Here is a 70,779-nt window from a genome sequence, read left to right as displayed (position 1 = left end):
GTCCCTTCCTCCTGGAGTCACAGGAGCAGTGGGGGAACGCCACCTCATTGTAGCCCTCACACGTCCGCAGCAGACTCAGGTACTAACAGACAAGTAATATAGAGCACCCACACACATCAGTCACTAATACTGTCAGTAACCAGGTTATGGCAAACTGAATAAGATTACGTTTACATCTCTTTCCTTAATCCAATTACTCTAAATTCCCAGTTAACAAGCAGTTTGGGCTGTGGCCAGAGTTCTCATCTACCCCCCCAACTACATTACTGTACCAATAATGAGATATTGGTAAGTATTTCAGTTTATGACAAACTTGTTTCATGTTGCGATACTACTGCTTTAGGACATTTTTGTTGTTCATGCATTTGGACTGACGGAGCAGTACGTGGACAGGCAGCTAAAAGGAAACAGGCAACTGTTTAGCTGTGAAAACTGACTTATAAGTATAACTTTTCGGGTTATAACAGAAAAGGGGATGCAGTAATGTTCAGTTTGAGTCAGAACATCAAAATTATTATTGTATATTATATATTATTATTGTTACATTCACAGAGATAGAAGGGTGTGTGGTAACCAAATATTGTGGTTTCTCCACCTGGTTCTTTTTAGTTCCTGATCCCGATGATGCAAATCAGGTTTCCTGTTGGCTGAAATCAGATACTGCCTAACATTTGGAACAATCAGATCACTGAAGCAGATATAAACCAGTGTTGGTTTTACATGCATTTATCTAAGGTTGCCCTTTAAAAGCTTTGTTGTGCTGGGTGGCTACATAGTTGTGAATGCAGTTTACACACAGAAGCCCTCACACGCACACATGCCACTTTCAGTTAATGTTCTACCAACATCAACATAAACTCAAAGGCTTTATCTGTTTTCACCACAGTGGGCTGTATTCTGGAGTGTGAAAGGGTTCCTGACTTTTCTGTCCATTTTTATTTGGTAACGTTTTGGTGATGGCTCTGGTCAGCGGGCAAAAAGTGCAGTCATCCCAATGCCCTCCCCGAACAAAGAGTGGTCTGTGGGACTGACCGTGGCCATCTTGCGCTGCTCTGCCAGTTTCTGCAGCTGGTAGGATTTGTCCTCTGTTTTTATGAATCCCTTCTTCACATCTTCCAATGCCTAGACAGACAGGGGGTGAGGTGGATGGGGGGGGTGGGGTGGCATGAAGAGATACAACACCATTTCACATTTGAGGTTACTGCACAAAAATCCATTAAAAACATTTAACAAGAAGATACTCTGCCTCAACTAACGCAGTTCAACCACAGTAATAACCTCACAGTAAGTGGCTATAACGGATATTTTTATAATAACAATGTGAAAAAGGTCACTCATAGTGATGAACCTACAGAGAATTATCATACAAATCTGTAGCTCCCGAAAAAAGTTATTGCAGGTTTAAGTATTGTGGATAGATTTGTTTTCAGGAGTGCACGTATCTAGATCTGCTGAAGTGCTGACTTTACCAGTAGAAACCGCTTCAATGCGTCACTGCTGAGCCTCACATGCCTAAAATGCTTCAGGTGGTGACCTTTATTGGTCAGCGGACAGCCTGTAGGATGCTGCTGCTATGGCTATTTTTAGTATATTTGTGTTAGAGGATTCTTTTTTCCAGTTGACATTTTATACTTCAAAGATTGTGGAAAAGTTTTGCTTGATTGAAGAATATCATGGTTCTCTGGTTTTCTAAATACCCAAGTGGTGGCATTTCAAAGCACTAGACTATGTATGATGTAGGACTTCCTGATTAGTAGTGGCTTGTTATTTTGTTTAGGATGCGACTTAAGTTTGGAGGCTCCCTCTTTGTCCGGGACTGTCAAAAGTTACATTTTTAACTATTATTTGCCAACACACTCCCAGCTGGCAAGAATCCAGCTACCACTAAGCCAGGTTTTGGTTGTTTTAATGTCAAAGCATTGAGAAAGCAGCCATATAGAAGACAAGACAACTTGAAATTTGTTTTATCTTTGGTCTAATAGGTTTGGCATTCATAAAATATCATAATGTATAAAGGAAAGTTGGATATGCAACTTATGAAATAAAAAGGTACACCTTGACTCTGGATGAGAGAACCTGTATGTGTTTACACTGACTGTGTATATATTCAAAAGCCACGGTAAAAGCAGATTTTTAACTGTAGGAATAATCAACTAGGCCAGTATAAGTAGTTAAGAGTAAGTAGAGTAGAGTAATACAGTAAATTTCTCTGATTACGGCAGAAAAGATCCATGACCAAAAATGCTGAGACCTCCAACATGTTTGAAGAGTTTCAACTCAGAAAGGAGTATATAAACTCTTGGCAAAAAAAAACTCAGAAGATCAAATTTTGTGCTGAGTTCCCTTAAGTCTATGGCAAGTGGGATTCAATTATTGTTATTACCTGGTGAAAGCAGTAGTGCAGTGCCAGCGGGTTGTCTCTTAGCAACTCCTCCTCCTGGAAGCTGAACAACCATTTGCGGAGCGCCAAGCAAGTCCCCGGCACTGCCGACGTGTAATTCTGCACATAAAGCTTGTGGGGAAACTCATTAGGTGCCAGCTTCCGCACTGCAACAAATAATAGAAAGAAAAAGAGGGATGAGGAGGGGGATGAAAAGCAGTCATTAAAAAATTGTACCAAATTACCTGCCCTTGCTGTCCACAACTGCACACATACCCCTTGGCCAAATGAATTTAACTCACCAGTGGGATGATATAGGTCTTTATTTAGAAAACTAGTGGTCATGTGATGATGAAGTCACCCTAGAGAGGGCTTTTAAATTAAACACATGAGAGTATGTGACAGTGTTCTGTGGATTTACCTGTGAAACAATCATAGACATCAAACACATATACAGTTCTTACCAAAGGAGTGGTTGATGACTTCAAAAAGGGCAAAGTAGCTCGCCATAATACTGTCCATTCCAACCTTCATCACTAATGCCTACAGGAAGAGCAACAGAGTCAGTTATGTAAGAAAAACATTGTTTTAGAATTTCTATTGCATTATTAAAGTTTATATTATATAAATTGTGTCTGCCTCTCTTTTCTTTCAGTATAAACGTACGTTCTACACCTGGAATGGAATATCGTGTATTTATGAGAAGACATGATTTGACTTTGCAATCCTCAGTGTCATAATTCAAGCTAAAAAACTAAATGCAAAGCCCAATTCAGATGTCCAAATAATGGAGCAATAAACTGTACAATATCTTATGGAAAGCCTCACCCAGCTGTGTTCTTACCTGGTACACCTGGTCTGTGGTGCTGTTCTTGCGGACTCTGACAGAGATGGTGGTCTTGTCTGGCAGGGCTATCCGCAGTTCTACATCTGTCACTCCATTGTAGTTCTGCGAAGCGAAGCAACACATAATGAGAACAGCTGTAGAGCTGCATTAACTCATGTGTGGATTAACAAGGGTGTGTGCCAGCTTGTATGAGGGTGCATGCATGTGTTTGTTCTGAATTACTTGTTAAGTACTTCAGGATTTAACAAAACAACAAACAAGACATAACTAAACCAGAACTCCTTTCCGTTGTCTAATCCTCCTCTAGTGCTGGATTAGTTCAGTAGCATTGCATTTGTTTCTGTTGCTGTCATTCTTCAAAACACTAGACAGACAATGCAATTAACTATTTTACTGTTTAGGCTCTCCATACAGGCAGACATGACCAGCTACTTTCAAGTAATTCAACTCAACTGCCATAACTGCTGATACTTGATTATGGCAAAAGGCCTACTTTTTTATACTGAAAGAATGAAGGGGATAAAAAAAGTAAATAGATGTAAGTTTAAAATTCCCCGAAATCGTCTTGAATAGACTCAACATCAGATACAGAATATCAGATAAATATATTCCTCACATTATTACTATTATATAATATATTAATAATAATTATATAATACTATTAGAAAAGCTACATTTTGATCTAACTTTGGAGAGCACAGTATAATAAACAAGGTACTGTGGTGCAGTGCAGATTCCCTGTCTTACATGACACAAGTTGTACATTGGAGAAAGTTTTGAAAAGATTTGCAGAAAAACTTCCCCCTCTCCTCAAAGCTACAACTTTTCAAAGCTTGGAGTCACATAGAAATAACTACATCAAAATCTAGTGCAGTCCCTATCAAAACAACAATAAATGAGATGCATACCTCATCTGATTCAGAGAGAAACTCCTGCATGATGTCACTCTCCCCGATGACTCGCACAGAGCAAACTAGAGACAAATACAGAGACAGAGAAAGATGCAGAGAAAGAGGGCGAGGTCAAAGTAAATCAAATAAACAAAAGGACAGCTAAATGTCACTTTGCCTGTATCCTGGGTTCAGATTTACAGTATTTTCCATGTATGTGTGTGGACTATTTTCTATTCCAACTGCATGATTTCTACAGGTATACATGAAATGATTCCTTCGTTTTGTATGGCTATTATGGATTTTGATGGGTCTAAATAGCTTGTCAGCCTTTGAAAATGGAGCTGTAATACTTCTCGAACGACATATGGATTGGTAACAGAAAAGCCATTTGTCTTTGCCCATGTTGAAAATCAACACACAAGTGAGTTTATACGCCAGTGACCTTTCCAAATCGGCCTACCTCGCTCGAGATATTCCTCCAGGCCTCTGCGGCGAGCATCCAGCTGCTGTTCAGACAGGGAGAACGGCCATTTACCGGGAAGCTTTGGGAAGTTGAAGTTAGAGAACTCCCTCTTCAGGTTCTGGTGCAGAATAGCAAATTCCCGGTAGCGCTTTGAGCACAGTTGTCTACCTGACATGTACACGTTGTACACCTATGGTTATTGAGATGAAGACAGGACAGACAGATCGTAGTGCATTAGAGTTAGAATATCGCTGTTGGCAAAAAATACATTTTGAGGGGCAACCACAAGAAAGAAAAGGTAAGGTAATGTGTGAAATCAGCACTTACCACAAACCTCTCGGAGTGCTGCTCTACATGTTTGTATGTGGGAATGGAAATGGGCACTGCCTGCTTGTCACTGTAGTCATAGTTGGGTTGGACATCCTCTCCTCCTTCCAATCCATCAGCCTCCTGAGGTGGAACAGACAGCACAGCCAGAACCAGCTCCTTCTCCCCTGCACGGATCAGGTCCACCACCTGCTTATGGGTGGCACCTTCCACACTCACCCCATTACTGGAGGGAATGTGAGAGCAAGAGAAAAGTGGAGGAATAAGGAAGGGAGAGACAGAAAGAAAGAGTTTTAAAAACCTTTGTCTCCAACTGTTCATCATTGCAGATGATGCAACTCTCTAGAGGGAACAGAGCACTGGGCCTTTATCATGCTGCTATGGTGTGAAATTAGTGAAGCATATATATACTAGTAACGATTTTTAAAACACTTCAAAATGCATCAGGGGAAATAATAATTAGGGATACACCGATCCATGACACCAATTCCAATATTTCTCCCAATATCAAACACCAATCCAATACTGGTGCTCTCTTTTCCCAACAATTAAAAATACATTTAGTAATATTTTTTTTGTAAGGTAACATGAGGCCATAGCTGTGGCACTGAAGACTGAGTCGTTGGCCTGCTGTGACTGAATGAATGCAACAGATGTCATGTGATGTCAGGTCATGTCACAGACGATAACCGATCCACTTAATAAGTCAGTACTGGTGCAGATACTGATCCTAAATATAATAAGAAATCTCAGATCTGTACTTCACAATTATAACATATTTTACTAATGCTGCAAATATGCATCCTGTTCATTTTCCTATTATGGCGTGTGGTAATTTCAGTGGATTTTGTCCTCCATTGATAAACACTGTTGGGAGTGCAGAGTAACCAGGTCAGCTCTAATGTCTCCCTTTCCTTTGGTGCTGTGAGACACCTCCCTTCTTGGCTTTGCTGAGGCCAGATGGCACCAGCATCAGGTGTCTCTGCTAATCTTCCAATGAGAAACAGCAGGACAGACACAGGAGAGGAAGCACCAAGCAAGAGTGCGAGCACAGGCCTGTCCATTAAATGCCATGTCTCCATTATTGTTTATAAATGTATATCTGTAGTAATAGTATCATGGATCAAAGAGGGAATATGGATAAAGAGGAGTGGAAAATAAAGTTAACAATGGGAGATGGGGAGAGCTGGTCTATTGCAGGAACAGAGACTGACATGATGGCTTTCTTCTGAGTTGTAGGAGGTGCCCACAAAGGTGAAGATAAAAGGGAGAAGTGTTGGTCTCGACACTACTCTGAACCCATTATCCTCTTATTAGACAAAACAGAAACAAAGCAATGCTTTCCAGAAAGGTGTCTCAGTTGCTGATCAGTAGCAAAGGGGGTTGGTAGAATGTGAATTAGGCTAAAACAGAAATTAAGCAATATTAACACTGAAACTGCAACTATTTGGTTATCAGCTATTTTCATTATCAATTAATGTATTGAGTATGTTTTCGTGTAATATTCAGTCTATGAAAGATCACAAACAATTTACCAGAGCCTAAAGTGATGTCTGACAAACAGTAAACACAAACAAAATATGAATATGTGCAAGAGATAAGAAAGAAGCTCTTCACATATTGTAGGCCGAAATTAAATAACCTTATCAATCATTAATGGACAGGTAATTATCAGAAATACTTTATTGATCCCTGGGGGGAAATTGTACAGTACCGGTGCTCCCATTCAAGAGTAGAAAGTAGCATAATTTACAGCTAAAAAGTCCACTAATAGACTACCACTAAAGTCAAGCCTTATAAAAACCCTCATGACATTAATGGTCTCCTGTACATATACAAGAACACAGCAAGTGCATTTATTCATCCAGTTTCTTGACTAAGAAAAATCTGATGTTTTACACAAACTATACTCGGGTAGCAGTCAGTCAAGAAACACCACATGTAATCTGGTTATCACCAATGAAGCAGCATTGTTCCCTTTCCTTGTTCATAAAGCTTGGAAGTAAAATGCTGACATATGACATACTTAACCGAATGACTCTTTTGAGTTTTTGCGAAATTGGTCAAGCTGGTCAATAAGTCACATGATAAGCAGTGGTCTGTCATATGACCAGAGAGAAATTCAACAGTTAAAATGGAGTAAGCACAGGTTGGGTTTTGATGCCTCAGCAAATAGAAGCAGACTAGTGTTCCTTGTTTTCTGTTTCTCTTCTCCCTTATTAGAAAAGGTTAGCCTTTAATCAACTTCTCATAACTTGATGATAAGGCTTATGCTAGGCCACAAACACACATGGACTTCTACAAAACAAATATAACTGTAGTAATTCTACATAATTGTTTACTATTAACATTTAGTTCCCTTTAAGTTTCCAGCACTTAACCCTTTACTAGGGTCAAGGCTTACAACCATGGTGGGAGAATCATTGATAGTTTGGTTTACCCTTGGATGCTGACATTATTAGAAATGTACCTTTCCCTTAAAACTGACTATATAAAAGTTAAAGGCTAGAACTTTTAACAGTTCATTTATTTTCATCAAAATCTCCTCTTGGTCAATACTGCAAGTTTATTTGCCCCTGACTTTTCCTAGCATGACAGAAAGAGTTTGACCTAACAAAAAACACCTCTACAAGGATCAAGCCATGTATATCAAAACCACTAAAGTACCCTGATAGGGACAAAGGGCAATAGACAGCACCTTAAACTGTCCCATGTAAACAGTACGCCTGTTGTGAAGGGTAGTCAAGAGGTCTATCATCAAGACAAGTGCACACACTCACACCATATGATGTTGAATTTGAGTGACAACACTGCCGTTCACTGTCTTTGGGCAGGGTCAAAATAAAGATCCTTACTATTATGCATATGACAATGCAATGTCAACAAGACAGTCAATTAAATTTTGTCCTCACAACCATGCTAAAGCAGTCACTGCGCAAAGGGCTAGCTAAACATAACGTTAGCTACCTGGCTCGCTAGCTAGCTAAAGCTAATCAACATGCACAGCCTGTTGTCCAACTTATGTAAGCTGGTTAGCTTTCTAGTTATCTCACTAGCGTTAGCTTAATGTAGCTAACGTTACATCACCAAATGTTTAGTTAGGTACGAATGTCCGTCAACTGAACAAATGACTAGTTAGCTAGTTAAACGGGTACTTTTGTTGTCATAACAGACAGGTGACGTAGCGTTATACTTTCAAGATGGCTAATTTTAACACATGCTTGAAATTGGATAAACACGGGGTAAAGAGGGTAGCTAGCTGTACTTGCTAACTATCTGGCTTAATTGAACGGATAGAAGCTGACTTACACCTCCAGGATCCTGTCACCCTTTGCTATCCCAGCTCGGTCTGCCGCACCTCCGGGCAAAACAGCGCTGACATGCTGAAGAGGAGCGTACAGTTCCCCGTTGATGCTCCGAAGCTGTCCTCCTTCGCTAACTTGACCGCGAACATTGAAACCGTAGCCGGACTCCGACTTGACGATCCTCACCGTTCGTGGACCTGACGTTACTATAGCTGCGGTCTGGCCCGCTGTACCCGCAGCCGAACCGACAACTGGACCGTTACGGGATGCCGAAGGAAGAGCCGACCGAGTATCATCGCCTCCTACATCCGCCATCTTATCCACAGGCCCTAGCCCCCCTTCCAGTCGGTGTCTTCTAGCAAATTCAAAAACAACACTCGAGCTCTGTCTCTCAGTAACGTTAGCTCCACAGACCGACTCTGTTGTTGATAACCCGCCCCTCTGTAGCGTCACGAGACACGGCCACACAACGTGACCTCCCGGAGGCGTCACCGAAAGTCTGTTTAGTGCACGAGTGATTTAGTGTCACAAGTAACTTTTCAGTGCAAAGTTAGAAGAAGAATTGGTCATTGTTCCGACGGCCTATTACTTACTGTGACAAATCAAGTAACAGGTCTGCTGATTTAATTGTACTGCAAATCCCTTTCTTTCTTCTTTCCTATTTTTTTGTTTTTAATTTTTAACAATTTTCAAACGATTGAACTCTCAGTGCATTAGCAAAAAGAAAGTAAAGCCATAGATTATAGAAAGTAGTATAAATATATATATTAACATATATGTTAACATTTTAACAGAATACAATTTGAATGAAAATATGCATAGAAATGTTTTATAGACAGGCAGCGATGTGACACAGAGGTGCTGATTACCAATTTTAAAACAGAGAGGGAGAAGCACTGTAAGCTGTGGAGTCACCTGCTGTAGTATTTGTTTGGAATGAAAACTTGCAGGTTGTCAGCCCTAGAGGCATATGATTACTCATTGTCGCCAAAATGCATGACATTATCTTGGTCTCAGTGACGCACATCACCAATATGGATCCCTGGACTAGAAAGTTAATGTTGATTAAAGAAACTGCAAATACAATAGTGTACAGTAAAAGAAACAGTGGAGGAAAATCTTTTTAAAGCAATAATATCAAAGCCACCATGGAAAAATATTCAAGCTTTTACTCGTAATTTTACTTGAAAACTATAGTATGAGCAAAAAATGTACTGATGTACCACAAATAACGGTATTAAATTGTCCACAGTGTTAAGGCATTCTTGCATTATCGCATGTGGTAAACCATATATAGTTGGGGATACTATTCATCCACTTTCTATATCCCCTCACCAAGGCAGCCTATTCTGACATGCATGAGCTGAGAGGCAGGGTAGCCAGATCAGGTCACCAGTCTCTCACAGGGCTGACACATACAGACAACTGCATTCACACTCACACCTAAGGGCAATTTAGAATTTACAGTTCATCTAACCTGCATGTCTTTAGACTGCACAAGAGAAATGGGGCGCCCAGGGGGAAGCCACACATAGAAAAACATGCAGACCTCCATATAGAAAAGCCCCAGCCAGGCAGGTCGGGCTTGATCCCAGGGCCCACTAGCTGTGGGGGTCCACTAAAAAGCCATTATATAAATGTAGTGAAGTCTAACAAAACAACAATATTCAGGCAAAGTTACAATAGGCTATCTTAAAACCTTAGTTAAAACAAGACTATGTCATTTTTGCTGTACACAGAATACAGAATAAGTATAAGTAGTAAATGCTAAAATGCATAATAACATAATAGTTGCACAGAGAGAGCAGAGAAGAGTCATAAAGTTGTTCAATTGGCTCAGTAATGGCACTCACACACCAACATCTGAAGTTTGTAGCGTATTGAGATGAGCAAGGATGAGTTTTATTGCTTATAATTTCATTTGTAAGAGGAATATTGGATTATTTCTTCCTTCAAAAGTGACTTAGTCTTGCATTAAATAGAATTTTTTGGTAAATGTGCTCCGTTAACTTCTACCTCGCAAGCAACATCAGTGACATCCTTCCTGTGATAACCTGCAGTTATATTCTTCCTGAAGTTAGTCTGAGTCTAAATATAAATGAATAAAAATCTAAATGACAAAGCTAAGTGGTTAACAAAAGTTAACAAAAGTTAACCACTTAACCACAACTGCTTACTTACACTATGACGCTGACATGTCTGTGCAAGCATTCAATATTGTCACACATATTGTTCCCCCGACCATGCAGTAACACACAAAGTGCACATGTCAAGTGTTTTAAAGAGAAGCAATTTTATTTCATTTTGCGTTACAACATAACTTTTTGTGACTTCATGGTAATTTAGTAAATAGTAGTAAATATGTATTCCTTCTTCAGAACAGCTGTCATGGGGCACTTCTCTTTCACAGGGAGGCAGCTCTCTATGCTGGCCCCAAGGTGGCGCTTGGAGTCCTATTTTTTGGTGATGAAGTACTCGTGGCACATCCGAGTGAGGCAGAAGATCATGTTGCCAAACTCGGTGAAGTCCACACTGTCGTCCTGGTTTGCATCCAGGGCCTTGAAGATGCGGTCCACTGCTGCCTTGTCATTGGCTTTCTGCAGGTGAGAAAAGTGATAGCAAACATGTAGACTCGCTATACACAACTTTCAGACATATACACGTATATAGAAAGTACTACAGGATGTAATGATGCACAAATTCCACCAAAAGCATTCACAATCCTCTGCATAAAATGCACCACAACACATGTACAGTGTGCATCCTGTTGGTTGTGCAGGACTGAGATAGAGAGAGGTCAGAGGTCACTTACCCCCATCAGATCTCCTAGTTCATTCTGAAGCAGCTCCTTTAGCTCTATCTTACTCAGGGTGTGCTTGTCCCCCTCCTTGCCAGCGTATTTGCTGAAGGATTTGATGAGGAGCTCCATAGCCTTCTGCACGTCAGTCATGATGATACAGTTGCTGAGGAGGACAGAAAGACAGTGTTCCTGCATTGCCTGCACAATAATCAGAGCGTTTATACATCATGATGGCGTGGGTTCAGGTCAGACTGGCCTAGTGATTTCCTTAGATATCTTCAGATGACCAAGTGAAGAAGTTGCGTAAAGAATGATGCTCTCATTTAATGTTCCTATGACTGTAATGGGTCATGTGGCATTGTGGTCAAATTGGGAATGTTAACAAAGGACAGCATTTATATCAACAACTTGAGGGAATGTTTGCTGGCGAAGGAAAGGGAATAGACATCTGAGTTCATGTCTGAGAGGAGTGCAGGCACTGTTGGGCTTAAACAGAGAGTTGGTTTTTTTTTTATCTGACATTTTGGTTAAAAGTCTACTTCACTATTGTGTTGGACAATTGTTTTTTCCCTCCCACTATGGTTTAAATAGAAAATTTATTCATATACTGTAATTATATAGACAAACTATATAGACATAGTAGCAAAATATATACATAAAGGAATGCATACTAATTTCATTCATTAAGAGCTCTTGAGCAGCAAGCAGTGGCTTCAATACTTTTGTCTCTGCCAGTGTTTTTCTCAGGGGTTTTCCAGGGAGTTGGATAATAATAAATCCTGGGTTTCCACTGGGGCCCAGCCACTCTTATTTCCTCCTGTCACCAGTCTCTAACGCAGGGTCTCTGCCAAGTGACACAGGACATTGTTATAGCAACAGCTTAATCTCTCCAGGTAACTCAGTTGAACTTGGTAAAGAAGCAGGTCAAGACTTGATTTTAGTCCCAGTAGTGATATTTGTTCTTCTAACGCTGTATGTCTGAAAAGTGTTTTTCCACTGACTCCATGAACCCAAGAGGGTTTCATTCTGACTCACATGGTGCAGCTCCCTCTCTGGGGTGTGATAAGCATAGGAAACTGTGGCATCAGAGGATTTGTAAACAGATGGAAATTGTGGAAGAAGAGAACACAAAACAAACACTACATTACTGTTCCGTTGTTTGATTTGTTTTAATTAAAGGTAAGAATGAAACTTGATGCTAACTTCTGAATGCACAATGCATGAGTAAAAGGACATTCCAGGCTTAAGTTAGCCAAATAACTGGCATCGGAGCAAAATGAACAACATCTGTTGCAACGTTAATTTTCACAAGCAATGAAGAGAAGTCATAGTTGGCTCAAAAATACAAAACGCACACAGACCACTTGTATTTTACACAAATAAAACGCACTGAAATTACATTAAAGCTGTTGCATTCAAGAGAAGTTCCTATTGGAAAAAGTTTTGGTGCATTTTTTTTAAAAGTCAGTAAATGAAATCAAACAACAAACAAAATAACATTGTTTAGATTTTCTACTCACCAAAGCTGATTTGTAGAGATTCAAGGTGGTTAGAGAGTGAAAGTCAGTTGCTGCAGTGATGGAGAAATGGATGCAAAAGATGCTTTATACATCACCACACCCTTTATCCCTCCCTCCATAATGCTCCCTTCATCTCCAACCACTCCTACTTCTCCCCCCGTGTCTTGTTACTTGTTTCATTTCCTATGTTATTCTTCATGAAACACTGGATTTATGTTTTGTTGCTTAGAAAATCATCAACAAACAGCTGATGATTATGTATGCTGGTTGTTAGGGAGACTGTTATGAAACATTTTTACACTTCATGTGTACAACATGTTGCAGTCTGATAAGTACAGTGCATGTTTGCATTCATTTTCAAAATGCTAAAAATAAGCATCACCTATCACAAAAAGGTTTCTAATGTTAGGATCACAAGATTGCATTTGAACATGCAATTAGTTTAAGACTGTAGACAGCATGAGACAGTGTAGAGGAAGTGTAGCAGTGTGCTGTATCTTTAAGCCTTTCAAAGCAAAAATTGGTTGTTTTGTACTTCTTCATGCTTGTTAGAGCAACAGTATAATTTAAGCCAACTTAGTCATGTAACCGTTTTTTCAGCTCTTTGGGAATTTTATATTTACTGTTAGTTCACTTGTTTTTTCCAGATAAAAATGACACCAGTAACAGTATATTAACTTTTGTATTTATTTGCATTTCTCTTGTTCATTGAAGATTGAAGATGATGTTTTGCAAGCGGACGAAGGGAGGGATACAATTACTATGTGAACTGAATCACTTTTTGTAATGATGTAGTCGCATACAGCTGCTCCATTTAGAGGTCACTTTTGTTAGTCCTATAAAAGAAAATCCACAATTTGTGTGATACACTTTATCCTAGACCCTTGCTAAAACAAATCTTGAAGACTCTTGATGGTGGGATCAATAGACCGAAGCTGTTTTGAGAAGTTTTAAGAACGAACTTTAATTGTCACTTTAATCCAACATCTACAGGTTTGTCATCCTGTTTATGGCTCTCTGCAACAAATGCCAAATACATTTTGATCATTTTTCTGACCTTTCTAAAAATTAAGACCAAATGTGACAAGACTTCTGCTACAATGCCCTTCTTGTAAAGCTTACTGCCTGTAAAATCAGAGACCAAAGCAATGAACAGTTATGTATGTTTTAAGCTAAATGTGGATTTCTTTTGCATGTATCAGAGGACACCTTAATTGTATATTGTACTAACTGATTTCTTGTGTTTTTTTTTGTGCACATAATTGACTTTTTTTCTATTTTAATTTAATTGTTTGAGATGCACATGATTCTAAAATAAACACTTTGGGCACAGTGACTCACTGTGTGTTGATTGTTATGGTATGAGTGGGTCCTCTTTTTTTTGTGGAGGCTGTGACTCACGGTCATGTCCCCGAAGCCCGTGAGTCATACTGCAGAGACCAGAAATCAGAGACATGAAAATTAGCACTGTGGCAACTGTGTGTATGTTTGTTTCTATATGTGTGTGGTCTGTTGTATGACTTTGAGTTAGATATAAATGGTCTTTTCCTGTCTCCTCTTTGGTCGGGGTATAATTGTTTTGGTCTCTAATTAACAACTTCAATCAAAGTCCAGTAAAGTACAGATCATAGGTTAGAAGTCAAGTCATTCCACCAACATTCATGTATTCTGAATTTTTTACACTTTTATTTCTTACATTGGTCTGTCCTTTTTTCACTGTGTGGAAAACATTAGTCAGTGTTTTTCCTGTCTTCTTCCTTCTCCAACTTACTCACTCAGATCTACCAAATTAGGGAGGGAGTATCCATGGAAACCACATTCTGTATTATATCCAGCTGTGATTCATATGAAACTATTTGCAGTGCAGCTGGAGCGGTTATAATAATTTATCAAATACTCATGTCCAACATGATTGCAGTTATACTTGTGTGCCCTCTAGTGGTGAAGCAGAAGCTCATTTTCCTTGAGTGCTCACATGCAGCCAGACATGTGATGTCTCAACTGAACCCCAAACGCCCCATATTACCACCAACAGCATTTCCATTTAACATCCACCCAGGTTCATATAGCCAGGATTTTAGAAATACTGCGGGGTCTTGTGTCTCCCCAATAGATCCCACACCACCCTTTTTGAACAGAAACCAGAAAGAAGGTTGCTAATTTTTTAAGTATTATTTAGATTTTAAACATGAAGAAAAGAAAAAGTACACTCCACAGGGGTGCCATGACTTTTAATACAACATAAAGGTCTACATTTTATTTCTAAGCACACTCCATGCTATCAATAAAATACCAGAAGAGAAATTGGGTCTGAAAATACTAATAGCTTATAAGATACCCATCATATGTAAGGTTGCCCCCCAGGTTGGAAAACCCCACAACCCCCCCCCCCCCCCCTTTCTTTTACAGGCCTTTGTCCACAACAGGCATTTGACTTGTCATAACAGGAAAAGCACAGGTGTTACTAATATCATTAACAATGGTTCAGTTCTATTCAAGCATCCCAGTGAGCCATGACAGTGAACCAGCACCCTGAAAGTTAAGCAACTAAATGGAATTCACTTATTCAAGATGGGACCAAGCCAGGGTGCCATCCCATGAAGAAACCAGCGTGACTTTGAACAGTGTTTTGGTTGTTTTACTGTTGCATGGTGGGGTAAAAAAAACAGTGTACATATCCTTTCAGTTGTGAATATAAGTGATGGCTCACATCTAGGTCACAGCAAAAATGAATCAAACAAACACTGACATGAAGTACTTAAGCCACAGCTGTAACAAGATCACAATAGTTTGATGTCATTTCCCATGGCAACAGCTACAGACCGGATGTGGGAAGGGTTGGTAGGGTCAGAACATTGGTGTTATTGGTGAAATTGTCCTCGGAGAGGGGCTGTTCTGCCTGTGTGTGTCCAAGAAAGGTGTGGCATGCATTAGTGAATGTTTGCTCGTCTCTGAAGTCACACTAATATAAACCTTTACTGTGTAACAATTGTGAAATCTGAAAACTGTGAGAGTTTGCAGGACTATTTCAACTGACAAAGGTTGTAACAAAAGTCATGATCTCAGTGCTCACTAAAGGAACAAGCTTTGGCCTGTTCATTGACAGATCTGGTCTCTTGCTTTATGTTTGGAGAGAGTTATTCATCTTCACAAATAAGGATTATATTGTTTCAGGCCACATGATAAATGGACAGCATGTATATATCTATGCAGTTACAGCTCCGTTTACAGAAAATACATCAACTACACAAAAGGGGTAGTGAGAAAACAGTCAGCAAAGTAGGAATTCCCGGCTCTTAACTCAGCTGTGGGTCACATGGGCGTGGTGCTTGTGTAAACTGAGGGGTGAATACAAACTCTAGCTACACACACACACACACACACACACAGCATTGTAACCTAGCAACTTGAGTGTTTGCTCTGTAACCATGAACACTGGTAGGCCGCAGAGCACGGCCCTGCCCAAGGAGGTGTGTGCAAGAGGCATTGGGCCTATTTCACCCTGAGTTAAGCCTTCCAGGCAGGCCCTCCTATCGTTCTGTCTACTTCACTGGGATTGGCAGACCCTGTTCACATCCGTGGCTCAAACCCCAAATTACAGAAATTACATCTTAACCACTTATGAGTAAAACATTTGGTAGAGCTCGTCAGTGCCAGCACGTAGTCTGAGAAGAAGTGCTGCCTGTGAGACCTGATTTTAGAGCAAACAAAATTGCTGTTCAGGGAGAGTCAGTAGGAGGGGGTTATCCTGGTCGTCTCCCTCGTGATATCCAACTTTCACCAGACATGAAACACAATGAAAAGAACTTTCTGGAAAAACAGTGTTGTACTGATCCGCTGTGCCCTGTGACTCAGGCCCTCCACATTTCTTCACAGTGCCCGGGGCTGTCTTGTTTAATCAAATCAAATTGACTAGAATACAACAAACTTTATTCAGTTATAAAACACCCTATCACCCAAGCTATCTGTTCATGAATGCGTCACAATGTAGATAGTTGCAACATCAGCTTCACAGAGAGGTGTGTTCATCACTGGAATGTCCTGCAGATTCCTCAGAGCAGCGATAAGCAGGACTTTATCAAACAGAGAGGGAGAGGTTCGTCTGCCCTTTCACACCCAGGCAAGCATAACTTACAGGTGGGAATTACATCATCACACCTAATGTCAGTGGTACAGTTGCAGAGAGAGTAAGAACACTGTGTTCTCTGGATGCGAGGTTCACCGGGCCGTGAAATTAGCACAAACCAACAGCTGGGAAATAGCTATGATTTGGGGCTTTGTGTCCATTTGTAATACTGATACAAGTAAAAATAACACTATAACACTCAAAGAAGCAGAGGTGCTTTTATATTGAAATGAGAGAAAATGGCACAAACTGGCAGGCAAACACATGTGCCTAAATACACAGTAACTTACACATACACATACAATAACCACAAGACACAACAGGTTTGAAAGTCTTCAGCATATTTAATGGACAAAACTATCTTTACAAAAATTGAAATGCTTTTTGGTCTCTTCACATCTCTTCTGCTGCCGTCTTCTTACTTCTTTCCCATCTTCTTCATGTGCATCTGATAGCACTGCTCACAGGCGATGGAAAGTCCAACAACCAGAGAAACAAACTCCTCAAAGTCCACCTGGCCGTCACCGTTGGTGTCCAGATCCTTCATGATTTTGTCTACAGCAGCAGGGTCCTTCTGAGACTATGAGGGGGGCAGCGACAAGAACACTTTGGGTTATACTGTATTATGTGATAAGTAATGTAATAAAGAACAACTGTGTTTAAATTCTGGACACTGGGATTATGCACTTTACATGTTGGTCCCTTCTCACCTTAAGGAAGGTAGACAGCTCGTTCTCCATCAACTCTCTGAGCTCTCGCCGGCTGAGTGTGCCGCTCCGGCCGTCCTTGGAGGCGTAACGGTGGAACACCTTGATGAGTGACTCCATGGCTCCCTCCAGCTCAGAAGGCATGATTGCTGAAGTGTGTTTAGGCTGAAAAACAACAAAGACATTGTTGAATATGATCACTGACAGCATGCAGTTTAGCTTCATTTGGGTGATTTTAAAACGAGAATTTTATGAAATAATGGGAAAGACTGAATGACAAAAACTAGTTTTGGCTGGGATAATTGATGTCAAACTTATCAAGAGGATTTAAAGGGGCAGGAGGGGGTTCAAAAGCCATGGAGCTGCCTCTCTCAGTGTAAACAGTAGCCTTTGGATTGACACATCAACAATCTGCCACCTCCTCCAGTGAGACTTGGCTCCATCAGAGGATCTTGCAGAGAAAGTATTCTATGCCTTGGGTGAAATAAAGGTCAGACTCTGTCCTGCAAAAGAGGATAGTTCCATTACAATGTAAGGTGGACTTGATGTAGCACAATGAAGGGGATGTGACACTCTGCTCTAACGCCCTTCCCACTGATGAGTAACACACTGTGCCCCGTTGCTGTAGAGTTGCAACAGTTAATAAAAGAGAAGTGGGAGGGAAAAGAGAGATTGAGTGTTATTTGTGTTAGAGGGAGCGGAAAAAGTGGAAAAGCAAAAGAAAAAAAATGTGAAGAGGCCCAAAATGGTAGAATTCAACGCAGCGAATGAGAGAAGACACTGTCATAGCAGAGCATGTGTGTACATGCCCACAGTCCAACCACATCCATTGTACTACACCTAAAGGCTATATAGACTTAACTGTGTTGACAATACAAGACAGAGAGTATACAGTGGAGTAAAATGTGGTAAATTGGAGAAAATAAGAGTTGTGGTTTTTCAGTGAGAGCTTACTGTATTAGCCTGTATTAATGTATAAGTCTTAAATAGAGTTAGTCCTTATTGGTAGAAAGTGTGAGAGAAAAAAAGAGGCAAAACCTGGTAGAATACAATCATATGAATACAATACACTGAATTACTTTTCAAAAGCTGTAAATAAAAGTGCAACTTAACACAGGAAGAAATGGGGAAAAAACACCAATCCTGTAAACAAGACTGTATCTAAAAAAAGAAACAGGAAAACTTTGATTGGCAGATAAAAGTGAATCCTTCCAACAACCAACCGGCTGTAGGCGACCTGCAGGTGTTATGGTTTATGAAAATGCTGACAAAGCCACAGCAGCCAGACGAGAGAAGCACCGTTAGTTCTTACCGTGCAGGGCTGGGACGTGGTCTGCAGAGGAGAGGTCGGGAATGTTCACAGAGGTCGGGAATAAGTACGGCAGAGATTTTATAGTCAGGCGCCGCCCTGACTGCTGAGCAGTGCGAGTGTGAGTCAGGACGTGATGTGGACCGTGGACCCTGTCGACTGTGAAGTGCGAAGTGTGATAAACCTCACATTAGATTTGGGAGATGTTGGACTAACTTTTATTTCTTCTTCAATAATGAGATTACAGTGAAGTTGTCAAACGAGTAAATAAATAAATACCACTATATATCACGATATTTACAAATGAAATGTTCTGGTCTTATAAGCTTCTGCCACATTTGACACTGCTGGTATGCTGACAGATAAGACCACTCCCCCCAGCTATATGTTTAGTGTTTGTAGACTGACTCTGTATCAGTACTCACTGATGCTGAATGACATAATTGCGGAAAGAGCCTGCTGGACTACTGACAACAAAACATGATGGAGTTGATGAATGGGGTTCAATGTAATCAGCAGCAAAGCCAATCAGTTGCATTGTACCACACTGCAAGATGAACTCAGTAAACAAGATCTATGGTCCCTCAGTGACTGAGTGACTGACAACATGCGCAACACAGTGACTGGATTTAGGCTAAATCAGCACAAATCGGCATTAACATTTTATTATGTTCCCATGAGAATAAGTAACACTGAGTTAACACTGTTGTCTTCCATAGTGTTGCTCTATAGGGACTGCTTCAGTACTGCTTTATCTCATAGAATTTAAGAATGCAGACCATAATTGAACAAAACAAACAAAGCACAGCACATATAGACATATAGACTGCAAGCTTTTGTACTGGAAGAGTCTCTGTATTTTGTTTTCATGATTGTTCTTGTTAGTTTTACTTATCATTTCATGCTCCTCTTTATTTCATTCATCCTAGAAAGCCAGTGGTGAAAAGGACATTTACTCAAGTACTGTACATAACTACAATTATTATATTAGGTACCTGTACTTACTTAGTATGTCCATTTTCTGCTACTTTCTACTTCTAATCCACTACAAATCAGAGGCAAATATTATGCTTTTTACTCCATTACATTTATTTGACAACCTTTGTTACTAGTTACTTTACAGACTCAGATTGATGCTACAAAATGTAATCAACAAATAAATTATGATATTATTATATCAATAAGACTTTATTGACTCCCAGGGGGAAATTCATAAGCTACCCAGCAGTATAAATATACACAAATAGATTCAAATCGGCCCCACATTTACCAGCTGCAATATAAAAGTGAAGTACACATTAATTCATCAATAATTACAATCCAATAATTTAATATATGGCACTTGGTACTTTAAGTCTATTTTGATGCTAATACTTTTGTATTTAAGTACACAATTTGTATGCATGACTTTTCCTTGTAACAGAGTATTTTTACGCTGTTGTATTTACTGAAATAAAAGATCTGAGTACTTCTTCTATTACTGTGGAAAGCTCTTTGGACTGTTTTGGTGAGTCCTCTTGTGGTCGAAACATGGTATTGCAAACTGACTCTGTGTCATGTGGGGAAGCTGATTCTCTGTGTTAAAATAATCATGCAATCATTTGAGTAAAAAAGCTGCCCGTGTTCTTCATTAAAGAGGTCTGTTTTTGCTTTTGTTGAATGAGTCATATGCTCCTGTGACTGAGAGATTTAAGAAATGTAAAATGTGGATCGTAGTAGTGGTGGTATCCAGATCCTTTACTTAAGTATAAATAGCAATACTGCGATGTATGAACACTTAATTACAAATACAAATCCTGCATTTACGAAAGTAGCCTATTATCAGCAAAATGTACTTAAAAGATCAAAAGTAAAAGTACTTTTCATGAGGAATGGGCCCCGTCAGTGTTATGTTATTATGTGTTATAATGTTGGGTTATTATTACCGATGCATTCATTCAGCTAATTCTAACTATTTTACACATTTATAACACTGCTTTATATTTGTTTAAACTGATAATTGGATATTTAGTAAAATCTAAATCTTAAAAGTAACTAGTAACGGAAGCTGTCAGATAAATGTAGGGGAGTAAGTATAAAGTAGCAGAAAAGTACCTCAAGATTGTACTTAAGTACAGTACTAGAGTAAATGTACTTCGTTACTTTCCACTACTGGACCTTCGTAAGGGAGTATCACAGGGTGCACCCTATAACCTTTATCTATTTCGCTTATTTCCTTTTGAATCGACTCTTGTTGTAAACCTGCATGTAAACCGGTTATGATGACAGATCTGTGTGTGTGTGTGTGTGTGTGTGTGTGTGTGTAAAAGGAAGCACTAACTTGTGTGTGCTGCAGTTATCTGGTAAATGTATGTACACACTTAACATATATAAAGGCCTGTCTTTTTTTTTTTTTCTTCTCATAGCTTTTGACTCTGAGGTTGGATTTGAGACGCAAATATCAATGAATTTTCGTTGAACAGATGCCTAAATGGAGCACTTCGTGCGCCACCTTGTGGACTTAAATGGTAATGCGCCTGGTCAGCACAATAGTGTAAACACAATGCAAATTGTTAGTTTCTATTGTTGCATTTAGTCAAGTCCTGTTCTTAAGACCTTGAAGTACTTGTAATTTATTTGAGTATTTCAATTTTATGCTATTTTATCCTTTTAACACCACTACATTTATGTGACACCTACAAATACTTAGTAATTAGCACAAGCAAGTTAATAAATGTATAATAATAATCCAGTAATATAATATTATTAATGATATGACACTCAAAAAGGGGTCATTTAGCATGATGAGTACTTTTACTTTTCAGTCAATACTCAGTACTTTTACTGAAGTATAATTTTGAAAGCAGGACTTTTACTCGAATATATATGAAATATTTTAACAACATAATATTGCTACTTTTACTTTAGTAAAGCCTCAGTACTTCCTTCACCACTGGTAAACTCAGACTACTGTCAGGAGTCTGTGATTCTTCTCACAAGTGTGTTTACTGACAACCCAACACATGTTTCTTGCCCGACCAGCTGTCTGTTAATTCCATGCACCACGCCCAAAACATACTGAAGAATAACAACTTTATGCTCCTGAGCTGCGTTTGGTTAAGGTGGATCCATTCTGTTTGTGGCACTGCCAATCAAATACAACTTAACCGCATGAGCAGCAGCTTCCTTTGAATCCTCTGCACAAATCTTTGAAGGTGTGTATTTGGCTAGCACACCAGACCGACAGGTGTTTAGCTGTTTCCCAGAGGTTTGCTCTGCTTGCAAACCGTTTCCTTCTTTGAGTTTCTACATGCTGTGCAGCCTGGCTGTAATATTGCAGGAGAGTGTGATTTGATATAGAATTAATGCAATGTGTCCCACAAATGGTTGTTTTTTTTATCTTTCTGCTGTGGCTTGAATGGATTTATCCATTCCTTACACTGAATGACATGATGAGTTGTGCTCACTGGCTATTGTGCATCATACCATGACAAAAAATAAATACAATATTTAAGTAAATTCTTGTCAATGTAATGTTGTGTACGTACAGTTCGACTGCCTATCTTTGCGCCCTATTTAATCTCCTGATTTGGACAAAAATTTTGATGCATAAGAATATTGTTCCAATTTGTAGCTAGAGTTGCATGTTAAGGTACCTCACTCTGCTGGATGAACACTGAAGATGAACACTGAATACGTAATACTCTACTCAATAACTTTTGTTCATCTTGTTCCGATATAAGGAAAGCTTGGTATATATAGATGTCACTAAAAGACTGTTTACCATTCTCAGTGTTTGTCAGTACTTTTCTAAATCACAAGTACTTTCTGTACAGGATACCAGGGTGTGGCAGATTCAGGGAGTGTCTCCAGGGAGTGCTCCTTTATTTAAACCCTCACAGGCTGTCTCCTCTTCACTGTGTGGACTCATCTTTTCAATCCAGGTAGGAACAAAATTAGTTTAAACACATACAGGCGTTGCCTCTCTTTTGTAGCATGGTTTTTCAGTAAACTTTTTACCTGTTTTGCTGCGATACAATTGCATGGACAGTAACTCTTTAAATATTATTGCTGATTGTATGTTAAACTGATGCCGGCAGAGTTTTGATAAATGCCCTTTCTGATTTCAGGTACTTGCTTCAGTGACTTTTGACAGGTGCGTTAAAATCTTTAAGAGAATATACAGTATATATTTTTAGAATCATGTTTATTGTCAATTCAGTCAGTCTGCATCATTATCTGTCTAGATCCCCTACACTCACTCACAAATGAGTAGTATGGAGCCAACGCGTTTGGAATTGGCTGTGAGTGTCATGTATGATGTCTTCATGACGCATCAAGAACTTGGAACACTGACCAAAGAAATGTTTAAAAAACTAGTATTTGAGGAAATGCCTTCTTTTCAAGAGGTGAGGAAAATCATTGTACTCTGTAACACTACATCACTGCAAATAACTACAGTAACTGAAGGTGTAAGGTACAACATAGACATTGGCATAAAGTCTTTCTGTTAGTTAGAATGAATTCACTAGAATAAATTAAATATTGACATGGACCAGAAAAGTTTGCATATTTAGTTTGAGAATTCTGGCAGGCACCCTACACAAAAAGCTAATGGTCAATAAATAAAATTTAAGTTAAACCTTTTCGGACACATGACAGGAACAAAATTTGAAACAAATTTTTATTTCTTCACATACTAAAATGGATTTGAGGAAAACAAATAAAAACACCAAGTCAAAGTAGTCATTGCATCTGTATTGTACTAAAACCTTTCATTCATTCTTTGCTTTGCAACAGATGACTGAAACAACCACATGCACTTATTTGTTTGTCTTCTGTCCCGCAGAAGGACTTTGAAAGTATGTTCAAAACTGTGGACCTGAACAATGATGAGAATATCAGCTTCAGTGAGTTCAGCCTACTGGTTTCCCTATATGCCAGTCTCAACTATGAATTCCTCACATCTTTGTCACAGCGACAATCAAAATAACGATAATGAATGTGTAAAAACACTATCGATGGGAAATGAACACATTACCATCTGACCTATGTGGTGTCACGTCACAATAATAAAAGTGATATTGTTCAAATCTTGCTTTCTTGTTATTTTATTATTTTTTGTTAGGTTTGTGGAAAAAACTAGAGAAGGGCTTTTTATTTTGTTATTTCCAAGCACAGCATACGTTAAATGTAAGACTCTTTTCATTAGAATATAAGGAGAAGGTTGAGTGATAAAGTAGGCACCATTCTTGTCAGGGGAGACTCCAACACCTTACAGGTTTCACCCAGGAGATGCATTCAGGTCTCATTCTGTATAATATGATATATAGTATAGTTTATAGTAATATGGATTATACCCCATATCACTAGTCCTGACCCTTCAGCAGAGTTGAGGAGAAGTGGGTGTGAAAGTTATGGGCACATAATTAAACAAAACAAAGTCACAAGGTACATTTGCTCAAGTACTATACTCTAGAGCAATAACAAAGAAGAACAAATACTTCTACTTTACCTGAGTATTCTCATTTTATGTTACTGCGACTCTACTACATTTGCAAATATTAAACTTTCTACTCCACCACATTTATTTGACAGCTTTAGTCACAGCTTACTTTGCAGATTAAGATTTTACATACAAACCATGTAAACATTGTATAGGATACTTTGCACTGTTATAGATTAGAAAGTAGTTCAAATTAGCTCCACATCCACCAACTACAACATTAAAATGTTGTTTACATGTCATTGCATCAGTAGTAATAATCACATCGTGTAACAACAACAAGCTTTACACAAATAAAGGAACAAAATATTACAGGTAATGTGGTTGATGTGGGCAATCCCAGTGACATTCCGGGTTTGAAGTTAAATCCATAGACCAACATAGTGGCCAAAAATGTATTTTTCACCTTCAGCTGGGACATTTGTTAGCTATTAGCTCTACAGTGATGCCATTTCAGATCCTGAAAAGGTTTCTTCACAGCCATAGACTTCTGGTTGAAGATGTTTGTCCTTGAGGAAACAATACGGCTTGATTAGAGATCCACATTTGTTTTATAATAGAGGATTCAGACCGCTCTCCCCTCCTATGACATCAGGCTTCCACCCTGCTGTGCGCCACATCACTTGAAGGCATCCGGCATCAGGGGTGGGGGGCGGGATGTCTGTGCGAGCAATAAAAGCCTCACATCTGTTAGTGTAGATATAGCCTACATTGACGTTAACAACACATTTAGAAATCGGTTACTTTATTAAAAAAACCCACCTAATAATAGAGGGTCATGTTTATTAGCCTTTTTGTTTTAGGTGCGTAAAAATGTCCAGATCAAGTGTCTTTTGAAAAAGCATGAAAAAGCGCAGAATTTACCACACGGTAAGATTGTATTATCGAGAGGGTTGCACATGTCTGAGTTTTTAATATGTACTATATGGCGAGTGGCCTAGATACATCGCGTTTTATATCCAGATGATGAAAACAGGAGGTAGCTATTTTCTTAAAATGGCAGAGATGGATTTAAAAACAGCCACATCAACGATGGAAGCATTGGTTCGCATCAGTGTGAGTATATAACCTGTGTCTGTGTTTGTGTTGTCGCTGGATGTATAATCAAACTGGGGTGTTTTGTTTTTATTTGTATGATGACTACAGACTGTATTTTGAAATGGAGAACAGAATTAACGGCTTGGATGGCGCGTCTCCATGTTTCACCTGCCGAACCATTTCTGTAAAATGGGCCTTCTTATATATCTTTTTAGATTAAAGGCCGTTGAAATAAAATGAAATATATTGCCTATAGCCGATAAAACATTGTCTATCCTCAACCTTTTCTGGAGAAAATAAACGATGCTGATGCTTGATGCTGTAACCCTCGTAGATGGAGGTCCTAAAATACCTCGGTACACCAGACTCCAGCAAAATTCCCCCTCAGAATTGGAACAAAATATTCTCTTTTTTAAATTAGATACGAGGGTGTTTCAAACGTTATCAAATGACAAAACAGTGTGGGTGCAGACTGAAATGACACGTTTCTTTTTTGGGGGGCTCACTGGATGGCCGTTTCCATGGAGACGAGATGCAGGACCTTAGGCTGCTGCTGAGGCAAGGGAGAAAAAAAGTGTGTGTGGGTGCTGCTCGTAGCGTCGGCCGTTTAGGGTTAAAACACATCTGTAGTTTGCAGAGATGGTTACAATAGACCGTGGTGGACTGACACGTGCACGTGTTTCAGCACAGTTCTGGAAATAACATCTTTCGATGCGGGTCGAATCATAACCATAGTCCTGTCCTCCAGACCCCATCTTACCGGCAAGAGGGGCTCGTTGCTCGCGATGCAATGCCTCAAACCCCTCCCCTCTTTTCAAGAGACAGCGCTCTCTTGATGCTGGAAATATACACGTAGTCTACTGCCATGGCGCCTAGATTCCAGGTGAAGGTAAGGATGCGCTGTCGCATCGCCTGTTTTACGCCTTCACCACACCGGGCTCAGCAGTGGACACTATTCATTTGAAGTGGATAACTACAACAGGCCCACAATTTGTCGTGGTGTAAAAAGCCGGCTGGAATTGCAAAAGCCTGAAATTGCGATAGGCTAATGTGCTAGAGGAGGAGAGCGAGGCAGGCCAGAGTTGACATTGGAGAATGACACAGAGAGACCGAGGTGGACTGAGGGAGAAAGTAGGTTATTTCAATGAATCCAATTAATTCAATGTAACAATCATTCAATATGGGTCTAGTCGGTTTTTTTTTTTTGCAGCAGCCTGATTCTGTCTCATGTGCCTTCATCAATCAACTTGTGTGTGTGAGTGAGTTTTGTCATCCAGCTGTATAATATTGTGTGAAGTCTTAACATTAAGTGAAGATGCAGGAATTTACATGTATATGATCACCTGTGTATTATCCTGATTCTGCATCCCCATTCCGCAGAAAGAGTGATTTTAGCAGTGGTTGTGTGCACAGTGTGCTGTGATAAGCTGTCCCCATGCTGCATCACATCACAGTGACAAAATCCCCAAACCCCCTATGCAGCACAGTCAGTCAGTTTGTCTTGTCCTGGTTTTGAAGTTAACTCACGGTGTCAGAGATGTAGATGTGCTGCCGCTGGCCCCGCAACAGTTTGGGCTGTAGGTTGTGTGTCAAGGGCATCCGTGAAGCAACCGAAAGCAGGCCAAAATGTCTGAAAGTGTAATATACTCCTCCTGTGCTGCACTAACAAATCCTGACTGGACACAAACACTGAGTAATTATCACACATACCAGTGTAGGGATACAGGAACAGGTCCCTTTGACCATCTCATAATTTATGAGGCAGGGTAGTCTTGTGGATAGACTGTAGCTGCGAAGTCACAGCTTTCAGTGTGTCCTTTTCTGTCTAATCCATGTCCTTCAGCAGGACCGTGACAAGCTAACTGCTCCAGAGGTGCAGCTTCCCCCCACAGCTCTGACCACTGTGGTTACGTAGACTGAGGGTAGCAGTGAGCTATACTTGTGTAGCCCTCCTCTAAATACAAAAAACAAATCCAATAATCTGTAGATTATGAGGTGAAACTGATTAAGTGACCTGAAAAGTAAAATGTATTCCTGCTGAACCCTTACACTCTATGTTATATGAGTCTTTTCACTGTATATTATTTTCTGCTCCCCACTGCACCATGGCTCAGTATGTACTCCTCAGTATGTAGAGTATGTTAAGGTGCTGAGTTAAAAACAATATGCGTAAATATATGTGACTACAGACCAAAGAGCTCATGTTCATATGCAGGGCTGCAATATAAGGGATGCACTCTGTGCTGTGAATAATTAATGCCTGGTCTTTATCCATATTTAACAAGAGTGGTGGGCTATGTCGCCTGTGTGGGGCAGCTTTTCACATTTCCCTGTCACTCTCTCAATTCAGTCTCTTTATGACTTAAAAAACTAAAATTGATTTGATTTAAATCAAAATGGTGCAAATTTTAAACTATCATGTTCTTGCATAGCTGTTATGTTAAGACAAAATGTTACATTTAAAAGCTATGGCCACTTTTTTTCAATGAAAAAAGGGTTTGTAAAAAAAACCCAACATGTTTATATTTCTCATAGTAAGGTATTGAAAAAGTATTGTTTTGGTATCAGAAGACAAAACTCAGGTAGCCTATCATGTCAGCATTAGTATTGAAACTACCTGCATATTTGTTCCCCTAAGATGTTCTTACATGTTGCCCTAAAGGTTTTATAATACAAACTAATTCTGGCCTGGAAATCTTTGATTAGTCAACCTATGTTTCTCCTTTGCCTCCGACAGTCTAACATGAAGAGCCTGGAGCGTGAGCTGTATTGCCCAGTGTGTAAGGACATAGTCAAACAGCCCGTGGTCCTGCCATGCCAGCACAGCGTCTGCCTGATGTGTGCCTCGGAGGTCTTAGTGGCAAACGGCTACCCGCTTCCAGAACTTCCCCCGGAGCCAAACTCCCCAGCCTCCACACCCAATACCCGCTCACCCCGCCAGGCCCGCAGGCCTACACCTAAAGCTGAGCAGCGACCTATTGATCGCGTGCTGCGGGCAGGTTTGGAATACCTCTTCATATCAGTTTAATCAGTGTTCTGTAAAGAGTATATGGATGCTTTTACTTTGGATTGCATTTCGACATGCAGTGAAAAGGAAACCGAAACGTTACATCTTAGTTCCCTTCCCTTGGTTTCACTGTCAGACTATGACCAATATGTCATTTTTATACTGGGAAAAGAGATCCTGCCCTGTCATTCTCCTGCTGCTCACAACTGGCTTTTCTTCTTGATTCGAGGCCCCCACCCGTCTTCGCCGTCCATGCCCCGGTCTCCGGGATATGGGACGTATCCAGGGCGACGCCGTAAGGAGGGCCCTCCCCTGGTGATGATGTTCCCCTGTGTCCCCTGCGGCCGAGATGTGGAGCTGGGAGAAAAGGGCCTTACTGACTGTCTGCGCAACCTCACCTTAGAGCGTATAGTGGAGAGGTAGGTACCACACACACACACACACACACACACACACACATATGCACACACTCTTCAACCAAAACAATGAAAAAATGCAAAGCTATGTACATAAAACTCCACCCAGTGATATAGTCCTTCAGTGCTGATGATGTTTGGGGCCAAACGCACATGAATAGATGACTTGGTCCTGAAAAACAGAAGGTGTGGGAACATGTCCAACTCAGCAGAAGCTGAGCTGGTGAAGAATCCTGCAGAGCGTGCACTGCAACACGCTGTAGCTACCGTGGCTGACTGTGTGCTTCCATTGTCTATTAGTCTTGTGCTCACTTTGTCACCGACTCATCAGTGTTTGTCTCTCTCTCTCTCACAGTGTTTTCACAACCTTTCATTTGGCTTTGATTAGAACTTTTTGAACATTTTTTTTTATGCTTTTGACTACAACTGTTTTATTTGGTATTGAATTCTTGACAAAAAGTTATTTAATCACAATAGAACAAGCCATATAATTAAAGGCTAAAGCAATCTTTCTTTTCTTCCTCCCCCTGCTGCTGTCCCTCCACACCACCACCTCCGCCAGGTACAGACACACAGTGAGTCTGGGCAGTGTAGCTGTGATGTGCCAGTTCTGTAAGCCTCCTCAAGCTCTGGAGGCCACTAAGGGCTGCGCTGACTGCAGGTCCAATTTCTGTAACGAGTGTTTCAAGCTGTATCACCCGTGGGGGACGCCGCGGGCACAGCATGAACACATCCAGCCCACGCTCAACTTCAGACCAAAGGTAAGACATTGGGGCACTTTCACACATCTGCGTTAATAATAACATATCTTAAATACCACTTTTCAAAAAATATGTAATAAAGTGTTCTGTATCTACAGAGATGAACCAGTTATTTTAAAAATCATAACATTTTAAACCCTTTGGTACAACTTTGTAATATGGCACCCTTTGTAAGGAATGTAAGTCATAACTAATGGCCTCATTGATGGTTAATAAATGTAACTAAACTAATGCCTTACAGATCAGTTATAAGCCAATCATAAAACAATGTTCAGGTTGTTAGGTTGTGAAAAAAAAAAATCTGTCTGGTGTTGTGATCCTTTCTATGTGTTAATAATGCTCTTGTAAATGTTGGTAATAACCCTAACCCTAACCCACTTTCTAAAAACCATTAAGCCTGCAGTTATAAAAGGTTTTATGTTATTAATAAAGGGTATTTACAATAGTGAATATACTGTGCAGTTGTAAGTGGTTACTAAAGAGCTTCTTAATGAATTAAAGAGCTATAGCTAATAATATAAAGCGACATCCTGACAACCTGGTAACCATTGAGATGCTTCATAAATATACACACATCCTCCTAATGATCTACTTTTTCTCCCTTGGGGTAAAATGTGCTTCAGGTAAATAAGTTTGACTTAATTTGACTCCTGTCCTCAGGTTCTGACCTGTCCGGAGCATGACCAGGAGAAACTACAGTTCTATTGCAGGTCCTGTCAGCGGCTGCTCTGCCCTCTCTGCAAACTGCGCCGCATCCACACCGGACACAAAATCCTGCCTGTGGCCCATGCATACCAAGCCCTGAAGGTATGACTCTGAATCTGACATGGTCTGGACTGGGTTTCTCTACATGTGCTGCAAAATGAAAGGTTTAATACATAGGACAGTTCTGAAAAGCCCACTTTAACATTTAAACATATAAACAAACATATAAGATTGAAATACATTACTGTGTTACTGTGTACTTTTATGTTAGTATGTTAGTTTTGGAATTATATTATACTCACTCAACAGTAAGCATGCTATTCACTTCTCTACCTTTTAAAGTCTAATTATTGAGTGAATTCATTTTGATATTTTCCACAGTGAAGTGATGCAGTGACTTAAAAGTGATTTAAAAAGTGCATTATTTCAAAATGTCAAAAAGCAGCTTTCAGTATATCAGAGACAAACAATGCACAGTAGTATAGAACTGTACAGGAAATGGGCTGGTGCAGAGTTGATGTAAGGCTGTGTGTAACAATTAAGCTGCCTGGTGTTTATTTGTTGTTCGCTGTTTATTTGACAGGAGAAGATTACGAAGGAGATGAACTACATTCTGTCCAACCAGGACACAGTTCTGGGCCAGATTACCCAGCTGGAGAGTTCCATCACTCAGACTGAGGTGATTAATACTTTGGGCTGACAAAATGTTGCTGAACATGGAATTAACACCAGCAGCTAAACACCATAAAACAGTTGCAGTCGTTTGATTTTTTCCAGCTGCTTTGACAGACAGCCAGCTTGTATTTGCTCACACTTTCCTTTGTGACTTCTCTCGTAATTGTTGAAAGTCGTTAAGTCTTTATTTTAAAGATCCCCCTAAATACCATTTATAAGCAGCACATAAACAATTAATGCATTGTTTAAAATACAGTATAATGTAGTTGTAAGAAGATATAAGGACATTTTTAAAGTCTTTTTTATTGTATTTATTGATAATACAGTATAACATAGCTGTAATCATATTTAATGATATGTGATTACACACAAAAACAAGCCCTTACAGTGTGCTATAAAATCTTTTATTAAATATTTTCAAACATGTACAAATATTGTATAGGCCAGTTTAATACTGTTTATGTTTAATGTTCTCATGAAGACAATCACTAGATTCCACCTGGAGCTTTCAGCTGCATCTTATGGTCTTCACCAGCTGATTGGGTTTGCTCAGTTATCATGAGAGTGAGGAATAAATATTTATTAATAAATAAATACTGTATACATATTGTTTATTTGTGCAACAGCTCTAGATTGTATGTGCGATTGAACCGGTCTGACTCAACTGTTTTTCTTTTGTTTCCTAGTGTGTATTGATATTACCTCTATTCAAGTTAAAATCATTATTACATTTCTTAACATTTGGTCCATGCAGATGAAGAAATGAGTAAAAATCAGCTGACACGCTGTTATTAATCCTATTGTTATGGAGTGCACAGCAGTAATCTGTCCATTGTAACATCCTTGTTTGGAATCTATCATGTGAAGACACACACAGGCTTGTTTTCATTATCTGTTTTTGTGTACTTTGAGCTCTTTGTACGTTGTAGTAAAACAGTTTCTATAAAAGGCCCATTGAATCAACCTGACTTAGAATCAGCTGGGTGTTTCTCAATGTTAAAACTTGTCCGTCTGTGTTATTCATCACCAGGTAAACAGTGTGTCAGCCAGAGAGCAGCTGGCTCAGAGCATCAGGGATCTGACGGCTGCTCTGGCCGAGCGACACGCTTCGCTCACCCAGGCTCTGGAGTCGGCGCGGCAGAAACGAGGCGAGGCATTGGCTGCTCAAGTGGCGGAGAGACGGGGTTTGATGGAACACGCAGGGCTCATGGCATTTACCCAAGAGCTGCTGAAGGAAACAGACCAGCCTTGCTTTGTGCAGGCTGCTCGCCAGACTCATAACAGGTTTTCTGTTTCTCTATTTGGCTCATCTCTCTGTCCTGTTTGAACAGGTCTTAGATTAGTCTGGTCTTTCTTTGTTAGTTTCTCTTCTCTTTATTTTTAGAACAGGTTTTATACACACCTTAATTTTCTTCTGAAAACACACAAGCTTGTAATAACATAACAGAGTCTTTCTACATTCCTCGCTGCGTTGTTTGTAACCACTAAAAGGCCACAAGATAGGGCAAGTAGACTTTCAGTTTGTACTAGTTACAACTTAATTAGCTCTTGGCAAGAGGAGCTGTGTGAAAAAAGAAATGTTTTTCTTGTTAACTGTCAAACTAATATTTTTGCGAAGTCAAAAATAAGAAATGATCTGAAATAATCTTAAATGATTGTTTACTTATTGTCAACAAATCTCATAAAAAGACCAAAAGCAGCAATTAATTGATCCTACTAACAAGTGCTGTCTACGTAGCCAAACCCTGATATAGGTAATGATATATATATATATATATATATATATATTTGAATATATATAAATACATGGTCACTGTAGTTTGTTCAGAGTCAATCCCACACTGTCCTGCTGCCCCAAGAAATGCACCATTTACTTTGAGTAATATTTGCTAAAAACTACAGTGCCCATCTGTTATAAACCTGTCTTTAGTAGAACTGAATGAGAGACACAGATGTGATAGGAAAGTCTGAAAGTATTGAGAGACCAACGCATTGTTGGTTTCAGCCCTTTCATGGGTTTGACAAAAGAAAAACATAGAATGACGCCAGCCTTATCTTTTAAAAATCATCATACACCCCTCCCTCCTCATCAGTCTGTCTCCCTCTCTCACAGATCTTGATGAAAGCATCATATAAACACTCCTCTGTTCCTCTAACACTGCTTTCCCTGTTTTTCACTGCACCAGGTTGAGCAAAGCAATTGAGAATCTCCAGCATTTCACTCTGGCTGCTGATCCATCCTTCAGACACTTCCAGCTGGACGTCTCCAAAGAACTCAAACTCCTGACAGACTTGAACTTCATCCAGGGTGAGAAGGGGAGTGATGAGAGGAAGGAGGAGAGGAGGGAAAGTGCGGGGATGGAGAAAGTGGAAGGGAACAGGATAAGGAAGGAAAGGAGTGAAGAGGAGAAGGAGAGAAAGACAAGGGCCTTTTCATGATTACTTATACTGTCTAATGAAGCAGAAATGCCATGAAATATAGTAACAACTATGTCATGTTAAACTTCTAAATTTGAGTTATTCATGTAAACTTTCTATTAAAACCAATTTTGTCACAGCTCCCCTGGCTCCAGTGATTGATACCCAGCGCACCCTGGCCTACGACCAGCTCTTCCTGTGCTGGCGGCTGCCCCAGGACTCTGCACCCGCCTGGCACTTCTCCGTCGAGTATCGCCGTCGGGGTGTGGTACCGGGAGGAGCGTCTAGGGGCGGTATCAGAGGAGGATTGGCAGCCGCCCGCTGGGGCTGGCAGCGATTGGATGAAGTGAGTGGGAGCAGCGCTGTGATTGACAGGCTAGAGATGGACAGCGTGTACGTGCTGCGGGTGAGAGGCTGCAACAAGGCGGGCTACGGGGAGTACAGTGAAGAAGTGTACCTGCACACCCCGCCTGCACCAGGTGAGAGACTTTGACCTTGCCACAGGGGAAGCGCACCCATACAACAGAGGTGTACTCTGCCCTAGTTTGGCAACACCCCAGTTAACAAGGTGTTAAATATACCTTTAGACACTTCCTGGTTTGTAGGAAAACAAACACACCGTGATTCATGATTATGAATCATCCCCCACCTGCATTAAGTGTCCAGACTGTGTCTCTTTTATACATTTCTTTTTGAGAGAGTCTTTCTACTATTTTTGGTTAATGACTTGTAGCCACTTAAATCAGTGACAAGTGTATGACAGCTACAAAAAAATCTCATTAAGGCCACACAGCGAGCTGTAGTTGCTGTCAGGAGCCATTCATTTCTTCACACCTACTATTATTTATCAGGCACAATAAAAGCATTAGGATGGTTGCCATGGCGAGCAGTTAATAATTCATTCTTTTTCCTTTCTGCCCATTCCCATCTTTTTTTCCCCACCACCTTCAACACATCCACACCATCTTTGTCCTTATTTTGTATTGCTTCATCTTTCTCTCACGTATTATTTCCACTTCACAGCTTTGTACTTGTCATCGCTACTTCTACTTCCACGCTGCCAACCTACATGCCTCCTACGGAACGTAAGAAGTGCATTCATATCTCCTGACCGCCCCTTCGTAACCCCCATACAACATAATTATCTCTTCTCCTCTTCTTTCTCTTTGGGGTCATCCCATGCATCCTCTGTTCTTCCACCCCCATCTAGACGCCCACTCACCCCTCTGCCTCCCACTCTATAACGAGATCTGTCCGAGCGCTGATGAGGTTTGCTGTTTGTTAAGACGCGAAGCTTAACAACATGGATCGGATTCAGATCCAGGGCTTTTTAATGGTGAATTGGTGAATCCCTTGTGTCCCTGTAGGCTGTTTTTCCTTCCTGCTATTGCGTATGTTCCCTCTGTAAATTGTACTTCCTTTGGAAAAAATCTGCACTCCCCACAGCCAGAGCTTCTTTGTGATGCCTTCTGTATTTTACTCCCTGAGTCATCAGTTTGTAGATCAGTGTCCTTTTCTCTTCCAGTACTGGTGGGAGGAGGTGCATGCCTGCTCTCTGCTCCTCTCCCCCTAGTCTCTCCTCTCAATTGCCTTGTATTCTCCTCATTTCTCTTCTTACTGTAAATCTGTATCACTTTCCTTCTGTTGCCTCCCAAACTTCTCCTGCTGCTTCTAAAACCCCTATATGTCATTTTTGAATGCATCTGTCTCTTTGTCTTCCTTCTACCCTCATGTCTGCTTCTCCTCCCCTCCCTCCTCTTTCCATCTCTCTGCTGTGTCCTCTCTCTCCCCATCTCCTCCTAGTGCTCAACTTCTACCTGGACTCTCGCTGGGGTCTCCATGCCGACAGGCTGGTGGTCAGTAAAGAGCAGCGCTGTGCTCGCAGCGTCCCTGGTCTCTCTCTGCTGCAGGCTGCTGACAACGCCCTCACTTCCTGTCACCTGACCTCGGACCTCCTGGTGGGGGATGTGGCTATTACACAGGGACGGCACTACTGGGCATGCTCAGTGGAGCCTGGGTCTTACTTAGTGAAGGTGAGTAAATTCTAGCAGTACAGTCTACATATTTTGTGTACTGAATACAACATACTATTAGTGCATACTGCCCAGTATGTGGAATATACTGAAATAGAATATTGTTGACTAAATAAGAGTCACAGTTAAAGTTTTAAACAATACATCCTTAGGTACTATTTATGCATTTAACACTCAAAACCTCAGCTGATCAGCCTCACCAGGACTGTGTGGGTGTGGCTTTGATTGACAGTAGTCTGGCAACATAAGCAAACAAACCAACTGTCATCACATTTTCAGTGTTGTTAAATCCTGATTGGTGCATGGAGGTATCTCACCACCTTTTTCCAACTGAGTCCCGCTCACTTCAAATCAGCGAGAGGAGTACAGAGAAAAACACAAACACAGGAATCTCATCAAGAAGACGGTTATGTCTGGAGAAAATAAGTCACCTTATAGTGAGCCTTTGGCCTACGAATAATGTCCCTAAACTGGGTTGTTTCTAAGGAAATGACAAGTTTGCAAGCAGTTATGGGATGGTTTTGAGATTGTACTTATTTTGTATTTATATTGTAAATATACACATACTTCAATATGCATATCTTAATACCCACATGTGCATCGTATCACTCATATCTGTAATCACATAGTGATTACAGATATGAGGCTTATGAGCATTGTATTAATAATCACCAGAGAAAGGACAATCATCACGTAAAGATGCTGGTATTTCTGCTTGAGGTAAAAGAGAGAATTAGATCAATCGGTTTTGTGAATATTTGCTACAAGAGACATGTTTACTTAATTACTTTTACTTTACTTTTTTGAACAGGTGGGAGTTGGTCTGGAGTCCAAACTGCAGGAGTGGTTTCACCTTCCACAAGACATGGCCAGTCCCCGGTGAGTAGCAGGAATATGACATGGAAATTAATTGACAAAATTAAAGGAAATAGTAGTACGTAATCAGAGGTAAGTAAAGTAACTATGTACATTCACTCAAGTAATTAAGTACAATTTTAAGGTCCTCTATTTGGATATTTCTATTTCTCTACTATGGGGAAATATTCTACTTTTTACTCCACTACATTTATCTGATAACTCTAGTTACTTGTTACTTTTCATTAAGATTTTACATAATCGGATAAAATTTATTGTCAAAGACTAGATTAGTGGTTGTGGTTCCCAAACCCTGACCCTTAAAGAAAAGCAGCGTCTGGTTAAAGTTCCTTGCCACATTTCAAAAGTGAATACAAAGAGTAGCAGAACTTTTCAGAAGTTTTCTCTTTGTTCCTACCTCAGTTATCATCTCACAACCCCTCAGATTTATCTTGTGACCCTTTGGAGGGGGCCTGACCTCCAGGTTGGGAACAGCTGGACTTCAGTATCTAAAGTAGTTAAAGTAGTTTGTACTTTTACTTTTGATACTTTAAATACATTTTGCTGATAATACCTCTGTATTTGTATTTAAGTAGGATTTTGAATGCAGGACTTTTACTTGTACTTGAGTATTTTTACATTGTTGTATTGGCTTTTACTTAACTCATCCTCATTTTTCAAACTGTGCTCTCTCTCCAGCTACGACCCAGACAGTGGTCATGACAGTGGCGCAGAGGATGCCCTGGACTCTGCTCCACCATTCTGCTTCCTCACTATGGGGATGGGTAAGATCTACCTGCCCCAGCACAACTACCACCACCACAGTAACCATGGGAACAGTATCCGAGACCCCATCAGCAACGGCCCTTCCTCACCCACAGGCCTCACCTACCCGCTGCCGCCCCGGCTTGGTGTGTGCCTTGACTTTGAGAAAGGTCGCGTCACCTTCTATGATGCCCACTCTCTGCGACCTTTGTGGGAAGGTCATGTCGATTGCTCCGGCCCTGTGTGCCCGGCTTTCTGTTTCATTGGTGGAGGGGCGCTGCAGCTGCAGGAGCTGGTGGCCAATCGCAATGCAGATCAGACTCCGGTCAGAAGGGTAACCATCCAACCTCGTGTGTCTAATTTAAACAACAACTGACGGGTGATCTGAAGTCATATGGTAATTTGGAATGTAATCGGTAATTGTGAAGTATTTACTCAGCTAGAGCGAAACGTTAGACATCTCAGCGATTTTGTTTTGTATTTAATTTTCTTTGTATAAGAAAATGTTTCTATAGCAACAAATATGCAATGTAATTAAGTTTTTTACATTTTTGTTATATGCAGTTTTGCAAGAATTATTGCTTAAGTAGTGTCTGGTATACCAGCACTTAATATGTAATTATATCTTTCATGCTTGCAGGCTATATTGCATACATTTATAAAGCTAATGTAGATGCAGCACCACACAATGTCGTCCTTCCCGTAGAAGCTTTACTCTGTCATTTCATGTCCTTAATGTAAAAGGTTTGAGCTTATGTTTTAGAGATATAAACATTATGTGAGTAAAAAAAAAAGGCCTCGACTATTTTATTGCATCTATAACTAAACTTGTGTTTAAACACACAGATTTCTTTCCAGTCATTCACCCATTATGATCCCAACCAAAGTGATTGTTTTTCTGGGATGTAAATGTGGTAAATTAGAGGTAGAGAGGAACAATGAGGCAATACTGTAATTAGAAGCTCCAATTATACCTCTGCTGCACAGCTAATCACTAGTTTCCACGGTTTTGTTTGTGCATTGCTATTTTGTATTTCAAATACATGAGTCTGATGTCTGTGTGTGTGTGTGTGTGTGTGTGTGTGCATGTGTGTGTTTACTTCCCTCTGTGCATGGGTACGTGTGTGGTTTGACTGATAACAGCATTGATTCATTGGCTGGCGGTAAAAAAGTTGTTTTCTCGCAAACAATACTTTTGCTTTTTTCAACCTCGCTTGATTGTAAGTTAATGAGCAGCGCTTCTTATGAAACGATTAGCAGATTAAATCCATGTAAACTTCACCTGCTGGCAGAATGTTTGCAAAAGAAAAATGGATTAAGGAAATAAACACTGAATAAATGCAAATTGTTTAAATTACAACAACACCTTCTGTTTCCTTTTGTTTGATTGTTTGATTTGATTCCGCTTCATCCAGTTTTTTAATCGTTCACAATCACCTGCTTCACTGTGAGGATGAATCTTTGCTGTTGTTTCACCACTAGGGTGCAGCAGGACACAGCAGAACACCAGAGACGGCTCCAGCCTCGTCTGAACACACTGCAGCTATTATAACTGTCCGAATATTTTTATTTGGAAAGATTAATAATTTGTCCCATTTTCCATACAAATAGTCCTACATTATAGGATATTGGCAAAAAAAAAATTGGCATCCTTTTCTGACTCTCCTCTACAGATTTGCTTTTATGGATCTCTTACTTTTATGGATCATTAAATCATACATCACCTGCCTTTTTTGTTATTACGTTCCCAATTAACGGTACAGTTTCTGGCTTTACTCTTTTATCTATAACCATACATGCATTGCCACACTTTGATTGATCACTGATAGCCACGATAATAAATGACTATTATAACAGCACACAAACCTTTACAAATGTTGGCTGATCTGGGCAAGCATCATAAAGTAAAACTAGACAATTCATGCCAGGTTTTGAACTCTACAGAATAGCATTTATTGCCAAATGGTCTCTTACATTTATGTATGGGCATATGTGTGTAGGAACCAGTAAATCAAACTTTATTGTTTACACACATGCTATACACATTCACATAATAACAGACATACTTGTTCTTTAAGTCCTACATGGCCTCTGATATACTGAATATATCATGAGGTTAGTGTTGTAAAGTGCAAAGGACGCCACCTTATTAGCTAATCACAATTTAAAATAGAAAACAGACTCGGCAGACCCCTAAAATACCTTCAAATGTTGACATTTTTGGCCTTCCCTGATAGGAAATAATACTGTTATGGAATTTTACACATATCAAAAATCATGCGTGACTATGAGAAGCTTGCTCAATGAAACACATTGGGTGAAAGTAATGAATAGTGATGAGCATCTGCTTTCGATAGAGATATTAACACCTCACATGTGTAGGTACTTAGCATTGCTTATGTAAATGTGATGTAAATCGCTGGCGTTTACCTTTTATGAGCTTCAATATGAAAATCCACATGTGTGTTTAATTGGACCCACATTCAAGGAGAAACTGTAGGGGGATTTGGGTTTGCCTCAACCACAAAGGGAAAATAAAATAGTAGAAAAAAAAGAGAATTGAAAAGAAAAAAATAATAAAGCGCACAGCCTTGACACAAGCCAAGATTCTTTTTTAACGTCCTAATACACACAGATAAAAATACTGCCTCCAAAGGGAGGTTTAGCTCTGATCCCCCATGATATAGAAGAACTGGAATGTACTGTAAAGCATGAATACAGCACAGCACCGCCCTCCACCCCCACCCCTTGTGCTTGCTGCACCTCTCTTCTTTAGTCCAAATCTGTAACAGATTGGGTTTAGTCTGACTGGAGGTATGCAGCCACAACACCACATGTAGGGGTCTACATAATCCCTCCACTGAGTATTAAGCACACAGCATGGGCATTATTTTAAAGACCTGGCAGGAATTACCAATGCATAATCTCCATGATCATCATTTAGTATAGTTCAGAGGGAGAGGATGGGGGGGGGGGGGGGGATCATCTGAACTTATGAAGGATCTCAGAGCTGTATACAATCTGTGAGAGACAGTGTGGGGTGCCATCTGGAGAACACATAGGACAGGGTCTGTTGGAATCCGCTAACCCGACTGTCTTAAACAACATCAAGCTAAACCACATGTTCAAAAGAACTGATTTGTTTGTTGAACCTGCTTTGTGGTTTCTATAGCCTGAAGTGGAATACATTGTTTATGGGGAACCTGCTTAATACTATTCTGCTGAGTCAAAGCCATTATCGTGGATTTCTGTGATGGAGGCCTGCAGTAGGAATTAAGTAGGCAGGGGGTGAAACAAAAAAAATGAATATAATGTGTTTGTGCTGCGAGCCCTGTTTCTGACATCTGCTACTTATAGGTGTGGAATTTCCATTTGATTGAAGAAGTAGATAAATTATTAATCTTCATAAGCACAAACCTCTACATTACAATCACAAGAGGTGACGACTTTAATTTCACTGATCATCCACTCCCTCTCCATGTGTAACAGGTTATTTGCTGAAGAGACTGAATCACATTCACATCATTCATTTCTGTTACTCGGTTTGCTCTGCCTTTAAATTCGATAACGTTGCCTTGATATTATTCTTCCAGACGTGGCCACAGCTGAAACATTTATGTATCTCTTTCACGTACAGTACATCCATTCACCCACGAGACTGAGTAGCATTAATAATATACAACTTCCTGCTTTTATCACATTGATAATCTGAATAGAGGTAGGAGGAAAAAAATCAATCAGCTAAATGTTGGCTAAGAGGATTTGAGGGGCATAGCGGGGCCATCTTCCCTCACGATAATAAATAAGGGGTGACAGTAATGCTAGACAGAGCCCATATGGTCACATACTGTAACCCAGTGCACTTCAATTGTGAGAGAAAACACAGGGCTAATTCAATTTAACATTTACACTCCAGTGACATATCCTACTCTGTTGGATTTGTGTTCTGCACTTTGTTTTCTCTGTTTAATGATGCAGTGAGTATTATGTAATGATCGTGTAGTTTATTGCATAAATCAAACGGCATACAGTGCACAATAGCACAATTGGAGTGCCCAGTGACGTCAAACGCTACATTACTGGAGTGATGTAAATCGACATTTTGGGAAATACCTTAATTTGCTTTCTTGCCAAGAGTTAGACGAGAAGATTGATACCACTCTCATGTCTGTTGAATATAAGGCTACAGCCTGCAGCTGGGTAGCTTAGCTTAGCATATAGACTGTAAACAGAAGGAAACAGCTAGCCTACCAGCACCTCTAAAGGCCAGTATTTAACACGTAATATCTTGTTTGTTTAATCTGTACAAAAGCCAAAGTGTAAAAACAAAGTGGTAGTTTTATCAGGGGTTAAGTGCTGGACTATTTCACAGCTCCTGGCCATTTCACCGTCTTTCCAGTCTTTATGCTAAGCTAACCAGTTGCTGGCTGTTGCTGCACAGGACAGATATGAGAATGATATCAATCTTTTCAACTAACCTTTGACAAGAAAGCAAACAAGCATTTTTCCCAAAATGTTGAACTATTCATAATAATGATACATGACCCTGCAGCAGGCACTGTACACTACCTGACCAGCACCAAACAACAGACTGCAGATAAAGAGCCAAATATTTCCCTGAGGAGTTTATAGAACAAAAAACAAGAGCTAAAATGAAAGTGAATATTGGATTTAAATTCATCTTGTAGCCAGAAACACAACTTCAAATAAATTGTAATGTTGGACTGCAACTGCTGGATATGTAAATAAGAAACACTTTGTCAATGTTGTGTCCAAGTGGCCAAAAAATGTGTTATTGCACAGTCTGAAACCAAGAATGTGGGGATCCTATCCTTTGGAAATGATTTACTTCTGAACCCAAAGTAACAGTTCACTGGTTTGAACCATTAAAATCCTGTCTTTTGGATCATGTAAGAAGTGGACCAAACTATATTACATAGCTTTTGGCCCTAAGCTGTAACTTTAAGGCTGGCGTAACTTCAGATATATGTCTTTACGCTCCACCTGTAACTTAACAACTAGGATATTATTGTTTCCATAAAACTGAGGTGTGGAATAGCATTTTAGCGAGACTAATGATACAAAATTCTTCATAACAAATGGTGTGAGCAGGTGTGGGACTGTTGCACGCCTGAATAGAAACCAAGATTTTTGATTGAGCTTTATGTACTATGTGACATATCCATTCAGCAAGTCAGTCAGTCAGGACGCAGCATATTTTGAGCGGTTTTCCACCGTGGTCAAACATGCTGAGTCGGACCTGAATAGCCCCATGCACAGTTAAAATTCCAGGTCTCTCAAAAGTGAAAGGCAAGTCAAATCAGTATGTCAACAGGGGATCTGTAAACCACACGTTTCCTGGACGGCTCTGTCAAGACCAGCTGTGCATACATCATAGCCTGCATGATCTGTGTGTACAGTTAAAGAAGGAAATAAAAGACAGACGGGGGGAAACACAGAAAGAAAGAAAGAAAGAAAGAAAGAAACAGACAGAAAAAGAGACAGACATGCAACAACAGATACCAACAGACGTACAGAGAATATGAGGCGGAGGAGGGAGAGTTGGTATTTGATCTGTGAAAGCAGTCTGACCATCTCTCTGAAGTCTGACAACTCCGTGGTCCCTATCTGTTACCATGTCAATACTTCACAACAACCCATGGCCTCCTCGTCTCTCCCTCCTCACCCTCCAGATGCTCACCCAGTGAAGGGGTGAAAGGTTGGCAGGTGCCTGGGGGAGCAGCTAGGAGCCTCAGGGTCAGATTTCTGAGAGGTCAAGCAGTCGTAGTCTTTGGGTGGAATGCGCGGGGTGGGGGGACAATATGGCTAGTGTCCAGAGCAGGAGATAGACAGGACCACAGAGCAGCAGTCTCACCTAATCAACTTCATTTACAGGCAATGGCAGACAGCCACGCCTGTCCGAGGCGACCACAATCAGCTTTCAGGGTATTACCCACTGCCCTCCGCAAATCCATAATCCTTGAATCCTTGAATCCTTGACCTTTTGCATTTTCAACATAAAGTCAATGGCAGTCACAATGGCATCGACAAATGTTCATTGCATTTGTGTGAATTCAGTTCCAAAATTGATCTGTAATTGTGAAATAAATAAGTGGCTGCACCTTTCAAGTGACAGTTATTGATTATATGTGACATACTGCACAATAATTTAATTCTGTAGCTTGTTTAAATGCAAACTGCACTGTGGTTAGTCCATGGAATCAATTGACAGCATATTGATGTGTGCCCAGCCGAGTGAACCCACGTGATTTCTCTGACAATGCAAAGCAACATGACTTCAGCCCTGAACGTCGGACCTAATGTGGTGGAGCAAGAAAGGACACTGTCTATATAATGAGAGACCAAAGGGAATATTTCATATGCAGGCAGTGATGCTCGCATTCATCGACTGGACTTAATGAGTTTATGTGTGTAACTTCACGTTCAGTTTGCCGTGTTTGGCTATTTAATACATGCCCTAGTTTCTCCAGAGCCCCTTCATTATATCAGTGAAATGAGTCGATAAAGTGTGCAATGTCAACCCCGAAATCAATGTAGTATTGGCAAGAGGTATGTTGCCTTCCTGGTGGTTTACAGTTGTGTACGGTTAGCAATCAGTTTTATTTCACCTATACTGCAGCTACTTCTCCTTAAGACGCTGTGTGCAACAGATCTATCATGGAAAACGATGCAGGGAGCAGAGAAAACTACTGGACAGAATTCCCCTCTTCCTGCCATTACCATCCATTATGTAAACACAAAATGTGATCAGTGTATTCCAGTCTAGACATGCAGCCCTACATCATCCGCCCCTTGCTGAGTACACAGCACTGACCCACATTAATACATTTATAATCAATGCCTCCTCAGGTCCCGTGCGCCGACTCGCCTATCAGATGTTGAAGGAAATTGTGCAGTCCAATTTAAAATGGCCCGGGGGGAACTTTCATAACCATGTGCCAATTAGTTCCACTGTCAATAATAGTAATGCTAAAGGACATTGTGTTATAGGGTGAGGGGAGAGGATAGATAGAGGGAGGAGGGGGACATCATCAAGCTTATGCCCGTTGCTCATTGTTAATGGCTGTTACACTGACAAGAAGCATTTGATCAGACACACACATCCACATATTGTGGGCCGTGGATGTGGTTGAGGGGGTTGTGTTGTGGGGCAGAATTACACAACCCATGAAGATAATAAGTAATGACGTCTTATAAAGGTCAACAAACAAAGCACTAGTGGGACAAACAGAGGCCGTGTGATGAGATTCATTAGGACAGCATTGAGAGCGTGGAGGGAGAGAAAGAGGGGATGAAGGGGGGGAGCATTCCTCTGCTGTTTCACTGCAGCCGTCACAGCAGCAGCTGAAACAGGTGTGTGTCTTTACTCGGGGCACCAAGGGCAAGACAAGTGCTATTCTCACATGGTTCAGACTGGTCACACTTGACCACATTCTGACCTTACACCCACTTGAGTAGCCCAAGACTTCATTAAGTAGGCCCTAAGTGGCGCAGGGGTCTCACAACTATTATCTCGGCCATTTAATACAGACTCTCCCAGTCACTAAATGATCTGGGCTCAAGGATATTTATGAGCAGTCTGCTTATCAACGTCAAAAACTTCAGCAGCCCTGCTTTGAATTCGGGGACCCCTGATGAGCTGTATCATGGGGCTCTCCACCCCGATGCATCTACTTTGATTCATGGTCACCTCACCTGTCTGAGGAGCCTGTTCTTAAACTTGCAAAGTCATCCCACAAACTCTGCTTCACTCAATATGGTCTGTCCCGGCACCAAAGGAATTTGCAAGAGACAGGTGCCACTTCAAGTTGGAAGTAGAATAGATTAATGAGTGCTCTCCTTCAAGGAGACAACACAAACACTTGATTGGGAGAGCAAACGACTTGCTTGCTTGCGATATAATTGTGATTGCTTTCTTTATACTAAATGGCCCTTTCATTATGTGATGGAATAATGTTTACTTCTGGTGTCTATAGAAAACCAGGTGTAATCAATCTATTTTTATTATTCCTGCCTTGGTGAAGGTTTTAAACCATTATGCCTGACAAAACAAGGCTTTTAACAAAAGTTTTCTCCTAAAAAACAACCAAAAAAAACTTGGTTTGACGAGAGGTGAGATTTGGCATAGACTTGGCATGAGACTTGAATTGGACTCAAGTCAAAAGAGCTCTATTACTGGTCAATTCTTCTGACTTTCCAACAAGAAAATCATGGAATTTCTTGTGGCTACATTATAAAACTTCTCCTGATTCAACTGGAATCAGTTTCTGACTAAGTTTGAGGTAATGAGCTTTGAGAGACTGCCTCATTCCTTAAACCACTCCTAATAGTTTGCTGATTGGTCTGGCTTTTAGCTTCAATTGAGTGAATTTGATTCCTTCCAGAACCAAAATTTCATAGCCTTCATAACCCGCAGCTTTAAAGATTTCGGCTCGTTTTGCCGGATTCATCTCTCCTTGTCAGGAGTATCAGTTCTCGCTCCTCCACCAGCGATATCCCCGGAACCTGGACATCATGACACATTTTTAGTCACTCTTTCCTTTTCCCAAACACATACACACACACACACACACACACTCTCACACACACACACACACACACACACACACACACACACACACACACACACACACACACATCTAATGACAACATAACACACAGCTATGGTCTCCAGCTCAGGAAACAGAGGGTTCCTGTTTTTGAGTCCCAGCTCTATTGTTATCTTGAACAGCATTCTGACAGTACATGCTCTTTCTCTTTCCCTCCTTCAGCCTGGTTTTCTCTGCCTCTCCGGCTCTTGCTTCACACACTTGAGATATTACGCAATTATCATCTAGCTAAATCTTGATCCCTGTATAGCTCTTTAGCGGCACACATTCTTATCTGGACCTTTCATTCTACTAATATTGACAAAGCCGGAGAGATAGAGTCAACACAACTCTCCATTACCACTTTTCCTGTTTTATCTATGCCCCTTATCTTTGCTTTCTGGATGGAATCACACAGTCACTCCTATTTCTGCACTTGAGGATCAAGTATCTCCTCTGCCATCGCCCTGTCTCGACCAATCCCTCTCACATACCGTCTTTGTGCTTTTTTCCCCTCATTGTTTCTGCCTACACTGCTATACTGACTCTCTGTTGTGGGAACCAAGGTGCTGCACACAGGCTATTGCGCAGCTGAAGGTGTTAGGGGGATTGAAGAAAAGTCTGGATAAGCAACAGCTGGATTTAATGCACCATTAAGGTCATTGGTTGTTCAAGCTGCACCTGCAAATCCCCTGATTTCACCCCCCCTGTCTAAACCTCTCTCCCCTGTCTGCTCCCTCCCCTCCCTCCTCTCCTCTTTTGCTCTTTTGCCCTCTCCTCTTTCGTCCACATACTCAGTCACCCTTTCTTTTCATTCCTGGCGCTCTCTCTCTCTCTCTCTCTCTCTCTGGTTCTTTATAGAAAGTAACTGCTTCACCCCTTCTCTCACTCTGGTTCCCTACATCCCTGTCTCCTTTTTTTTTTATCTCACTCTGCATGTCCCTCTCTCTTGTCCTTTCTTTCTATCTATGACTCTCTCTAATTCTCTCCTGTTTCAATGCCCCTCCTGCTCGCAGGCTGTTGTGTTGTGTCTGCCAGGCCTTCTCGGCTGGAGCACAGGTTTCCTGAGTACTGGAACGGAACAGGAGCTGGCAGGGAGATACACTGAGAAAAGCCAGCTCGACTGTTCCCACTGTGCGTCCCACACGCTCACACTGCTGCTCTTGCCGTTGCAACACAGGCAGGACACAGCACACGCTATGATGTATGTAATGATGCAGCATGTCATGGGTAATCCTACCTGGATTCAGTTTATTCTATCAAGGCAATGGAGTAACCTGACCTTCACTCTCTGACATGTATCATATCACATCTTATCAAGTGAAGCAAGTAGGTCCAGGCTGTTTCAATTTGCAAGAACAAAGGATTTCATTCAAAAATAGTATTATTTGATTTGATTCTGAAGATTCTTTTTTATTTACCACTACATACAAGACAAATTTGCACATAGGCATTATGTTATTATATTATACATTTTGATAGTCAATCAATCATTTAAGTAATTTATCAAGCAAATGAAAGCCAAATATTTAAAAGTTTCAAATGTTAGGATCTGCTGCTTTTCTCTATTTTATTGTAAATTGAATATCTTCATAGTCAACATATTAATCAATAATGAAAGTAAGCATTAACTGCAGCTCCTTGTGTTGCACCTCCTTGTTAGGAAAATCAAATGCAATAAACATGCACAGACATTTTGGCCATAGCATACATCATGGCTGTTTTACAAAGCCATTCACAAGATAAAGCATCCTCAAACTACATTGCAAACTCGCAAAAACATAATTGTTGATTTCAGGATTACACATAGACCCTGACTGTCTTCCAGTCTTGAATATAACAGTCTCCATAAACAGAAGAAACTGGCTTTACCCCTCTGGCAGGCGCGCAAATCGTCACTTACACTATTAACACTGGTGCAGACAGACATAAACACCACCGTCCTAAGAATAACTCTCCATTTTTTGCCAAAGAATGATGTTTATTTCTCAGTGGATTTTTAGTGTGTCCCTCTTCCCAGCTAACTGAATGATGTTTACTTCTCCCACTCCTCCTGATTTCACCCTGGAGAGGTCTGTGCCCTCTGCACCTGGACAGTTCACCACCCTGAATGAACGGACGTGTCCCATAGCACCTACAGAGACAGTGAGATCAAACACCAGGATGTTCCCAGCGGCCCCTAATGAAATTGTTGTTGGATTCCTCAGTTTGGAATAACATTAGTATTTATGGATAGCTTTCAGCGCGTGCTAATGGTAGTAATTTTCAAAATGGCTTTTCTAAATTAAGAGGATGACACACAGAAACAGTTAGAGGTCTAATGTGTGTTAAAAAGCCTGACTGGGGGCTCATTAAAGACTCAGTTGAAACAAATTGTTTTTTCTCTCTCTCAACTGACAAGGTATTGGTGTTGTAAATATATCAGACAACAGTCTAAGCAATCGTTTAATGAAAAACACAGATAGCAGCAAGATTGAGATTTATTGAGAAGTATAAAAAAAAAACAGTGGCTGATAACTACAACAAAATAGGAAATATAGAATATAATATGAATCAGTACACCATTACATCAAGGATGTATTAGTAATAGAATATATAATTTGTAAAACATTTAAATATAATAAATTAATAATATGTAAATAAATACTTGGGTTAACATACATAAGATAATTATCAAAACATGTAAAACAAGTGAAAAACATTACGATCTCTTGGTTTTCAATAGATCTCAAAGATAGTATTTGAGATTTGAAGTCTATAAAGAATACATCTTGATAATGATGAAAGGTTTTAATAAGAGTTTTTTTTCTAATAATATGACATTTACAAATATTAACAAGAAAATTACCAATAATTCAGTTGATTTGTTGGGATTTCTACAGTAACGTGACAGTAACTACATTTCCCATAAGTCGCCACGGTTTACGTCATAAATCTGCGCAGAGCTGAGGTGGCGTTTGAGAGGAGGTAAACACGTCGGATTATTTCTTCTAAAACAGATTATTAAATGAAATGCCTCTTAAACGAATGAATACTTGAATTGAATCAGTTGCTTTTGTATGACTGTTTAATGTCTATCGCCCACCGGCTGTTTGTCTTCCTCGTGTGTTGTAGCTAGATATCTAACACGGTGCTACTTCGTTGTGCTAAAGCTAAGCTAATTGAATGAATAGCTTTTTAACGTTTCGTTTCTCTGTCAGGTTGTTTTCCGGCTGCTCACCTGAAGTCCCCGCGGCAGCTCGCATCATGACAAAACTTCTGGAGTGGTTGTTTGGTGTGTCGGTGGTGGGCGCAGTCTGGGCTTTGGTCACTTTCGACCTGTTGGATCTGAGCCTGCCGCACACCTACAGAGAGGTTGCCTGGCCGGTGCCTCTCTATCTACTGATTTCATTCGGCTGCTACTCCCTGGCCACGGTGGGATACAGGGTGGCCACCTTCAATGACTGTGATGAGGCAGCGAAGGAGCTGCAGGAGCAGATAAAAGAAGCCAAAGAGGACTTGAGGAAAAAGGGCTTAAAAATGTAGAACTTGAGAAGGACTATGAGGGACTGAAAGGGATGCACGGACCACTTTCACACACGATCAATTGTCTGCATTTGTGATGTTAGAGATGCTCAAAAAATGTGTGTCTCTTGTTTAGGATATGTGTTGGATGAGTCTGAACTCTGATCTGACACCCTCATTTCCAGCAAACATGATCTGAACATCAATCATAATAACCCGCTATTCAGCAGTCTCATTCAGTGGCATGTCTTTCAGATTAGATATTGATCAGATGTGCTTCAGGAAATTAGAAATTAATGGCATAATGGATGATTGCACCTTGAAAAAAGTTATAATTTTCATCATTTAAAGACCTCTTTTATAAAGTAACTGGTTGATATTCACCATCAGTGTCTGTTTGAACCAGTTTGTAGCAGGTGGTTTTACTGGTTGACACACTTTACACCAGATAAAAGAAGCTAAACGGAGAGCACACATGATGCTGTCTTTGGTTGCAAACTACACACAGTTAAATACCCTGAGAATCACTTGTAAATTATCAACTGTAACCAGATGCAGATCACTGAAATGCCAACAAATAAAACCCAACGGTCACACTGAAACAATCTGACTGTTTCCACTGAAAATTCTCAGATGCTTTTAATCTGTCTCAGCTCCAAAATAGTACTACACAGTGTGGACCTTGTTGTGTGTGTGTCTGGAGATTGTTGCCCATCAGTGTCGATGAACTAGATTTTATCTGTATAGAATTGTACATTCCATTGTCCAATTTCTGACTTGTGCCCTGCGGCTATTGCTGGGACTTAATTAAATTGGAGTCTATTTTGTTCAGTTTTTCTGTCTACAAATGTGTGTGTGTTTGTGGGTTGGGGGTACCGTTAGGGCCGGGAGGTAGGCGAGTATGTGCGTGAGTGCTTGCATGTATGATGCATTCCTTCTGCGAGCATAACCCACATGGCCCGAGGGCTTTATATCAACTTCTCAATGCCTCCCTCTGTGCTAGAGACAGATCCCTTTTGTCCCCTTTTGTAGTTAACGACTTGAAATATACATTATACGGCATTTTCTTTTCTTCCCTCACAGAGGTTTGCTCCAATCAGCTCAGTAAGCTAAGTATGTAGTTCTGAAGTAATCTGATGTTGGCAAGTACCGTTTTTTGGTGTGTGAGCCTTTAAAAGGCTGCCTGTGCTCATTTTCAGTGAGTCCCCGCTGTGCATAAACAAAGCATAGCCTGGCCAAAGGCATCATTATAGGGTTTCAAAAGCTCCCATAACTTAAGAACAAATGCAAAAGAGTCGACAGTTCTCTGTGTGCAAGCGCTGCCTGTTGTGCCGTTTGGCTGCAGCCCCATCATGCCTTGCAACGTCACCCCCCATGAATGTCTGCAAGCTGTTGCAAGAGCAGACTGGATGAAAGGCAACCTGTTATTTACCAGAAAATCTTCTACTTTGGCAATTACACCAAAGGTTTCCCTTGGTAGGCAGTTATGTCCTCACTCGTAGCCACATGTGAACTAGTTAATCACTTTTCTTTGTCGTCATTCTCCCCAAATGTAACTTTGAAGACATCCATCTGTTCAGTCTTTTTCTGCCGGCTATCAGACAAAAGTATTTCAATCAGATTAGGCGAAACATTTTACAGGCCGTATACAGTGCATGTGTATATTAACAGTGCAAGCATTTTTGTGCCTTTTCCTTTTAATCCCTTATTTCAAACACACAGTACATAAACTACATCCCAGATTTAGCCCTTTAGCTTTTACATGATAGCGTAAAGTGTAATCTGATGCACAGACAGAAATGTACGAAAAGCTGTCCCATCATAAACAACCTCAAATGTTCTAGCTTTGTTTCTTTTACATCTCCAGGCATTTAATTTGCAGCAAACGTGAGGCAACTAGCTTCACCACTGCTGCTGTTTGGTGAGTGAGTGGCAGTATTCACAAGAGAGGATGCACCTGATAGAGTACAGTAACATGAAGCACAGCAAAATCCATAATAATGACTGCATAGTAATTCTGTATGTCTGCCTGTCAGTCTGAAGGCTGCCTTAGCAAGTCAATTTTAATCATGCCTCTGTTCATGTATTTTTTCCTGGTGATAATGAGCTTCCATATATCACTGTAGGAATCAAAGTTTTACAAATTTCAATTAATTATATAATTTACTGTAGCAGGTCACTTTGAGCAATAATACAAAACCAAAGTTGAGATTCATTTGTTTTTCACTTTGAAGATTTGACGCTGGTTTGTTATGAATTATCTAAATGATTTACACACTCTTGTACCAGAAAGTGGTAAGTACACTTGTTCACGTGTCATCTTAAATCTCTCAGTGATGTAATATGTCGAAGTGGTAACTTCAAAATCCTCTTTTTCTGGTTTGGGGGTATGAGAGCCACTTACAAGCCTTTCGTAATTGCTCTGTCTGTTTTCGACAGAGGATTTTGACAGTGAGGGAGGCTGAGTAAAATGACAAACGTGCACAGAATGTTCTTCACCTTCTGCTCCAAAGCGGCATGGTGAGAGGCGTTAGATACATTGAGAGAGGAGCTGAAAAACACAAGGAAACTGTAATTGGGATAGAGACAGTGAGAGGGGCAGGTCACGGGGTTGTGCCCGCAGCATGGCCCCACTGAGACCTCGAAACACTATAAAAAAACATTTCTAGAGACACTCAGTGACACTGCTGGGAGCAAATCCATCTCGACAGGCTGAGAACCAAAACTCAAAAATGATAGGTTATCATTTTTCTGCATAGAAAAGACTTTTTTTTCCCCACCCACACATTTCACAGCAAAACCTCAAAACCATCTAGAGACGGACAGAAAGAGAGATGGAGTTGGTAATCGAGGCCCAGAAGCCCTGCAAGAGATGGAGGTTTGATACAGATACAGAAAAGGGTGAACAACAGCAATGACAGGATGAGACAGTGACTTGAGGACGAATCAAAACAGGAGATAGATACAAAGAGAGTGAATGAATCAAAGGGGAAGAACAAAAGAAGTGTGGAAGTGAGAATGAATAAAAGAATGAAAGTGACACGGACAGGAAACCAAAACATGAGCTGGAACAAGACAGATGACTCTGGCAGAGGCCAGAGAGTGTGTGACAGGACTTTTTCGGGAAGAGGAGACCACACCCCGACTGCTGTCGATGGCAGGGGACCAAAATGGGCCCTGATTGGCCCAGAGCCTCAGACTTATTCTGTATAACCAAGGTGTTTCCTTCCCATCGGCCCCATCTGACCCTGATGTCATCTAAAGCTTTTACAGGCACTAAAGCAGGACTCTAGCAAAAGAGAGGAATAAAGGAGCTTCTAAACATGCAGCTACATTAAAACGTCATTTAATCCGAACATGCAGTGCATCATCACTGCATAAAAATGATGTAAAAAGTCACTCATGGGTCAGCCTATTGTTCTTTCGCTGCTCATAAACAGCTGCTTTGATATTTACAGGACACCGGGTTCCCATTCTAGGACAGCATGGGAGCTTATAAATGCTACAAATAGCTACAATAACATTAGGTAACCTCCCAGAGGTCCTGTAAGGTAGATCCTCCTGGCTCTTCTGAGTAGTAACATATGCCAGCAGGCAGACAGGGACTGGCCGTCATGTGTCCTGCTGATAGTGAGGCCTGACTCAGTCCGGAGATGCAGAGATAGACCAGCTGGCCGTGCCAAACCTACCCTGAATTGTGGAGTTTTTAGTGTCACACACTGTTGGCTCAGCTCTGACGACTGATAAATCGATAAATGCCTTGTTTTTCTGCATGTTAGGAAATGTTGGATTTAATATAGCCCCAGTTTGTGCCTCTAATGTATTGCCATTACATTTGAGGCACAGACCTAAGCATTTGTTTTTCAGAAATATTAATACTATGTGATCTTTGAACAAAACTAAGGGTCTGCAGCCGTACTAGCAGCACTGTGAGGCTGCTTTAAGACACAATGTTGCTTTGAGCATATTGCTAACCTCTGCATGCAAACATTCTCTCTCTCTATATAATCTATATATAATGCTATTATTGTGCTTGTATTTAGTCATAACCCCAAGTTTTGGGGTTAGGGGTTAGGGTTGATGAAATGTTAGGGGATCACCACAGTTCATCCTTGGGGTTTACCAAATTTCAATGCAATTCAAAAAATTTGGTTCTAATCCATACAGTAGATGTTGAGATATTTTGTAGGAACATTTTGACCTGCTGATGGCGCTCAAAGAAAGGTCAGAAGATTACCAAAGTCAGTAAGTTTCAGTCAGTAAGGGGAAAATGACATCCATACATAGTTGAAATATTTCAGTCTGATAAAGGTTTTCACCCATTTCTCAAGTTGGGCTACTAGTTAAATCCAATTAAAGGTAGCTGGAAATGACATACTGTATACCCATGTTCAAATTGTACAAAGTGAATCAGTTCAGTTCTATTTGTCTGTATTGATGTTACAGTGTATTGTTTTATATTTTCATACCAAATATGTATTACGTTTTTCTTGTATCGTACAAAAGGAGGCGAAAGCAAGGAGATATGGGATAAAAATCAGTTTTATCGAGCAGCAGCCGAAATTTCCTTTTCATTCAAATGATTAAAAAAAGTCTGAGGATTTCATTAGGATGAAAATACCTTAAGAACAGCTGTAGATGTTGTAAAACAATCGTTTAGGATTTTGAAAGATTTGCCGGTCATTTATTTTTTTGAAAAAATGGATGCTTAGTGCTGTGGCTTGAATGTAATGGTAATACATGAGAGGCACACACTGGGGCTGGATATAATATACACTGTATTATACACTACGTTGTCTCGAAGCATTGTCCGTCTTCTTTAATCGTATCCTCAATATTCAGAGATTCTGATTCATGTTGTCCTTACTACTGCATGTAATGCGTCAGATCTATGAATTGGGGCTTTCAAATCTTATGAAATATATACATTTGAATTCTTTTAGGCCTGTAAAAACATTGCCATCAGGATGTTCTTGTTTTTCATGTTCCTCGTTTGTCGCGGTTATCTCCTAACTGTTCTTAACATTTACTGCAGCGTTAAAGGTTTCACACTTGCTGTTCACATTTACTCAAGCTGGTCCGCCGAACGAGTGAGCAAATAAAAAGAATTGTCTCGTCTTGACGAGCTACTACTCAGTGGAGCCTCTTTTAGGGGTCAGGCGGTTAAGGGGCCTATCTGCCAGCCCTAATTTACGGCCATCCCTTTGAAAACATTGGGGAGTTGTGAGGCTGTGGCACCAGCTTTTGGTGCTACAGCTGTTTTTACTGTCACGGCTGTAAAGCTCCCCTGGGAAGGGAGAGACGAGAAGGAGAGATGAGAACAATGACTTGTCATGCAACTTGCAGACAAGCAAAGTATCATGGTTGAAGAAAAGAGGAGGTGTGTGTGTATGTTGGGAAGGGGGTGTTGTAGCTCAGGGTGGAGGCGCGCCAGAAGCTGGAGATAAAAAGAGCAGAGGGATCCCACCTGTGTATTTAATCTTTATGCCAAAAGGCATCCTTAATGGTAATAATAAACATAGCCCTTTCCTTGTTTTTCCATTATCTCTCTATTGTAGCTTTGTCTCGTCTCTGGCCACCTTGGCCTTGATTCTATTTAACTTCTGTCACATTAGTGTGTGTGAGTCATTATCTGTGCTGCTGGCTCCTTCTGTGGAGATTTCTCCGGTGTAATCAAAAGGAGAAATGGGCTGGGTTTCCTGAGAGCCTTTTAGCACCAAAATCACCCCAGTTCCAAGGGAAGAAGTGATCCTTCATTTAGGATGATGCTGGGAAAGTGAATTGTTGGTTCTTAGGGTAGATAATTGAACCTTTACCTAAAATCATGAGTAAACAAGACTACGAGTACAGCCATGCCAGTGGCTGTGTGACGCTGCACTGTGGCACAACGTTGCTGTGGGCTATAAATGCTAAAGCTAGCATGGCAACATACTCACAATAGCAACGTTAACATAATGATGTTTAGCAAGTATAATGCTTACATTGTTCCACATCCTAGTTTAGCGTGTTAGCATGCAAACATTTGCTAATTAGCACTAAACACAAAGTACAGCTGAGGCTGATGGGAATGTCAGTAGTTTTGCAGGTATTTAATCATAAGCCAAAGTATTGGACGAGTTAACCTGATGATGGCTCTAGATGAAACCTTAAGTGATTATAATTCATCCCGAGGGGGACATGAATGTGTGAACCAAATTTAATGCAATCCATCCAATAGTTGTTGAGACATTTCACTCAAAGCCACATGGAGGCGCTAGAGGAAAAGTCAGATTATCACTACAGTCATTAGGATTAATCCTCTGGCAACCATGACAATACAAGATACAAGATTTTGTATCAATCCATTCAATAGTTGTGGAGATATTTCAGACTGCCATACCATGCCAGCATGATCACAAATAATCACAAGAAAGCTGTTCTGGTTTTCCAAAAATATCTTTTTTTTTTTATTTCACATGAAATTTTCACATTTAGCATATTTATCAAACAGGTCTTTTATATAATCTTCTATGTATATATATACATACATATATATATATACATATTATACACTTCTCTTACTTACACATGTACAAAATTAGGTAACAAGAATTCAGATAAAAAAAGACTGACTTCAATGGTCATACACTGTTGTGCTTTGTTGATCAAGCCAGCCTGTCAGGTGAAGATGTGCTTGGCAACTCGGTTTGATGCCGTGTCTTGTCTGTTGTGAACTGGTGATTATAACATTTTTAAATCATCTAAAACCGTGTTAATTATTGAGAAAGTCTAAATAGCTGATTACTTCACTTTGTGTTTAGAAGTATACACTTGTTTTCCAAATGAGCTTGAAAACATGAAGGAAAGCACCATGATACACAGGGTTGGATCCTGTAGAAATAAAGACTTGATATTGGCTCATCATGTCAGACAGTTTAACCAATACAGGGGCAAGATCCAACAAACAGAGAAGTCCGGCCTCTCTGCGGTACACACAACATCTCAGTGTTTGCTTTTGGCAGAAAAACATTTCGTCTCATCACTCATTATAAATCAATCGCTCCTTATTTTTTTTAACTTTCACTTCAACTCACACATTTTCCCTTTCACACAAGTACTAACTCTACCAGGAGAGAGAGGAAAAAGCTCTCCCCATTGCCAACAGTAAACATTTTTCGTGAGCACATGGTATATACACAGTAAAACTTCTCAGCTGCAAATGTTATAAATTATCTTCACAGAATGTACACGTAACACAGTTCAATGCAGTGTGTTTTCATGTGTTATGTCATCCGATGTTGTGTGTGTGTGTCTGCGTGTAACACTGTTGTGGAGTGTGTGTTGGTGTGTCTGTACTGTGCAGTATTAGTGCTACAGTATATAAGCACATGGTCGAGCTTGCAAAGGAATGGTAGTCATGAGAACAGCCCCCGTGTCTGTCAATGCTACATTTAGAGAAAGTAATCACTTGGGACATCAATGCCACTCAATACCATTACAATAACAATACAACAAATAGTACACAATACTCAAGGGTGGAATAGTGTACAAGTTGGAGAGATGACTGATCTTTGGCTCAAAAGGTAAGAGATAACTTTTCCATTAAATGTGGATTTGTATATAATTCAAACAGAGTTGGTGTCTTTGCTCTTGATTGTTCTTCGGCCACTTTAGGTTCCTCTTCAACTTCTTCATATTTTCTTGTAGGGTTATCATCCAAAAGAGGTTTATGTTTTGTTTTGTTTTTAGAGAGAGCCCTAAAAAAAATACAGAGAGCTTGGTCTTTCCAAGAAAAAATACTGTCACCTTTTGAAAAATTAGACAAAGCGCACACACTTTGTCTCGAATGCTCATTGCTCAGCACATGTAGTGCAAGCGAGTCCATCTGTACTTTACAAGCTTCAAAAGTCTCTCCCTGTGGCCAGCACTGGGCATTGAAAACTGTCTTTTTGAGTCAGTGGTTTCATCCCCACGGACTGTCTTCATTGTAGTCCCTGAAAAAAAAATATCTGCCAACAGCAGTCCTTTCTTGTACTCTCAGTGCAACAATAGCAGTAATGAAAATGGGACTAGCAATGAGAGGATTGAGAGGGATGCAGCTGCCCGTGCAGAGTTTGTCCGTGTGCTCTTCTGGACCTCTGGCAGGACACCTGGGTCATCTGCTTGGAGACAGGAGATAAAGAAGTCACATTAGTACCGCATATTTACACCCCAACGTAATCCTGAATGTACCTGGATTGTTTTAAGGTCAGGGATAATTAGAAAGGACACAGGGTTGGTCAACATACCTGCAGGCGGTCTGCTGGACGGGTTGTGAACCCCACCCCCGGCTCCAACTACAGCCCCACCTCCTTTAGCCACTCTGGCCTCTTGAGAGCCTGAAAGAAAAGAAAAATGCCATCAATTACTCTGCTTGGATCTTGCAAGAGCCTAACACGACAATCAGAGAGTGATTGTGCTGCTCTCCTTACAGCCAGGAGGGCGGTTAAACTCACCATCAGCAGCTACGACGTCCACCCTCAGCCTGAGGCACTCCTGTCCATGGTGGTGCAAAGGTTTGGCTGCCGGGAAGAAACAACACAGGCGTTAACATCCTAACTAATGCACTTATCCTCCACTGGCCCCTTACTTCACCTTCGTGCATGTGCTCGCACACGCACACACACACACACACACACACACACACACACACACACACACACACACACACACACACACAAATACTTGGCAACAGACAGACACAGGCACACAGCTTTAGGACGCCATCTGTGACCAGGCGAAGTGTGTCTTGTCCTGCAGTTTATCTAATTACAGCCATGGTCAGGGTGACAACACTGCTTGCTCTTGGTGGTTACATTCTAGCAGGGTAAGTAGGGCATAAACTTGGCAAACTGAGCCGACATCCCTGTTTATGTCCATGTTAAGCTTCATAGAGCTGGACACCAAGTCAGTTCACAGTTAGTAGAAAAACATAGCAAAACTTTGCCTTAGTCTCACTTCCTCATGGAGTTGACATTTGTGGTTGTGAGTGAAATTTCTCGACAACTATTGGATGGATTGCCATGAAATTTGGTACAGACATTCGTGTCACATTTGGTGATCGCTTAACTGTTCATCTTGTCATCATAAGGTCAAAATTTCAAAAAGTGTTCAATACTTTGGTTTATGACCAAATCCAAAACAAATGACATTCCTATCTGCCTCAGCTATACTTTGTGTTTAGCGTTAATTAGCAAATGTTAGCATACTAACATGCTAGACTAGTGAAAATATTGGAAAATAAGACTAACTGGCAAACACAGTGACAAATCTGGGAGAACGCTATAGTGACACTTACAGATATAATAGTAGCTTTCTCCTTGGCGGAACTCCTTTCCCAGAGTAAAAGGCGTAAAACGCTGGAACTTTTCAGAGAACTTCTCAGGGGCGTGAGGAGCAAACGGATGGCCACACTCCCAGCGCATCTGGTCGTACGACTGGGGCTTGCAGGATTCGTAGTCCTCGCGCTCCACCATGTAGAGCACGTATCGCTCGGCATCCAGCGACGGCACCTCACCCTGAGGGTAATGGGGGCAGACGATGTCCAGGTAGTCATTGAGCTTCACCTCTACAGCGTAGTCGTCCCATAGAAACCTGCGGGGAGGAGGCAGAGGAGGACCGTTATGCAAGTGGCAGGAGACTGATAACCACGGTTATAGCATCGGAGCGGTAATAAATATAAGCCTCAAAACCTGTGATTATATATTGATCGGCTACACACCAGTGTACAGGGAAATCAGAGGAAAGACTGAGAGGCCTGGGAATGAGAGATAGAGAGCAGGAGAAAGAGAAAGAGAGAGTGTTTGTGAGAGAGGATATATGTGTGTGTTGGAGTGGAATGAAGAGGGAAAACGTAATAAGGGGAAGAGTGATCGGCAGAGAACATGTGCATAAATATGGATGAACGTGCGGCGAGTATAGCTGCTGCTGTTGCGAGTTAGCACTGAGTGCACATTGATCCCATGCCCCCCCGGAGTTGAATGATGTTTACAGAGAAACATTAGCAGTCAGTTAGCCTGTCAAGACAGGAGATGAGTATCGACATCTGTGAGGCCACACACACACACACACACACACACACACACACACACACACACACACACACACACACACACACACACACACACACACACACACACACACACTCAGATAGAGAAGCAGAATGCATGATGACAAATTCACCTTAACAGAAGCAGAAACACACCTGAAGTTTACTCAAGATAGGGACAAGGATAAAAATAAAGGTCACATGTTTTAACCCATTCATTAGGGTCAGAGAGACAGGCAGACACATACAACATGAATCTGGTGGCGGCCTGTAACGGTCTCCCACCACACTCCCTCTCATTACAAATACAGAGAGACAGTCAGACTGTCTGCCTCCCCTTCACTCCTCCACCCTCTCCACCCTCTCCACCCTCTTTACGATGGTCTTTAAGTAAACTAAACTTCCTCCCTCTCCTCTTGGATGTGGGTCAGAGCACTCGCAGAAAACTTGTTTTTAGCATTTTAGCCTGCTTCAAATATCCCCTCAAACACAATACAATTATTACAGAAAGGCTTTAGACTAGTTAAACAACAATTTAGCATACCCTGAGGCAGTTTAAATTGGCCTTATCTCAACTGTACCATAATCCCTTCCCCCTCTTGGATTTTCTTTCAGAGATATTATAGGTTTATCTCCAGGGAATTGTCACTAAAGGTATTTCAGCGTTGTCCCCTTCCCCCTGACTGAGTGACTACTCCGGGGGCGGCTCACAGCTAATGCTCTCTTCTCAGCCAAAGCCATCTATCACCGGCCTGGGGCGGTAGCCGGCCTCTAGCAACACGCACAAACTCACACACACTTCCCAGTAATTCCCATCTATCAACAACCTAAAGCAGTACCTACTGTTTGCACCCACTGAACCCACACACACACATACACACGCACACACACCTCCTCCCCTGGTACTGAGCTCCCAAGCGATGCCTATCAGTTTACCGTCTCCTACTGTTCTGGATCACCAGGGGTTCCCTGAGAATGGATGAAATTTGACAGACAAATATTTTCACAACACACAAGGAGAATGTGTGTCTAATATAGGATTTTGTTGCTTTTGCAATGAATATGTGGATGGTTCTTCAGGCTTTCAACAATCCCAAAAAAATGGGGCCGCCAGCCAGTGTTAGTTAAGTTACTGAGTGCTATTTAATCACATCTACAGATCTCAAAAGAGTTGTGAGTTCTCAAAAGCCTACAGGGTGCTAACTGGACACCTTTAGCACAAAAAAATTCTCCACTGAAGGCATTTACCCCCTCAAGTAGATTTTTCTTTGAGAATTCTGTCGTTTTCTCATAAAAACCTCTAAATGTAACAAGCAGCGTTAAGGGAGTTTGTGTTTGTGTGACAAGGTCCATATGTGTGACTGACGATCAAAGTGCGCAGGCCCCCGTTGCTCGTTAGCTGGTGTTGTTGTTTGTGGCCAGGGGTCTCCCTGGTAAAAGTACAGACGCTGTGGCTCCACACACCGGGCCCTGACTCCTGCTCCCCCTCTGGCTCCCTCCCCCCATCCCTTTTACCCCTCTCCGCCTGACTGCATTCCCTCAATACAGATGACCAGATTAGCCGGCAAAACCATTACAACAGCAACATGGGCCCATTAGAAAACAAGCACCTTTTTAGGATACTGATGAAACTTCCATCTAACTGTGCTGATAATAGTGTGCTCCCGCCAACTTTCTGGGGGGGGGCAATAATTATCATTTTGCCATGGTCCAGACAGCTTAGTGCTTATCTGCAGTTTGCCTGCCACGCTCTGTTTACCAGATTGGCGCTAAAGTGTTTTTTCCCCCTGCCACTTTCAATTCCAGTCGAATCGATAACACTATTGAACAAACACTGTTGTCTGCTTTTGCCTGACAGAGTTATCATCCCCGTGCAAACACTGAAAACACACACAAACAAACTCCCTACACCCAAATCCTCCCTCACTCTGAGCCCTGATTACAAACCGGTTGTGGTATGTTCCCAATGTGTTCAGCAAAAGGGGGTCGAAGGGGGGTGCAATTAAAACACAAAAAAGGGCATTAAAGTTGCCCCGGAGGGGGGTAATTATGCCCTCCTTCTCCCCACTTCCCAGCCCCTTTAGGCTGAGAGTTTGGGGGGAGACAGAGGGCATGAATAGGCGTGGGCGGGGAGGGGGGGGTCAAAGGGCTTGAGTTGGAAATGGCTTTTGAAGTTTCTCTCAGTAAGAGTATCTATGCGAGTGCTACAGTTGCTTTATCAATGCCACTGTTTCATACAGTGTCTCTATTCACAACTTGCCCACGCTGATGGAATACCTCACTTAGCAGAGGGAACAGTGGCTGAATACGCACCCGGGGAGGCTGGCTAGCCCCTTTTATTAATGGCAAATAGTTTTAATTATCCCGCTGCCTTTTGTTCCCCTCCAACGCCTCAGCATTGAAACGTTCCACATCATCAGCTTAATTAACTGATTGGAGTAACGCGCTTCAAAGAGAGCTTAGGCCTCTGTGTGAAAAGGTTTAGCCAACAAAGTCAAATCATGCCTCACCTTCACTTTAGCAGGCAAACGCTTTCTTTCTGTCTCCCCCAGTGTGTGTCCCTTGTTGTTCTCCTCCTCCAGACTGTTTCCCTCTCTCTGTCAATAGGCTGTCTTGATTTATTTCTATTGTGTGCCCCAGGGTTCTCTCTTCTAATGACGCTTGGAGTTTCAGCAGAAGCAACAGCGAGAAGGAATTGCTGTATTCTCTACTTGAGGATGATTTGTGGAGCTATGGCAGATATGCAGCGAGGATGGTGTGCATGTGTGTCTGCCTCAGAGACATTTAAATGTGTGATTGTTTGTGTTGGAGTATGCTTGTGTGTGATGCGTCTGTAGAGCTCGAAGGAATCTGGGAGGAATCATGATATGGTGGATAATAAATGCCATATAATAATGAACAGCGATGATAGCAGAGAGGGAATGTCAAGTGGTCAAATGTGTGTGTGTGTGTGAAGACACAATCTGGTGAAAAAATTGACTACAGACTGTTCCCGGCCACTCTTCCTCCTCTCCTACCAAAGGAATTCCTGATTTATTGGATCCTCTTCAGGAGCCGGAATCTAATCTCTCCTCTTTAATCTCTCTGGCCAGCGTTTTGCTTTCTTCTCCACCACTACCCCATCCTTTCATCCATCCATCACCCTCTCATCTCTGCACTCTATCGCCCTGAGGAATGCTGGTCCTCTGAGGCGAAGGGGCTGCAATGTGGATCAAAGGTCGGACAATCGCCAAGTCAGCACCGGAGAATTTTATACACGAACAGTCAGCAGGAGGGGGCCTTGTGCATTTTAAATTCTATAGACTGGTGCTGTGACCAGAATCGCTCTTTGAAGATCGATTCAGATCTATTTTAAGGTCCACAAAGGCCATCGTAGGACAAACTACACATTTATGATCACTACATCTAAAAACAGGAGACCTAGTCTACTTAACATGTGCTGACACTCAGAGGCCAGCACAGTCACCCTAACCACAAAAACATGATTACTTTCCTCCCAGGTTTTACACACGCCATTAATATGACCCAAAAGGTGACTGGCCTACGTCACAGATGAGTGAACTGGAATGTGGGGACCACCTAATCGGCTCGTCCAAGCCTGGATTATTGGGTGGAGCAGAGGCTGAGCTCGGGTCCATTCATCAGCACCAGACCCTGTTTAATACAGGGGCTTAGACTGGACAGCGAGGCCCAGAGCAGGGGCTGAGGGCTGGGGACAGAGTAAGGGGTGAGACAGGCAGGGGTAGGCTCTACCCCTATTGTTCTCACACAGAGAAGGGGTATTACTCCTTTACACTGGCGTTTTGGAGTTCAAAAAGAGACACACTGACTATGAATGTGTGTGTGTGTAAGTGTGTCCATGGTTGCAGCAGGGAAAGTGAGAGGTGTTAACAGAATAATGAAAGACACAGGACACAAGGGAGCTATTTCTTTCAAGATATATCTGTGAAAGCTGACGTGACTCCACGAGGAAGGTGGCACATCTGAGAGAGGTGAAGCCTTTCTGAGGTGCATCATGAGCCCAGTTAAGCAGGACTGTTCCACATTTTTTGCTCAAGTTCTTTGTTTCATCTGTCTATCTATTCATCCATCAATGTCACCCGTCCCCTCCCACTCTCTGTCCGTCTTTCATCGCTCAATAAGCAAACCAGATCCTCATGTCAACTCTGTCCCTCCCCCAACCCCCAGACTTGCAGAACCAATCAGAACCTGTCCTGGTGGTATTCCAAATATGCAGCTTTTTGACCCACCGTTTGCACAGCCAAGCACAATGCAGACGTGGGTATGCTTGGGTCGTCATAGAAACAAATATGGTCCCACTCTTTTGGCTAACCCCTTTTAACATAATATTCCAGCCTTCATTCTTTGCACCGTGTGACTTTTTGTCATCCATCTCAATCAGCTTTCTCCAGTCTGTCATTCAACCTTTGTCCGTCCGGATCATTGGTCATTCTGCCGCCGTTCCTGGCTGAACTAGCTGAGCTCCTTTTGCCGCCCAGCAAAGTGACAAAGCTTTAAAGTCCAGCAGAGAAATAATTGGCTGATTCCTCTGCAGTAAGGAGGCTTAGATGAATACATATGCTCTTTCCAACTGTCTCACGCTGTCCCCTGAGACATTTGTATCTTATAAGGGCCAGAACAGAAAGGTCACTGCTGACATCACATTTCTCAGGGGGCAAATATCTGTACAAGAAAATCAATTTTGCTGGATTGATTTCCACAAGGTAAAAGTTTCATGCACATGTTTTTTTTTATCTGCAAACACAGTCTGAGCTTGTGGCTTAATTAATTCCATGGGGAATTTACAATTTGTGAATACAGGCCACAGTTATTGAATTGATTTGTAAAGTTGTAATAGTTCTTGCTTACAGACACCTAGTAGTAATAATGGTAATAATACAATTGGCCTCTAGGGGGTGGCAGTATTTGCTGTGGGGACATGTTTACACACTAAAACCAGACATCCAACAGGACAAAAAAGGAAAGAGAAAAACAAAAGTTACACAATGACCCTTATTTACACAACAAAACAAACACAATGGTTCATTTTCAGAGATAATATCTGACTCTTGCTGGCTGATTCTTCCTCATCTAAACACATATACACTGTTGGTACATTGACTGTCACCAAGACTTGACAAACAAGTCTGGAGGACACAGGCACACACTTTGTATCTCTCCCTCGCACACACACACACACACACACACACACACACACACACACACACACACACACACACACACACACACACACACACACACACACACACACACACACACACACACCATGAGAAAGAAAGTGCAGGCTCCAAATATAATCGTATCATAATCATAAATCTGTGTACTGATGGGATTTTTTTTCTTCTTCTATTATGTTGTAAAGCAGCGCAGAGAGGAGGATCAGAGTGGGAAGGAGCAGGGGAAGTCTGCTGCGGAGATAAGGAAGAGGCGTGAGGATGAGCAGGGGGGAGGGAGAAACACTGGCGGGGTTGACCATGGCGACACTGATCAGAGGAGAATCCCAAATAGAGACAGACTGAGATTTGACAGCAGGGCAGGCAGGGAGGCGGATCCCACATCATCCTTAAGGCTTGACAGTTGAGCACATCCCTTATAAAAACAATTAATCACTATTAAGCACTGCTAATCTACTTATTCTCAGAGTTTAAAACGTATTCATTCCTCATACAAGCCTGGGAAATTCAATCAACTCCAGAGTCCACACTTTTTTACGGTCTTGCGTGTGTTGGTGTGTGAGAACTGTATTGTTTATTGTGCAGACAGGATACGCTGTTTTCCCGGGAAAAGACGTAGCCAGGAAGTGCAGCACTTCACAGGGAAACACACAGCAGACAGCGTGCAGACTTTGGTAACGCCGACAGCACGCCTGCGGGAAGTTAAAACCTTTGGCCTGGTTCTCTATCTAGTGCAGTCAATAAAACAAGCCCTCCAGCCTCTGATACTGCAACAAGTGGGAATATTGAACCGGAAGAAAATCAGCTTTTGGAAAAAACTCTTGTCAATATGGCCATTGAGGTAAAGTCTTCTTACAGACGATTAGAAACTGTAAAGATAGGAAGCATCAACACACTCCAATGATCATTGAGCCTATGAGAGGCGATTACCATCCGCTTGACAATCTCTCAGAGTATTTTCCCCAGATTGAATTCACCAGACAGATTACAAGGCCAGATTAAGGGTGGTAGGAGGGGACAGACGACGCGAGAGAAAGATGGAGAAAGATTTAGGAATTTACTGAAGAGAAGGGCGACCAAGGAGGTGGGGGAGGTTTAGACTGAAGGCTGGATTAGGAAGTGAAGTGGGAAACATGGATCTTTTTCAAAGAAAGTAGCTTCGGTTCAGATTACTTGGAAATCGCAGAAATCTCTTATCTATTGTGTCCAACTAATCACGCCCGCTGATGTGACAGCCCAATCTTATCCTTCATCTCTCAAACATGTACGCGCCGCACATGCATGGAAGGCAAACAGACACGTCAAACTACTCCTACACGTATACCTTTGTTTTTTCTTCCCTTCCTTTAAAACCCTTTCCTTTCATGGTTTGAGTTCTCAGACTGGCTCTACCACTTCCACTGCATCAGCAAGACACTCAAGAGGGGAGAAGCATACATGGACAGACAAGTGAAAAGACCAGGAAGAGGGAGTAAAAAAAAAAAAGAGAAACAGGTTTGTCGGGAAGACTGGAGTGGCTTTTCATAGGGGAGGTAGAAGAAGGAAGCTTTAAGAAAAGCTGAGGGGGGAAGAAAGCGTGAAGGAAAGGGCAAAGTGCCATGTGACGGATCGCCATGGGTGCCAAGAACGATAAAAAAATTCCACACCTCTTAGCATGCTTCCCTCCTTCCCCCATTCTCCGAGAGCCAGAGTTGGAGTTGAGGAAATAATGGACTGAAAAGGGACAGCTTGTAAAAGTTGAGATAAAAGCTGGTGAAGGAGCGATGGGGACCGAAAAGACAGGAGGGGGACGAATGAGAGTTTCCCAGAGGCAGAGCCACGGCCTTGTGAAGAGGGGCTGGCCTGAGTGGCAGCCAGCATTCAGGGACCACCGCCGTGACAGAATGACTGACAGATTGATAGAGGCTGTGCCACTTCATCACATTGTGAACTCTGACCCCCAATCAGTCACACCAGTTACTATTCTCTTTCTGTTGCTCACCGTGAAGACCATTCCCCAATTTGTATGGGAAGCATCACAAAACACCCATATTGACTGGATAAATACCCAAAAAATCCTTCATGTGGGTGAAACATACCTTAAATAACTGCCTCGTTTGAGCCAACAGCCTGCAAAAAGCAGATTCAACTAAATGAATTAAACCACTGTGCCAGCAGTGGTAAGCTAAACCAACTTCTTACCACAATCAAAGAGCTCATTAGAAAGACACAACAAAACAAAGACTTCAGAGTTTGAGCAGATTAACTGAAAAATGTGTTATCATAAAAGAAAGGGTGATGATGATGATGTTAAAATAAACAGTGGATCAAGCTGTTGTATGCAAGAGGGCCATGAAACAGTTAACAGACTCACAGAACTGGAGACCACAGAACCAAGTTGAAAAGGGAACCTGGCCAAGAAGAGGGGGAGGGAGGTGCTGGAGAGAGGGAGAGACAGGTACAAAGAAGCAGAGGAGGAGGAGGAGGAGGAGGAGGAGTGGGTGGTGGAGGTGGAAGTCTACTCATGCTCTGTCAGCAGGGAAAGAGGGGAAAGGGAGGAAGAAGCCGTGAAGGAGCAGATTGTTGCCTCACGTTGGAGTCCAGAGGGCTCCTGGGACGATGTTAACATCAATCACAATTGTGTCGCACATGTGTGTATGTGTATATGTGTGTGTGTGACTGGATTGATGTGTATGAGAGTGTGTGAGTCATCTTGCACATGCGGGTGCTCACACATAAACACACGGGCTTCTGCACAGACACTCCCTTCACAAAAGACACGCACACACACTGGCATGCCGGGATCCAAGCTGACTGGGCACACTGGTGAGCCTCTTTCTGGGAATCAACCCGTGCTGGTGATTAAGCTGTTGCTAATCAGACACAAAGGTTACAAATACACTAACAAGTAAAAGGTCAGAAAGTGCTGAAAACACTGTCAGGAATAGATTTCATTCATGCTGAAACAAAGTAGTCGTTAAAGCACAGGCAGATACGACCTTGGAAGTCAGCGGGCCCCAAGGCGTGCTCACACACATGCACAAATTAGTGGAAAGCAGGGTAACTGTGCATGTATATGTATGAGTGTGTGTTGCTAAACCCCTCAACAAACGCACAGGGGAAAAAGGAAATGAGCCTGTACCACATGGACCAAAGTAATCAATCGGAGATCAATTTGATTAACAGCAGCTTTCTGACCAATGGGGTGGAACAATAAACTGAGGCCAAAAAAAAGGAGAAACACATCTGATGGGGGAAAAGATGGACGTCAAGATGTTGTATAGAGTAACGGGTCAAAGGGGAGAGCAGATTGCTGGGAATGATGAAAAGCCCCAAATGAAAACATCTCACAAACTCTGTGCTTTTTCTGCGAATACAGGATTAAGAGTAGGCGAAGGGAGAGATTTAGCACAGTCATACGGGGGGGAAAATAGCAAGTGCAAAAGGACGGATTACCAGTATATATACAGGAATGATCACTGTTGCTCCACAGCGGGGACACAACAAAAAGCCTTTCCATCTGGGACTTCATTCTGATTCTCAGCGACAGGCTTTGTCGCCATAATTACTGCCTTTTCTGAGAACAGTGAATGCTGTAGTTTTAACTATGAGGGAGATCAGGAGGGAGATGGTGCTTGAATGTAACCTTGTGGGAGAACATTTGAATATCTGGGTGTCATGCCTATGAAGAGAGTCGGAGCCCAACACTGATTGATTTAGATGGCGTCGGTGGGTGTGATTGAGTGTCCTGGTTTGTGATTGAGTGATTGTCTGCCAGGAGTCTGTGTTTGTGCTTGCCCGTCCGAGTGTGTGCGAGAGGGTGTGTTTATGTGTGGGTGCATGTAGAGGTTTGTTTGTGGCGTGTAAACTTTAGCCCTCCCTGTACCCCAAGCCATTTCACCCCAGCCATCATCAACCATAATTCTAATTGACCCCCACTTATTCCGAATGGCCCCTAACCCCGACAATTTGAGCTCCAATTTCTCCTCCCTGAGCAATCCATCTCTCTCCCACAGCGTGACCTACTGGGCAGGCCTCAAGTTACCTCTTCTGTCTCTGTCAAACACTATTATTACTCGTCTTACCACCTGAAATATGAACACCCCTACGTCTCCCTGACAGCCAACTAAACCCCATGTGATATCTCTTGATTTAGGAGACACAGCAACCTCCCACTCCACACAAAGGTTAGGGCTCTCTGTCAGATGGGGAGGATATTGCAACAGATATTTCAACATGTTGTGCTGTGAGTCAGACCTGTAAAACCAACCCCAAAAAATATAACCCTCTGCCAAAGAAAATAGGATTTCAGGTCATGGGTGAAGACACAACAGCGCCAACATAACAGAAAGGACTTTCAATAGTGTAATCAAACTGAGCACTACACTGTTGATTATTGCTGCACTTCTGCAAACAAATCAACTCAGAAAAATGTAGAAAAAGAGACACATGTGCGCATAAAGAGTCCAAATAATAAGATGTGTTTTCAGTAGTGTTCATAGATTATACCTGATCCTGTCCTGATAGGAAAAACTGAGCTCCACGGAAAATTATAACCTTATCCCTGCATTTCTCTGTCAATGAAACCCGTTTAAAAAAGCAGCTAACTTCCTTCGAAAGTATGAGCTGTTGAACTAGCTCACTGTCGGTTTACAAAGATGAACAGATGACATAAACTGATGTCACTAATCCTGCAGCACAGTTAGACAGATTGCGAAAAGCATCAAATCTGAACAGGTTGAACAAAGTATTACAGGTAAACAGCGCCATAATAACAGGTTCGACCCCAGAAAGGGGAGGGAGGGAGGGGGGGGAGTGAGAGAGAGACTCCCAACTGTCCTACATTATCATGACAACAGCAGCCGAGTCGCCTCCATCACAAATTCATCACAACAAGCTCGCTGAATATGCATGAGTAGCAACTACTCAAATGCATCTGAATGTGGATCATAATGCTCTTATCTGCACTGATAATGAGGTTAAAAGTCCATTTACATTTAAGGTGCCAAACAATCTTGTTTTTGCATTTATAAATAAAGAAGTGAGTGCAAGGGTGCAGAGTTAACCTTGGGGGGGGGGACACAAATTAAAACAGATATTTACTTTGGGTTCGTGCTGTTCCAGTAGATGCTGTGCCGCTCCGCTGAGGCAAAGCAGGCGCAGACGCTCACTACGAAGCCCACAATCCAAACCAAATCCATGGTGGAGAGGAAGCGTGCAGAGGCGAAACACAACTCAGGTAGGTTGTGCAAACAAAAAAAAAAGTTTACCGAGAAAAGCTCGTCCGCGCACCTGAAGACCTCACGCTTAGAAAAACACTTTGCTCGTGCAGTGGCTGTAGAAGAAAAAAAAAAGCAAGAAGATTCGTTCAGGAAGACAAACCCGCAGAGAGATCAGGTTAACTCGACAAATCCGTAGTGAATGGAAGCGTAAACTGCGAGGTGGCTGGTTTTGTGAAACGCCCACAGCCGCTAGCCCCGCCTCGTGTCCCAGAGGAGACCAATCAGAGGGCTGTCCGAGAGAAGCGAGCTCCGCAGGTTTCTCTGTGTCTACTGTATGTTTACTTGTACACGTTATTACAACTCCGACATGTGCAGTATGTCTGGATTAGTCTACAGCATTTAAAAATATGTTCCTGGAATTTCTATGTCAGAATTTCGCAATATCATGTCCACAGGCACTTGTTGAATGTGTGTTTACAGTAACCTCACCACGCTTCATGGTATTTTATTTATGCAACAGAATGACACTTTGAGCTGATTTTATAGTATACATGCAATTATGTACTTTTAAAACATTTCCTTTTGGAGCAGCTGCAGATATAAACCATAATAGAAGTCACTGCCACTATTATTTTGCAGGTAGGTTATAAATAAGTGTTGTAAAACAGGAAATCACTCATAATTTATTCATATAATATGTTTTTATTGTCCCTTGCTTACATGTAAAATAAACATTTTCATTGCACTTGCAGCATATCAATTCCATCTGCATTGGAGAAGACAAAAACATGACAATATACTGCAATCTAATATAAAAACACCACAAAATACAGCCTGAAAATGACCATATAGTCAATTAACAGTTCTCTGACACATTGTAAATGAAACCTGAACATTACAAGCTGCAAAACATAGTTTTATTATATTTGTTGCAAGGCTATTGCATTTGGTTGTACAGCTGTTCCAGTTATTTTGTCCAATGTGGAATGCATTCAAACTGTAAAGTTGTTCTGCTGAGCCCTTATCTGTCATTGAAGTGCACTTCCCTGCCTTAAGTACTGCCTGGACAACATGTGGTGTGTTTGCACACTGATTTCCTGAACTGAAGTTGGTGTTTTTATCAAACAGGATTTCTATGACTATTTTGTCTGAGGACAGACATTAGCGGCTGCTATCATTGTGTGTGAATCTTACATTTATTCTGATGTGATGAGTTTTAAAGCCTTTGGAATAATATACGAAACATAAAGAAAACCTAGATAGTCAAATACAAAGATTGTGCCTGCAGCTGGAAGCACATAACCTCCATGCTGTCAGATACATTGCAAATCCTGATTCTCATTTTCTGTTCCATTGACATGGATAATCT

General features: G+C 41.4%; 6 protein-coding genes and 1 long non-coding RNA gene across 9 annotated transcripts in view; 3 read left to right on the top strand and 4 right to left on the bottom strand.

Moving 5' to 3' along the window:
• Positions 1-8,568, bottom strand: part of snx27a (sorting nexin 27a) — an 11,334-nt gene extending 2,766 nt beyond the window's left edge. The window contains exons 1-9 of the mRNA XM_070921910.1: positions 8,220-8,568; positions 4,911-5,136; positions 4,581-4,773; positions 4,136-4,200; positions 3,225-3,329; positions 2,845-2,923; positions 2,384-2,547; positions 1,033-1,122; positions 1-82 (exon numbers count right to left, since the gene is read on the bottom strand). The exon at positions 1-82 is cut by the window's left edge and continues 68 nt beyond it. Of these exons, the coding sequence (XP_070778011.1) occupies positions 1-82; positions 1,033-1,122; positions 2,384-2,547; positions 2,845-2,923; positions 3,225-3,329; positions 4,136-4,200; positions 4,581-4,773; positions 4,911-5,136; positions 8,220-8,530 (1,315 nt within the window). The 5' untranslated portion in view covers positions 8,531-8,568. The remainder of the gene's footprint in view (positions 83-1,032; positions 1,123-2,383; positions 2,548-2,844; positions 2,924-3,224; positions 3,330-4,135; positions 4,201-4,580; positions 4,774-4,910; positions 5,137-8,219) is intronic.
• Positions 8,569-10,489: 1,921 nt separating this feature from the next.
• On the bottom strand, positions 10,490-12,582 carry LOC139298826 (ictacalcin-like). Its single transcript, XM_070921609.1, has 3 exons — positions 12,536-12,582; positions 11,028-11,178; positions 10,490-10,812 (listed from the first exon to the last, which is right to left on the bottom strand). The coding sequence occupies exons 2-3, from the start codon at positions 11,163-11,165 to the stop codon at positions 10,669-10,671; spliced, it is 282 nt and encodes a 93-aa protein (XP_070777710.1). The 5' UTR covers positions 11,166-11,178; positions 12,536-12,582; the 3' UTR covers positions 10,490-10,668.
• Positions 12,583-16,985: 4,403 nt separating this feature from the next.
• Positions 16,986-18,781, bottom strand: s100a10a (S100 calcium binding protein A10a). Its single transcript, XM_070921386.1, has 3 exons — positions 18,681-18,781; positions 17,372-17,533; positions 16,986-17,241 (listed from the first exon to the last, which is right to left on the bottom strand). Exons 2-3 carry the CDS (start codon positions 17,510-17,512, stop codon positions 17,080-17,082), a joined length of 303 nt encoding a protein of 100 aa, XP_070777487.1. The 5' UTR covers positions 17,513-17,533; positions 18,681-18,781; the 3' UTR covers positions 16,986-17,079.
• Positions 18,782-21,856: 3,075 nt separating this feature from the next.
• Positions 21,857-23,749, top strand: LOC139299340 (uncharacterized). 2 transcript variants are annotated; one of them, XR_011598774.1, is made up of 5 exons: positions 21,857-21,871; positions 22,493-22,600; positions 22,787-22,812; positions 22,904-23,065; positions 23,506-23,749. It is a non-coding gene; the product is annotated as an uncharacterized lncRNA (long non-coding RNA). The 2 variants fall into 2 exon arrangements; XR_011598775.1 differs by having other exon boundaries at positions 22,879-23,065.
• A 4,764-nt stretch (positions 23,750-28,513) lies between these two features.
• On the top strand, positions 28,514-37,290 carry trim46b (tripartite motif containing 46b). The gene is made up of 10 exons (XM_070921503.1): positions 28,514-28,626; positions 29,186-29,384; positions 30,045-30,191; positions 30,673-30,768; positions 31,795-32,048; positions 32,951-33,072; positions 33,323-33,661; positions 34,986-35,215; positions 36,027-36,094; positions 36,770-37,290. Exons 1-10 carry the CDS (start codon positions 28,526-28,528, stop codon positions 37,209-37,211), a joined length of 1,998 nt encoding a protein of 665 aa, XP_070777604.1. The 5' UTR covers positions 28,514-28,525; the 3' UTR covers positions 37,212-37,290.
• Positions 37,291-48,383: 11,093 nt separating this feature from the next.
• dpm3 (dolichyl-phosphate mannosyltransferase subunit 3, regulatory) lies at positions 48,384-49,553 on the top strand. The gene is made up of 2 exons (XM_070922027.1): positions 48,384-48,411; positions 48,645-49,553. Exon 2 carries the CDS (start codon positions 48,691-48,693, stop codon positions 48,967-48,969), a length of 279 nt encoding a protein of 92 aa, XP_070778128.1. The 5' UTR covers positions 48,384-48,411; positions 48,645-48,690; the 3' UTR covers positions 48,970-49,553.
• Positions 49,554-55,816: 6,263 nt separating this feature from the next.
• LOC139298882 (ephrin-A1-like) lies at positions 55,817-69,389 on the bottom strand. 2 transcript variants are annotated; one of them, XM_070921692.1, is made up of 5 exons: positions 69,292-69,389; positions 58,265-58,560; positions 57,423-57,488; positions 57,216-57,305; positions 55,817-57,089 (listed from the first exon to the last, which is right to left on the bottom strand). In XM_070921692.1, the coding sequence occupies exons 1-5, from the start codon at positions 69,387-69,389 to the stop codon at positions 56,965-56,967; spliced, it is 675 nt and encodes a 224-aa protein (XP_070777793.1). In that variant the 3' UTR covers positions 55,817-56,964. The 2 variants fall into 2 exon arrangements, with proteins under 2 accessions (XP_070777793.1, XP_070777794.1); XM_070921693.1 differs by having other exon boundaries at positions 55,817-57,086.
• Positions 69,390-70,779: the final 1,390 nt, after the last annotated feature.

This window comes from Enoplosus armatus, chromosome 16 (genome assembly GCF_043641665.1).
Source record: "Enoplosus armatus isolate fEnoArm2 chromosome 16, fEnoArm2.hap1, whole genome shotgun sequence".
NCBI lineage: Eukaryota > Metazoa > Chordata > Actinopteri > Centrarchiformes > Enoplosidae > Enoplosus > Enoplosus armatus.
Note: the sequence above shows the minus strand (reverse complement) of the source record. Positions and strands in the feature narration are given on the sequence as shown.

Excerpts from the sequence above, each read along its gene's own strand:
- LOC139298826 (XM_070921609.1), bottom strand. The coding sequence starts at position 11,165 with ATGACTGACGTGCAGAAGGCTATGGAGCTCCTCATCAAATCCTTCAGC. Across the intron at positions 10,813-11,027 it reads AACTAGGAGATCTGATGGGG|AAAGCCAATGACAAGGCAGC; the intron begins GTAAGTGACCTC and ends TCTCACCTGCAG.
- trim46b (XM_070921503.1), top strand. The coding sequence starts at position 28,526 with ATGATGTTCCCCTGTGTCCCCTGCGGCCGAGATGTGGAGCTGGGAGAA. Across the intron at positions 28,627-29,185 it reads TTAGAGCGTATAGTGGAGAG|GTACAGACACACAGTGAGTC; the intron begins GTAGGTACCACA and ends CACCTCCGCCAG. Across the intron at positions 35,216-36,026 it reads CTGGGTCTTACTTAGTGAAG|GTGGGAGTTGGTCTGGAGTC; the intron begins GTGAGTAAATTC and ends TTTTTTGAACAG.
- s100a10a (XM_070921386.1), bottom strand. The coding sequence starts at position 17,512 with ATGCCTTCTGAGCTGGAGGGAGCCATGGAGTCACTCATCAAGGTGTTC. Across the intron at positions 17,242-17,371 it reads AGCTGTCTACCTTCCTTAAG|TCTCAGAAGGACCCTGCTGC; the intron begins GTGAGAAGGGAC and ends CCCCCCTCATAG.
- LOC139298882 (XM_070921692.1), bottom strand. The coding sequence starts at position 69,389 with ATGGATTTGGTTTGGATTGTGGGCTTCGTAGTGAGCGTCTGCGCCTGC. Across the intron at positions 58,561-69,291 it reads TGGAACAGCACGAACCCAAA|GTTTCTATGGGACGACTACG; the intron begins GTAAATATCTGT and ends TCCTCCCCGCAG. Across the intron at positions 57,306-57,422 it reads GGACGTCGTAGCTGCTGATG|GCTCTCAAGAGGCCAGAGTG; the intron begins GTGAGTTTAACC and ends CTTTTCTTTCAG.
- dpm3 (XM_070922027.1), top strand. The coding sequence starts at position 48,691 with ATGACAAAACTTCTGGAGTGGTTGTTTGGTGTGTCGGTGGTGGGCGCA.